This window comes from Carassius carassius, chromosome 6 (genome assembly GCF_963082965.1).
Source record: "Carassius carassius chromosome 6, fCarCar2.1, whole genome shotgun sequence".
Classification (NCBI taxonomy): Eukaryota; Metazoa; Chordata; class Actinopteri; order Cypriniformes; family Cyprinidae; genus Carassius; species Carassius carassius.
In genome coordinates this window covers 36552855-36613882 of record NC_081760.1, presented here as the reverse complement: position 1 = coordinate 36613882, position 61028 = coordinate 36552855, and the positions used below count along the sequence as shown (strand labels likewise).

Here is a 61028-nt window from a genome sequence, read left to right as displayed (position 1 = left end):
CTGAGAGTTGAGTAGTTCCTGAAACTGTTCGAGTATGTTGTTAGTCATGCGTGATTGCACAGCAAATATAATAGATGCGTTGAACCCGAACTTCCTGTCGTTGCTTGTGTGTTTCCTGTGTGTGGGTTTGTAGCGTCTGAGGTTATGCAGACACACAGTTGCAGCTGTTACACACACACACACACACAAAGCTGGGTCATCATGTCATAGACTATTAAAACAGACAATCTGTGATCAGTGTGTCTGATGATGAGCAGCACCTTCACAGTCTTAAATTGCTCAAATCGCTCCAATTCTGGATTATATTTTGAAAGGTGAGTCTGCTGAAAAATATGGTCATTATTACAGCTTCTTTGCATAAATGAGTGACTGATGTACTGTCAAGATCATGTAATATTTCTGTCAGAGACCAGAGATGTTAAAGTGTATCTTCAAATCCACAGGAACTTGCTGTATTCTGCATTTTACATGTAAAACCGCTGTTATAAACAATATATTTATCAGGACAACAAATGAGAAGAGGATCGAGAAGCACAGACAATCTGGACCCATTTAGATGCTTCCAGGCAGAGATGCATGTCTTCTGAATCACTAGTTTGCTGGGATTCATTATGGCATGTGGATTTTTTTAAACCCTGAATTTTGGGAATCCAAAATGTCTTGTCACAGACCTTTAAGCCTGTTCTGATGGGTGTTGTTTATGGTTTTCCTGTAACTGATGATCAACATCCCAACAATTAACCATCAAAAACAATGTATTCAAAGAGTGAGGCATTCTCATTATAGAGTGCCTTTTATAGAAAGTGATGATTTAAGTGTGTTCTTCTGAAATATTAGTGCTAAACTTTAGTCAGTGTTTAGGTGTACACCAGCATACGAATGAACTCGAAACTAACATTAAAAGGCACAACGCTCCAATTTTGGTTGTAGTTTTTAAACTACATTTATTATGAAATGAATTAATAAATCAAGAAAACACACACACAAAAAAACTTGTTCAGCTTTGTAAAAAAACTTGTTTTATTTTTCCTGGCAAGGTAAAGAGAGAAAAGTGTGATTGTTTTTCTTTCAGAGTCTCAGTGCAGATTTCAACACGCAGCAATCGTTCTCCGCCTTGCCATCCTTCCAAACGTCACTTCCTGTCTTTGCTTTCAGCTCGCTCTCATTTCAAATCCGCCAACAAACAAATATTGACAAGAAAAAACAAGACGCATGATGAATCCAACAGTTTTATCAGTAAATTTACCAGCAACGTCCTTACAAAAAATAAAAGTAGCAAAACAAAAACTGCATGACAAGCGATAATCCAAATTTAAATTACGCATTTTGCTCCAATAGAATCTAATTGTTGTTAATTCGGTTCCATTTAAGTAACCGAAATTAGCAATAGCAGCAAAACTAAAAAAAAATACCTCAAATTAACCTTGTAGTAAAACTATATTTGATATAGTTGTAGTTTGTTGGATTAGCTGAATAATCACTAAATATCAATATTGCATTAATATTTATCGGTACAAATACATTCATACACACACACACACACACACTCACAAGCGCGCACACATCGTTGGTCACAGTTTACAGGTCAATAGGGGTCCATAGGGAGTCAAGTGTAAGGTACCTTAAAACAATTAACAACCTATTAACGCAAAATACACATACGAAATGCGAATTAGGAAAAAAAATACATGGCAATGACACTAACAAAACACACTTAAAAACTCCCAACACAGCTACCGTTACACAAATCATACACGCAACCGAAACACATACATAACGCAAGTCATGATCGTTATACTGTGGAGTTTCCGTTCCAGCTCCTTCACGACGAGACCAAATCTCTCGAAATCATGACGAGAATAAACTACGGTGTGATTGAAATCTGTAAACTACGATGAGTTTCAACAGCGAACACTGACCAAGCCCAGGGAAACACTACAAGCCAACTACGCAAAAAAGTGAGAAGAAACGTCAGAAAAACTATACGGCGTAAGAGACGCAAGCAGAGAATCGAGACGACAATCGGACAGAACGACGACAAAGCCGATGATGAGGATGATGATGATGAAAAACTGTGAATTCATAGATGCTCCCTCAAAAACACAAATTCGCGATAGCGCGTTAACCATCTTTTTTTTTAAAGCTGAGACTGTTGTCGTTTTATCAATACTAATTATATATATATAAAAAAAGGAAAAAAAACGACGCTAGTCTTTCCTAGAGAGTCTCAGTGTTAAAGTTTGATTATGCTATTGCTACTGCAGCGCTGGCGCCGCAGGCGGCTCGTAGTTATTGCAACTTTATGTGCAAGTGTCTCTATAGTCAGTCTGTGTGTGAATGCGTTTGATTCTTATGCCTGGGATTAATTTGAGATTAAAAAATAAGTTGTATAACAGTTGATGTCTATCTTCCCTCCCTATAATCTTATTCTTTGTTCCCAGATAACTGTCTATACCTCCCTCCCGTTTAACCTACGACCTCCCTCCCACTCTCTTAAGTTTGTTTTTTGCTCTCCCTCAGTTACGCTATCTTTCATCTTCCCTATGTTTTTAGGTTTATTCCCCGTGATTGGGTGCATTCTGCAGTTAACTAGAGGAGTCCCCAAACACCCTCCCTCCCACCCACCCACCCACCCTCATGGACACACAAAGGGCGTGGGATCTGTCCGTCAGGCGGAGCGGCCAATCGCGTCCCTCTCCCCCACGATCAGGGCAGTGCAATACACAGATGGATGAGTTCCCCCCTCCTAAAGGTTCAACTGAAAGAAAAGGAGAGACAGAAAAATATATATTTATACATTCGTAGGGCTGCATGATAAATCGTAATTTTTAAAAAGGCAACATAAGCAGCAACCATCAATAATGTGTGTAAATAGCTGACTCACTTATGCATTTGGCAGATGCTTTACCCAAAGCGACTTACATGCATTCTGGCTATACTTTTTTTTTTTTATCATTATATGTGTTCCCTGGGAATTGAACCCATGACCTTTTGCGCTGCTAACACAATGCTCTACCACTGAGCCACAGTAACAAAACAATCATACAATAGACCAGTAGATAGATCTGTTTGACCAATGATTTAGTTCTTTACCGATATTTACATTTAATCTATTATCAGCTTGACCGATATATTTTTTTTAACACAAATTCTTTCATAATTAATCTTTTGATATCGTTCAAGTGACTGTGGGCAAATAACGGCTATATAAGCAGCAACGGTCAATGATGCAACAGACCAGTAATATGTTTGACCAGTAATTTAATCCATTTTAAAACTTTTAATTTTGAATCTGTTGTTTTATTTCAATTTTAGATGCTGATATTATCGGACATAATCAAAATCTTCTGTACTTAAACTGTTGGGCGTTCTTAAACAGCACATCTTACCAATAACCATCAATTTGGTTTGTAAAACAATTATATGTTAAAAATTATGTTAAACGTTACAGGCTACATTATGTTAACATTATTCATTAGAAAATACACAGCATTAAGAGTAACACTTAGACCAGTGGTTTTCCTGTGGTCCGCGGCCCCCTAGTGGGTCGCGGTGGTATTGCAGGTGGGCTGTGGGACTGTCTACCCGCTGCCGAGCTTTGACTGGATCTGGCTTTCCTGTTTTGCTGAGCAGTGCCAGCCAGAGCTATTTTCTGTTCATTTCCAGTCCATTCTAGGGCTGTGTGATTAATCGAAATCATAATAAACTAACGCTTTGAGATTGCATGATGTCTAAATTGCTTTATAGCACGATTTTCCGCGGCCCTGACCTCCCGCAGTATACTATCCGATCCAATCAGAAAGCAGCACGTCTAGAACAGAACAGAACAGACTGGCCATATGCCTAACGCCAGGTTCAAACACTGTCTGTGATGCGTCTTTTTTCCTAGCCCATGTTAACAGATCAGAGCGTTCACACTGCACACGGTAAAATGCTAGAAATAAAAAAGTGCGAAAATAATTAATATCTAGCACATGAGCATAGAGAGAGTTGTGAGTGCACATGACTCAGTTTGAGTGAGAGGAGACACGTTTTAAGTGCACAAACTCTCCGAGCGAGAGCAGCGTGTATCTGAGCAAGCACGACTGGTTTTGTGAGAGAGCAAAGGAAATCTGCATGCGAACAGAAAGATTCGCGCTCGCGCATTATTTTAATATGCTTTCGCATTACATTTACGTGCTCTCGCTTCTGACCGCTTACACATACTGTATACACACTACAAACGGAGCACATGTGAACCTCTATAATGTATAACAAATATATTTCAACACCCGAGTAGGGATGGGTATCGTTAAGGTTTTACCGGTATTACTACTCTTACCGATACTGCTTAACGGTCCGGTACTTTAACGGTATTCTTATCGGTACTTTGTGTTGTGTTACTTTGTGTTAGGCAGTCGAAAACTTTGCATTTCTCTGTCTGCACATGGTGCACTTTTGAAAGATGCTTTGACAGATTGCTTGTGTTTCCGCCCTTACATGCAAACATTTTGTTGCACTTATGACAACCAGCGTTGTCTGCATCAACTCTAGTGAAGTATAACCACACTTTGGAATGTTTTGCTGTCTCCGCCATCGTCACTCTTTGTATTAAGCAGGAGTTTTTCGTACTGTAAGGGGCCATTCACATATTGCGTCTAAAAACGCGTGGAAAAAGCTAGGCACGCCGCTTTCGGATTTTTTTCCCCAAAGCCTTCAGGCACTTGCGCTCCTGAGGAGTCTGCCGTTGCTAAGCAACCATGACCTGCTCTCTCCATGAAGACGCGGAAATTTCAGCAATGAAAATTAAATTAATTTAAAAATCCACATACAGCTATCAGCTGTTCCTTCATCTTGGCTGAGCTTTCAACGTTGTTACGGAAAAGGTAAGGAAGTTACGTGACCTGCGGTGCGCTTGCGGCATTCTGAAAAGTTGAGATGTTTTTAACTTGATGCGTTGCAGATGCGCCTGGAAAAAACGAGCGTGTCACACCGTGTGTGAGATCTCACAGGCAAACGTCTTAAAATGATCGCACATTAGAAATGTGGTGAGATTTGGTGAGATAAAATGCGCACGATAACATTATAAAGCAAAAATACATAGTACATTAATTTTTTCCCCTCCAGTACCGAAAGCAGAACCGATACCGTCAGATCTTACTGATACTACGGTCTTTCATAATTTAGCCCCGGGGCCATTTTAATACCGGGTTTCGGTACCCATCCCTACACCTGAGGCACCGCTACAATTATTGAGCTCTATGAACAATGTATGGCAAAAAAGAAAAAAAAAGTCCTCTAATTGGTTTTCTTTTGGAAATATGTTTCAAATTAATCCTGAATGCTGAATGCATATGACTGTAAAGCATATCTGTGTGTGTCACAATCGCCAAATTGATCAAAGAAATCGCGATAGATTTTTATTTTTTTTGTCCATATCGCACAGCCCTAGTTCATTCAATAAATACAGTTAACAATCTAGCTTCTGAGTACTAAGTTATTAACCCAATAATAGAGGGGTCAGTTAATTGTTTTGCAGTTGGCCGTGCAAACATATGTGAGTGGTTGTGTGTGCCACGAGTTGAAAAAGGTTGGGAACCACTGACTTAGACTAAGCCCAAAACAAATATAAAATTTTTTTGGGACAATCTAGATTTAAAAACCAATTAGACGTAAAAATATAACTGCATGCATAGTATTATATTTTAAATATGTATATGTAGGAGTAGAAACACCTACTAGCACAGTGTTTGTTTGTGCACATTATGGCATCATTGGACATCAGCGGTCGTCACTAACCTGACAGCATGTGCTGTGTGTGAAGCAGAGGGGTGGGGTTACACGCCATAGCATGCAGAGAGGCGTTCCTTCAGGATGGGCGGGAACTGCTCCGAGAACTGCTGCCAGTTCTCCTCTCCGACCTGGTCCTTAAAACCATGTAGGATCTACAGAGACACAGCCTCATTAAACAACATTAGCAACATTTCACCACTATGAAGGCACAACGTGATGTAACGCAACTCCATGTGCATCTAACCTTGTAGAACATGTCCCTCAGGTCATCTTTAGGGCTGACCCAGGAGGCCACCGCATCACAGAAGAAGATGAAGTCCTGAGGAAAGGAAATGAGTGATGGAGGAGAGAGTGACATCACGGTCAATCACAACAGAGTCAGAAGAGCAGAACTGACCTGGACCACACCGCCAGGATTCACACCAATCATCACACAGATGCCTCTGAAGGCCGAGTCCTTTTCCTCATTATCTCGGATGTTTCGTAACGATGTGCACCTGCAAAAACAAAAATCTTAAACATTAGTTAAGCCGGTCTTAAGAAAAGCATTAGCTGAAAATGGAAACGTCTGGTGTATAAGTCTCCTATTTATTATGAACTGATTTAAATATACATTTAAAATGTAATTTATTCCTGTGATGCGCAGCTGTATTTTCAGCATCATTCCTCCAGTCTTCAGTGTCACATGATCCTTAAGAAATCACTCCGATACGCTGATTTGAAATCTCTGGACATGCTGACTCACCAGGGTCTGATGAACTGTTGCAACATGGGAGCCACTTCCTGTGGACAGACGTAGCCCAGGCGACCAATCGTGATGGCTGTAAAGAGAAGTGAGAGGAGTTCAGGTTTAATCACTCATCAGTGTGAAATGCAAGTGATCATGTGTGGTCAGAAGTTGTACCTGTGTTCTCCAGCAGGGTTTTGGGAGTGTTTGGTCTGTTAATAATCTCCACCAGATGAGGAAGAACCAGAGCCACATACGGCTGCATCTCCACACCTACAACAACACATGACCAATAAACATCACCTCACTGATGATAGGTAATTCAACTCCCTCCAACGATGTCAAACAAACAACTATCATATTTTATGGTTCTAAATCAGTGATGTCACTCTAAATCCTGATCCGTGTGGTGATGTAACAGACACAGAATCAGTGTGATGACCCTTACCCATCTGCATGCAGATCTCTCCGATGGCCCAGGTTGCGTTGTTACACACGGAGATGAACTCAGGGTTCAGATTCGTCCCCAGGATCGGCATGAACTCAGCTGAACACACACACACACGTTTCAGAGATTAATACATATGAATAAGTTAAGGGTGTATAATGCAGGTCAAACACACACATTGTCTTACCGATGCAGGGTTTGACGTGTGGAAAACAGGCCTTGGTCAGATCACCCAGCAAAGCAAACGAGCTCTGCCTCACTTCAGGCATAGTGTCCTGCATATAAAGAGAGAATCACTTTAAATTAGCATTCATATCAATTAATCAGCCTAAATGTCTTATAATGCAACAAAAGATACAATTAAAAACTTTAAATATTTAATTATTAAAATAAAGAAAAAAAAACATTAGTATAATGTTGTAAATGTTAAAAAATGGGTGCCATTATAAAGCTTGGAATTTTTTTTATATAACTGATTGCATTCGTTTTTTTAAAAAGAAAGACGTACACCTAGGATGACTTGAGGGGGAGTAAATCATGGGGTAATTTACATTTTTGGGTGAACTATCCCTTACAATAAGTTTTATGATAAAGTGAACAATTTCATATTACGTTTTATAACTATAGTTAATTAATTAAAATAAAATATTAAAACAATATTTACATAACAGCAACAATAAAAACATGCGTGTAAAAAAAGCCTGTAATATAGTAAATTAAAATAAATGTTAAAATACTAAATATTAAAATGTATCTGGTTTATAAATGTATTTTATATAATAGTGAATACATTTTATAATGATAAAAATAACACTTATTAACCTAATCACACCAAAAATGAAACAAACAAATGTATAATACAGTAAATATTAATCAAAATATAAAAACAACTTTAATTTTAAAATGTTAATAAATAAGTAATTGTAATAATAAAATTAAAACATTTAAAATAAAAGTAGTAAAATGAAAATAACACCAACAATATTAAATTAAATTATAAATATTTTTAGATCAAATATTAATTTTACATGGTGTAAAGAATTCAAATAATAATGATAAGAACCACACTTCTTTACTCTTTTACACGCTGTACCTGCATACACTGGAACAGAAGGGTCATGATGTTGCTACGGGCAACCAGCTGGTCCACATGACCCCCGAGACCTTCGGCCAGACCGCTAAGCAGATCCAGAGCGACTATCATGAAGTCCTTATCTGGAGCCTCGTACTGATCCGGCTGCTGACTGTACATCTACACACACACACACACACACACACACACGCACACAGTGGGTTAATGACTGTGCGGTTCACTGATGTTCTTCATGCAGAAGTGTTTGTTCTCACCATGGCTTGTGCGAGTGTTTTCTGCACCAGAGTAACACAGCGCTGATAGACGGGCTCACAGTACGGCAGGAAACCACTCTGTAACGCCGTAGCCACAGACGACAAACACTACACACAAACACAGAGTCATTTAGTGTCCATTTTCACTTTCAATTACAAATGTTTTGGCAAAATAACGTACAGTTATTCATGACAGTAAAGTGCATTTATATATGAAGTCTTTCTTCACTTTGTTCTGAGTGTCTCACCTCCAGCAGAGGAAACAGGTCTTTATCCTCGTCTTTCAGTTCATTCCACTTCTGGATCAGAGGAGGCATCAGTTTCTGGATGTATTCCTGACCACACACACACACACACGATCAGACCACTGATCTCTACACCCACAAACACGTACTAATAATATTTCGCTTTTGAAAACAAGCTGACAAGGGCAGGGATGAGCAGAGCGAACCAAAAACATTCGTCATTGGTTGTCTTAAAAAAAAATTAAAAAACATAATTGAAGATGATTTTCATCATTTTGGCATCTATTTTTACAAAAACAAAAATATGGCATCTGATCTTTCGAGTTGTCCTACTTGCATCTACAAGTTTAAAACAAACTAGCATTTAAAAGTTGACTGTAAAGGTTTCTATTTCAAAGGAATGCCGCCCTTCTGAAGAAAAAAACAATATGAAGCAGCAAAGCCGTTTTCAAGATTGATAATATTAAGAAATGTTTCTTGAGCATCAAATCATCATATCATAGAATGATTTCTGAAGGATCATGTGACACTGAAGACTGGAGGAATGATGCTGAAAATACAACTGCGCATCACAAATGAATTACTCTTTAAAATATACTGGAATAGAAGACAATCATTTTTAAGTGGAACATTTCACAACGTGACTTTTCTTAAGGTGTTTTTCATCAGCAGTTCTCATGAGCACAAGAGGCTTCTCTCAAAAACATAAAAGAAAAAATCTTGGTAGTGTATGAAAACTGAAAATTGGTCTCAAGTGACCATATCCAAAGAGGCACATTTTAGTAAATGAATAAGTTGAGTGAGCGTCAGAAGCTGTAGTTACCGGTTGGTTCAGGTGATGTCCGACGGAGTCTGCCAGGGTGCCGATGGCGTCGTACAGGATGAGCAGGTTCTTGTGCTGATATTTCCCGAACGCAAACACCAGAGTGTCCAGAATGAAACTGAGGTACGGAACCAGCTCCGTACACGCCTCCTCCTCCAGAGTCGCAAACGCACTGAGGACATTACAGAGTTACTTACCATACTCCATCTCAACATACCGGTTCGTTTCACACACACACACACACACACCTGCAGGCGGCCTCCTGCACTCTCTTGTTGCCGTCCAGGATGCGTTTGAGCAGCTCTGTCATGAGCGGTTTGAGGTGGGCGTCCGGTGGCTGGCTCACCACCCAGTGTGCGTAGCGGCTGAGCGTCCAGCAGGCGATGGAGCGAACCAGAGCCTTCTTATCACACAGACACTGGATCAGGTGCGGGATGAGCTCGGGCAGGTACTGTACCATACCCTGCATGCAGCCTGACACCAAGAGATGATGAGTAAACGCTCAGTAATTAGTGAATTCATTCTGCGTGTGAGATACACACCTTCAGCGATGGCTCCCAGCACCAGTATCCCAGACTCCTTGATGACCCAGTCCGGGTGGAACAGCAGACCCTTCAGCAGCGGCAGCAGGTGCGGCAACAGGTCGTCCCGAAAGACGTTAGCCAACACATCCAGTGCCGCCGCAGAGCACTTCCCTACAAACAGACACATCTATCATACACACGTTTACAGCAAGCATGCTCTGAGTGGTCCGTTTACTCACGCAGGTTCCAGTCAGACAGTGTGTCGTCGTCATCATCCTCGTCATCATCGATGTCCTCTCCTTCCTCCCCCTCTCCTCCCTCGTGCTGCAGCGTGACGGTGCGTGACTTGTGGAAGCGAGGCTTGATGTCCTGCTCGCTGTCAGGAACGTTGTCGTCCTCCTCCACGTCCCCCTGAGACACAGAGAGAGACTACAGCTGCACTCACGTTCACACGCTCCCTGCACAGCGCTCGCTGCTGATCAATCAGGGCTGGGTAACTAGATATAACTTAGGTAACTTAGTAGAGAGAATCTTTCTTTCTATATGCAAGTATCCAAATCAGAGTGTCAAATAAAACTGAAGCTATTAAAAATCATTTTCAGTTATTGACAAAGCGGAAATTAAAATACAAATATTAAAATTAAATAAAAAAAGATCAATATTGCCTTGGCATACTGAAAAAGCACTTATATTTGTAAATTTAAAACTGCAATAAAGCTAAATAAGAATGAGAAATGCACAAAATTATTATTGCCTTGGGAACATACAAAAATTAGTACAACTGAAATTTAAAAAAAAGCAAAATAGAATTAAATAAATAAATAAATCACATAAAATGACTAAATTGGAATAAAACCTGAAAATATAATAAAAGCCAATTAACATTTTTAATAAATACTATAATAGTATAGAAATAAAAAATAAGACTGTTAATAAAAACGTAGATTAAAACCAAATGAATCTGTCTCCTGTGTGACTGCAAATCTAATTTGTGCAGTAAACACGATTGGATTCAAAAGATTCAATCCTAGACTCATATATGGTGACTCACCTTCAGTAAAATGATGTCAATCTCAGAGTACTTCATTCCGTTCACCAGGATGGGGATGAGTCTGTGGAGAAACACATGAACATTAGATCACCTTCTTCAGAGCAGATCTCTCAGACAGAAACCGTTCATGCTCAGATGTGTGTGTGGTGTTGGTGATGGCCTGCAGTACTCACTGGACCAGGTGTCCTGACAGAGCCTCTTTACAGATGGGCTGCTCCGCCAGAGTCAGCCAGAATTCACACGCCTCCAGCGACACGTTCTCATCCGCATCCTGCGTGCGCTGCAGCATGTACTGCAGAGAGACACAGACCAGATTTAAAACTCCTACAATACCTTAAAGTGACAGTAAAACATCAGATGTCTGTGTTTGCATCACCTGTATGATGCTGTGCATGTGTGGAATCAGGCGGTCGATCCGGACCTCCAACAGCATGACCAGAGCTCTGCACACGTTCTTCCTCACCTCGCAGTCTTCATCACCCGCCAACGCAAACAGAGACTGAAAACAAAGCACACACAGTACAGATGAGCTGAGATAACTATGAATACATGGGTCTCCATGAGCTGGTTTGTAGCGTTTATGATGTGCTTAGCTTGATGGGTTGTCTGGGATGAACTACAATCTTGATTTGAAAAGTGTTATTCTTTGTTCGATATTCAGAAGATGAGGAAGCTATAAAACACTTGACAGCTGAGTCTACATCAAACACAATGAAGTACATAAAATCTGTATCTAACGCATGTTATTGTGTGTATATGTATACATACATTTTTAAATAAATATTGAATTACATATAAAAACAAAAATTCAGGGCAACATTGTGCAATTAAAAAAAAAAAAAAAAAAACATTTTATATTGGGAGGGTTATTGTAACTGAATCAGTTGGTATCAGTTGGTAAAGCAATAGCACAAATGCTAATTTATTTTCTCAGCAAGACTTAAATCAGTCGTCAAATATAAAACTACAATAACTGCATGAAATAACTTTGTGGTGGCTTGGAAGCCACTCTGTGCTGGAGGTCAGCTCACCTCTATGAATGTGTCGATGTTGTCCATGAGAGCCTGAGCCCTGCCAATAATGAACTGATTCACACACGCTATGGCATGAGACCTACAGAGAGAGTGAATCATGTAACTCATTATCAAACACAGACAGTGTATCAGTGAGAGATGTGTGTGTGTGTGTGTGTGTGTGTGGTTCTTCACCTGATCTTGGGGCTGCAGTGTTTGAAGAACTGCAGGAATTTGGGGATCATGATGTTGAGGGGTCGATTCAGAGCGTCACTGTCCAGCAGTTCAGACGAGTCCTCACAGATCTTCTGCAGCGCACCAAAAGACCCCTGTACACACACACACACACACTCTTCCCTTAGAAATCCCACTGCATTATGGGTTTATAACAGATAAATAAGGAATATTTGTACAAACTGACACAACTGTCCTAGTGGCACTTATCACCCAATCTTCATAAAAGTTTACAAGCTTCTTTAGTATCATGTCACATGTGCTAATTCATGAAGTTTGGTTTAGGAATTATGAGTATATCTGGTCCTGCACATAGCCACCTAAACACTAAAGCTCAAATTATTCTGATAATTATTGATTTAGGACGTCCAGAGACTTCTACTTCACTAGTTTTAGTGAGGTTGTTAAAAAAAAAAACTAGGATTAGTTTGAAAAAGTAGTTATGCGAGTAATCTCAAATATTTACTGTGTACATTTGTTAAACATATAGTAAGCGCAAACATCATAATTAAACAATATAACCTAGAGTGAAATTCTGTCAGAGTACTGCCATTATTATTTAGCAAACAATTCAGAGTACTTTTTAATGTTGTAGTCGAATTATAAATTAGTAATGTGAAAACAAGTTATATATATATATTTCTACAAACAGAATTAAAAAAACTAAATCAGTTATCGCACACCTGTATGATATTAACTGTCGTCAACTCACTACATAGTCTTGAAAACACGTAATTAGTTGTGTGTAAAAATGCAGGCAAGCCAATCGAATCACATTCTGTGCAACGGTTTTGTTCAAACAGAAGCTCATGTCAACTGCACTGCACTTGGGGGAAACACTGAATGTGTGTTGAAATCAGTAAACAGAGCACTCCTAGTTAAAGTCTAATGATGTTATTCCACTCCAAGTGTACTCAGAGCTGTACCTCGCAGGTGTTGTAGTCCTCTGAGTTCAGGAGGTTGCAGAGTTGAGGCAGCAGCTCAGGCCATGTCTGCAGCTCCCCTTTAGACGCGATAGTAGTGATGAGAATACCTGTGGAGCCAAATTCAGTTATTATTATAATTTTATTTGATCTATGACAGTCTAACCCACTCAACCCCGGGTCCAGACTGACCGATGGTGGCGCGGATGAGCGGGGACGGGTCTCCGATGTTGTTGAGACACTCTCTCTTGATGAAGTCGGCCACGACCGGAGGGAAGTTCTGGAAGTGAGCCTTCACGTTGTTCTTGAGGATCAGGCCGCTCAGAGAACGGGTGGGTTCGTCTGCAGAGACACAGAGACGTGCCTTCAGACGAGAGACAGGAGGGCGTGTGAGACACTAAGGCAGATGATGCATGATGGGATACTACAGACCTTCAGATTTGAGGCTGGTGAGGACAAAGATGAGATAGTTGTTGAAGTCGGGAAACTGATTCAGCTGCTCCAGTTTCTAATGAGAGAGTCAGGAAAACATTGGGATAAATACAACAGACAGCACAGGAACAAGAGATCTGATCTCAGACCAGTGATCTTTAGACGTAAACAAAACAAATCCTTTACCACTAAAATAGGAAGATATACCGAAATCAATATTTGCACTGATTTTGCAGCCGGAGATTAATTAACATTCATGAATATGGTGAAAAAAAGTAATACACTTTTAACAGACTATTACAAGTAGGTTTAACCACAAACCATATTAACCAGAAGTAATTTTTCTGATTTAAACCTTGAAAGCAAAAATGATATTAGAGTGGAGAAGTTCAATATCATTTACTGTATGATTTAATCAAATTAATTCAACAAATCATCCGGAGCATCATTTACGTTTTAAAGTTTCAGGAACAAATATGAAGATAAACACTGCAGTTTATTCATATAAATCGTTATATTGGTGCATATAAAATAAATGATTAAATATTATTGAACATATTTTGAACTTGCATGGCAACAGGTGTTTGTTTAAAATGGTGCTTGAATTTTTAAACCATCTACACACTACTGATCAAGCGTTTGGGGTCTGTAAGATTTCTTTTGTTTTTGAATGAGTCTTTTGCTCAATAAGGCTGCACTTACGTAATCAAAAAAAAAAACATTAATATTGTGAAATATTATTACAATTTAAAACAATGGCTTTCTATTTAAATATATGTTAAAATGTAATGTATTCCTGTGATGCGCAGCTGAATTTTCAGCATTATTCCGCCAGGCTTCAGTGTCACATGATCTTCAGAAATCACTCTTATATGCTGATTGGACGATCAAGAAACATTTCTGATTAATATCAAAGTTGAAAACAGTTGTGCTTACAAATATTTTTCCGGAAACAGTGATATTGTTTTTTTTTTTTCAGGATTCTTTGATAAAGATGAAATGTGTTTCACTATTGATAAAAGGTTTAAATACTTTAAAAGTATTAAACTCATTTAAAATAAATAATACTGATTTAGAAACAGCAGTATATACTATTAAGTCAACATAATGTGTGTTACAAATATTTATTTTGAGCATATAGCCCATCACTGCTGTGCACATGTATTTACTAAAAACTGACCACACAGACACTAGAAACCTGGAAGACATTTCAACATCTGTCCAGTTGTGACAGCTAAAATTCACATTATATTTGTAGATAACCTGAATAAAGGTGTAGTGATGTAAGGGATGTGCACACACCTCTTGAACGGCTCTCTGTGTGGCCGTATCCGGAGACTGAGAGTCCTTCAACAGCTGCAGCACCTGCTGTAAACCCTGTTCATCCGGCTGCCACTCCATGCTGAACTACACACACACACAGAGGACAAGTGAGTGAGTGCACTACACCTAAACACACACTCACCCTCCGGGGAAAGAGCATCACTGCTTTCTTAGTGCACTTTTAGGAAGAAAGAATCAAAGTGAGCAGATATCACACTTAACTATCATCCACAGACAACGCATACAGACCAAATACACAGTTTACTTTCTGAAGCCAGGCCTAATCTACGATGAGCCTCTGCACCTTCAGTTATCATCTGATCTGGTTCACGAGAGTGTGTGTGTGTGTGAGGAGGCTGTGATGTGTGACCGACGCATCTGACTGACGTGTGGGCCGTGTGTGAATGTGTGAGTATATCTTCAGGGGGTCTGCATACACTCAGGAAGATGCTCCAGTTTTGCATTCTTCTCATTTAATATCAATTGTTTTAGTGCATACTATTTTAAGGGATAAGATGAATTTGAGAATGTCTACAGCAACCAAACTTGAAAAAATCTCCAGTATGATTTTTCTCATTTCACTCATTTATGGTTAGCCAATAATCTTTCATTCTGTGTCATGAAGTTGCTTTGTTTTCCATTTTTCAAATTCTTAAAACTTGATTTCCAAGTTTTTCCAAATCTATACATACTTTTCTGGTATTATACACTAACTTTTAAACGGTAGTGTATATTGTTACAAAAGATTTCTGTTGTAAGTAAATTCTTTTTTTTTTTTACTTTTTATTAATCAAAGAATCCAGAAAAAAAGCATCACATGTACCAGAATCATATAAAGCATCAGAAACTGTTTCTAACATTAATAAATAAATCATATCAGAATGATTTCTGAAGATCATGTGACACTGAACACTGGAGGAATGATGCTGATGTAAAGTCAGCTTTGCATCACAGGAATAATTTACATTTTAAACTAGTATATTAAAATGGAAAACAGTTGTTTTAAATATTTCACTTTTTTTCCTGATCAAATAAATACAGCCTTGAAGAACCGACGAGACGTCTTTAAAAAAACATGAAAACTCTTACTGATCCCAAACTTTTGAACGGTAGTGTATGTTTGTGTGGTGTTTGTGTATATACTCTGTGTGTCAGTTAGTGTATTTGTATAATGTCTCTGTGTAGAAATGTGTGTGTGTAGGCCGTGCGTGTTCACGCAGCCCGGTTTAACCCAATTCTCCAGCTCACATCAGCTGCGTTAACCGATCACACGTGAAATAAAGTAAACTAAACCCTGTACATGTGTGTGATGAGTGTGTATAATGAAGCGGTATAAACACACACACAGACGCTGATGTACGTTAACCGTTAGCCGCTGTGCTAACCCGCCAAACGCGCTCACCTTCAGTCAGTGTATCTCTCTCTGTGTGTGTCTGGGTGTATCTCTCTCTGCCGCTGCACAAGTGCTGATGGACGTCGGGTCACGGTAACGGATGGCTCGCCGAGGGGCTCTTCGGGATCTAACAGGCGTGTTTGCTGTTATTCTTCTCTCACCGGCGGCGCCTGATGCATGGCGGACGCGTTAATCGCGCGGTGTGGATCTGAGCGGCTTCCGTACCGTGACGCAGACGTCAGGTCTTATTAACATAAAACAACAGAAACCCTTACTTTTATGGTTATAATACATGTAACGTTAAATATCTTGGCTAACACACATTATTTGCTATCTATATTTCGTGAATGAAGGTTTATGTGGGATATAACTTAATTGTATATGTATGTAATTCCTCCTGTGACCTGTAGGTGAAGATAAAGTTAAAACAACGGGCCATTCGGGTTCATAGCCTCGCTGCGAAGCATCATGATATAGTACAATAATTTGTGATTACCATATTCATACGTATTTGCATGGTATTCTGTCGTACTCAGAGAAGACCATGGTATTATCATCACGGCACCGTTAAAAATATAGCCTACATGTTGCTTACTGCATACTGCCCTTTAATGCATTGAATGCGCCGATCATAAAAGGTCAAATAAGTCATCATTATTGTTTTACATTAATGATACTAGTTATAATTTTTGGGGCCAACAAATCTGCTATTTTGAATTTTAATTAAAATGTATATTTTAAAAAAAAATCAAGAATTTCTATTCAGTTTTATTATTTCAAATTAAATATGAAGTGAAGAAAGAGATGTATATCTTTGAGAGCATTGCATTGTGGGCATACAGTGTCCATTGTGCTCTGTATTTTGTTAACTGTAATAGATCATCCATGTATTTTATTCAGATTAAGTTGCATAATGTGCTGAATACAATACATACTGCAAAAAGTAGTATGCCAATATTATTTAAGCTATCTGTCAGCATTCCCATTAATTTATCTAATTCAAATTACTCAAATTCAAATTAAAAAGATACTAGAATCCACGTGACACCAATCTGTATCGTAATCAAAACTTTATTTCAGTTTGCTGTTATTAAATCCATGTCCACAGAAGAGAAGCACAAGAACAGAGTTTTTAAGTAGACTGACAAACAGGCTCTTCACTTTGGCTTAAATCTGCTATTCCTACATTTCTGACACACATATATTTTCAGTACTTCATAGGAACGACTTTCAACAAATTCTCCACCATCATTTCTCACATATAGGAAGGTTGGAATGGAAGTAGAAGGCGAGGAAGGGTGGAGAAATATGATCACACAGTCCTTTAACACAACGAGCTGATTTCGCTCTTACTGCAGCCCCATTTACAGCAGGCATTGGACAGCCCAACGACCACATCCCGCCCCTTCCTGTCTGACGTGCGCAAGGCCTCCAGCACTTCCTCTGAGATGAGAGAGCGGGCGGGACGGCTGAACACGGGGCTCTCCTGGCCCTCTCCTGCCCAGACATGGGCCTCTGCATCGGGACGGGGTCTGTATGACAGTCCAGGGATGAGAGGGTTGGAGACCCAGCTGTCAGAGACCTCTTCGTCATGAGCAGAGAGCAGATCACTGGACAGATCACCTGATCACACAACAACACAACAGAAATATGTCACCATTATTGTTGCTCATAGTTAGTGGTAGTGATGCAAATAAACCCTAGTATTAAACTTCAGCACGTAACTCATCATGCAGAGTTAATGAACACTGAATGACGAACAGTAGCTACAGAGACCAGAAACTTGAGGTTAGACACTTTTGGCAAGTAAGCACTCTAGCAACCAGCAGCTTCATATCATGTCATTTTACGCACACACACACACACACACACACACACACACACACATACCATAAAACCATTTTAATTCATAAGCATTAATTAGCACTCTCTATTCTAATTCTATTTTTTATATAAGAAAACTCGCCCATTTAGACTTGCAGTCTATTAATTTTCTTTAAAAAAATTATCTTCTTTAATCTTTTTGTATTGTATCTACAATTAACGAAAGCAAAAAAAAGGCCTCTAACACTAGCTTACTCTATTCTATCTGTTTTCTTTTAATTTATTATACAATAAAAAAAAGCCCTTGCTACGTGTACTGTGTTAAATTAACTCAGACTTGTTATAGCACTTGTATATCATTGCTCTCTTGTTGTTTTTGATTGCTTCCATAGTTCTCATTTTTGACTGGCTTTGGATAAAAGCGTCTGCTAAATGATTTAATGTAAATGTAACTTAACTATTAATAATATTTTATTAATAATAAAGAATACATATGTATCTTTACATACTAAAATAATAAAAATAAAATACAAATTGAATGAATAATGATTTAAGTACATAATATAAATTATTATTATTATTAATAAAACTTTTTTTTATTGTTGTTGAACTCTAAAGATCTTTAGTTTTATTCTTTTCTTTTTTTTAAAGAAAGTTAAAATAACTTACATAGGATGTGGGATTGTGGATGCAAATATACAGGTAATAAAAGTCCTGATTTGTTTTACTTCACATCTGACTGTCACATCTGTCTCATACCTGAAACATCCAGAGATCTCCTCCACCGCGAGCCCCCGCAGGTGAAGATGACCGCCCGGATGAACTCTCTACCGCACAGCTTCACTCCGTAGATCGGGTGTCCGTCAGTGGCCTGAGCGCCGCCCAGCAGCGCCACCAGCAGGCCGAGCGTGAGAACTGCAGCTTTACACATGACGACGATGGGAGTGAAAGCTCTGACAGCGTTTCTCAGAGGTGCTTTACTGGTTTGAAAGACGGTCTAACCTCTCATCGGCCTGGTGTGTCTTTTATAGAGGCTCATGGAGCCTGAAATGTTTGCATGTCAGTCAGATTGACCGTGATAGCAGGGCTGAGACCTTTGGGAAGACAAAGGCCCAGCCCAGTGCCTCTATAATGAGCCTGTGCACCTCTGTGGAGGTTATGGCCAACACAGCGACCTAATCTCATCACTCCTGACCTTTTTGTCATTATATAAACTGTTGAATCACATAAAATGTTGAATAAATAATAAACTTGCATGCACACACTAATACAAGGGCTGCACTTTCAATTAGATGCATGCAAATACTCACATTATGAGTCTATAGGATTCATAAATGCTTTTCTAAATCCAGTTTATTATATTTTAATATAATAAATATTATACATAAATACATTAATAATAATAATTATTATTATACTACTTAAAAAAATAGTTCACTCAAAAATAAAATTTTCATTAATCATTAATTAGTCATTTATTACTCACCCCTATGTCGTTTCAAATGCGTAAGATCTCCATTCATCTTCAGAACACAAACTAAGATATTTTTGATGAAATCCGAGAGCTTTCTGACCCTGCATAGACAGCAACACAACTGACACGTTCAAGGCCCAGAAACGTAGTGAGGACATCATCAAAATAGTCCTTGTGACAGCAGTGGTTCAACCGTATTTTAATGAAGCTGCGAAAATACTTTTTGTGTGCAAAGAAAACAAAAGTTTTATTCAACAATTTATTCTCTTTCATGTCAGTCTCTGCTGCCATTCATGAGAGTAGCATGACGCTGAGAAAATGCTGTTCTGATGAAGAACGCCCATCTCTCTTAGTTCATCGTCTGTATGACAATGTAAAAGTACTCAATAAGTATTCTTGTAGCTTCATAACATCACGGTTGAACCACTGCTGTCACAAGGACTATTTTGATGATGTCCTCACTACCTTTCCGGGCCTTAAACGTGTCAGTTGTGTTGCTGTCTATGCAGAAAGCTCACGGAGTTCATCAAAAATATCTTAGTTTGTATTCTGAAGATGAATGGAGTTCTTACAGGTTTTGAATGACACAAGGGTGAGTATTAAAAGACTGTATTTTAATTTTGGATGAACTATTCCTTTAAGCAGAAATATTGTATATATAAACTGTTGACAAAACGTTATATAAGGTTCACTTTGACCACAGATGCATTTTTCTAATGAACAGAAAACTGTTTACTATCATGCAAATTTGTTACATGTGAATAATTATAATATACTAATCAACACTGTGTGGGTTCATGAAAATAACATAAACCAACACCCAGATACTGAGTAATTAGAGCCAGATTTCACATCTGAGGTAATACAATAGTACTGTCTGATTTCATATTCATATACCATAGAATTTCATTGAAACCTTGTCAACACACAACAGTAAAAAAATATGCAGTGCAGGCTGGGTTAGCTGACCTCTCATGACACAAGCTGCCCAGATGACATTTCAAACAGATAAGAAGAGGATATGGATGTGAGAGCTGATGTGTGTGTGGTTATTAAAGAGTCCCAGCACCTCGGAAAACCGGCTTATAAGAGTATCAGCAAAAACCTGTTTCTTCATAATCATACAGTCATGAGATAAGACAGTCTGGAGAATATGATTCACACAGTGGCCTTCACAGAGATAACAGCACACGGATGAGCCTTCAGCTTACAGCTCTGACCTTGGTGATTACAGTATTATTATGTTTGATAGCCTGATGGTGCAACACTTCATTAAAGTTTTTTAAAATTAGAAATATAATGATTCATTTGCTGAATTTCATGCTCAAAATAAGAATAAATTACATTCTTATTTATTTATTTATTCAGGGGACATTATTCAGACAATTCCGTGGGTACATTATCCTGTTTTATTAAAATGTTTTGGAAAAAATCTGTACATTTAGACAAAGTACCATGGTTTTGCCATTTGATGCAGAAGCAGTAGCCTAGTATGTTTAATATTATAACGTTTAGTAAGGATATTGATTATACATATGATTTGCGCAAAAATAAAACACCGTTTTGATACATTTTTCGTTATATATAAATTATATGTAATTTATTAACGTGTACTTTTATTTTATTTTTTAGCTGACGTCGAAACTGATTCAGAGGAGTTTAGCGTGACGTTTGATTGACAGGAGATTTATTTATGTAAAAAAAAATTTTTTTTATGGTTGTTATTGTCCTCTGGCATGGTTTCATATTGTTGTTCATATTTTCTCCTTCTCATTGTAATGTTTCTCGTTGTATTGTTTTGATGTATGGCATAATAAAAAAAAAAAAAGTGACGTTTGATTGACAGGAATGTGGTCCAACGAATGAGCGTGAAGTGGGCGTGTACTTCTTGTGTAACAGTGTAACTCGACTGACAGCAGCTGACAGCGAATGACAACGTCAGATTCTTATAGACACTCACCTTATCCAATAACAAAGAGATAAGAGCGTTTCCCTTGGCGACACGCAGCCTATCACTGCTGAGCAAGAGGGCGGTGCTTAGACGGGTGGGTAGCAACAGTTGCCCCGGTGAGGACAAGGCGCCATAGTCACGGTAGTCGTGGCGACAAGAACCCAGCAACGAAAATCAACAACATCAATTTGAACCATTAAGAAAATAAAACTCCGCGCCAAACTAAGATCAACCGTCAAGAAGCGACAGGTGAAAGCAGCTACTTTATTACGCGTCCTCCTCTTGTTTTTTTTTTGTAAAAAACGTGCTGAAGAGCGCCAGACACGATTTCCTCAGTTATCGCACGCGGTTGTTATGACGATGTCAAATCTGCTCGAGCGCAATAAAATGGCGGGTGTTGTAACGTGAGCGCGTGAGACTTTTGACTTGCTGTTGTTTGTTTATGGTGAGCATGACGTCACAAGTGTGTTTAACTGACTTGATAACTGAAACGGATCACATGCCAGAGAGCGACTTCTGTCAGCCAAACTACATTCGACTGTAATATTTAGTCGGTAGTCCGGTTTGCTTGGGTTTATTTAACGCAAATGGCGATGGAATGCAAGCATTGCGGTGGATCAAACTCCCGGGAATTGTATTTTCAGCGGGGTTAAAACTTTGTTGAGGGAGTCGTCGAACAGCCATTAGTGTGCCAGATCAGCTCTGGAGCGGAGGGAGTGGTGGGAGGGGCGTGTTCTGGGAAGGGGCGTGGCGTGGGCGTTGAAAGTGCGTGATTGACACATGTCTATCCAGCTGTAGAAGTTGATGTCTAACTATATGTGCGTATATAGACTTTGCTTTTGAAAGTATGGTGGTAAATTGTTGAACATTTGTATTTAATTTTAACATGTTCAGTGTGTGGAAAATAATGTGTTTTTTTAACCTTAAACCACATAAAAACACATTTCATTACACCAAATAGACAAAATTCTGTTCTTTTTTAGCAACATACTGATAAAAAAAAAATTTATCGCCTGAATACACTGTAAGTCGTATTTGGATAAAAGTGTCTGCCAAATGCATAAATGTAAAAAAACGGCAGCGTCATATGACCCATTTAAAGATTTGTACTGAGGGGATTCTTCATAGCTCTTTTTATTACTCAATAAATCAGAAAATCCTGTCAACAGCCAGAAATTAATATATTTTCAACCTTCAGAATATAGATAAAACTTTAAAGTTGGATGTATGTCGTTGCTACTGAAGTGGAGAAAAAAACTCATTTTTGAGAAACAGCCTTTAAAGATATGTATTGTAATCGAAACCTACAGACACAAATAGATTAAGTTATGTATAATAAAATAAACACTTAAATGTGTATTTTAAATGTTTTCTGTCCACTAGGGTGAAAGATGGCATGAATGAAAGCAAATGACCAATGCATGGTCAAAATTGACCAATGCATGGAAATTTGAGTGTAAATGTGCAATAATCCATGCTTTTAATTTCTGTTTGCAGAGGGATTTGGGTTGTTGTTCTCATGGCAACCTCAGGCTTCACCGCCGAGGAGCTTCCACCCTCCCAATCACAAGGGTGCAACGTCACGACGGCCTCGTCAACCCTCCAGAAAGCCACTTCCACCTCCACATCCCAGTTCCTTTCTGACATCCAGAGCTCGCCGGGATCCGCTCCCGCACAGACGGCCTCTATCAGAAGAGCACAGGCCACACCCCCTGTCACTCAAAAGAAAGTGGTTTTGACCACGCCCCTTCAAGGAGCCGTGACAGCCGAGCAGTATGTGTCAGGAGAGATACAAAGCTCCGCCTCCCAGGCAGGAAACAGCCAGAGCGCCCAGCAGTGCATAGTGGTGACAGTTACCGGTGAGCTAGATATCCACTTTACTAGATATGTGTGGACTTACCTTTCTCCAGTAAGGACTGAAGCTGCAGAGCAGACCACTGGTTTATATGCATTGCATGTATGAAAGTGTGTGTAATGCGATCTAACAGACACCTGACACTATCTAGGTCTCTCCCTAAATAGAAGGACCTTGAAATAGACACGCAACAGCAGCAGTGTGCATCACCACCCGACACACACACACTTTCCCTTCTGCCTGTGCTTTTTATTTAACACACTCACACAAACACATACACACGTTGTTTCTGATGACTGCACATCGTAACGCTCTAATTGGCAGCCGTTATGACAGCACTGCCTGCTCAGCGTCCTCATTGTGTGTGGATGAACTTCTTACCGCAGCAGCTTTATTAACGTCCGCAAATTTTACATAGGAGTGAAGGACAAAACTGAGACCTGATAGACCAAATATTGTGACCACAAAAAATTGCACATTTAAAATACGATTTTAAATGTGCAAATACGATTTTAAATGTCATTAACACAATAAAAACATCTAAGTAAATATCAAAATAAAAAATTATGTAAATGTATACACTAGCATTTAAAAGTGTAAAAAAAAGAAAAAGTTTTTATCCAGAAAGGATGCGTTTTACAATTTTTTTTAATTTTATTTTTCAAATAAATGCTTTTTATTTTGTAAACAGTTATAATGATTTCCGAGTTAACATTGATAATGTTTTCAATATTGATAATAATAAGAAATGTTCCTTGCTCAGCAAATCTTCATATCAGAATGATTTCTGAAGATCATGTGACACTGAAGACTGGAGGAATGACGCTGAAAATACAGCTTTGATCACAGGAATAAATTACATTATATAATATATTACAATAGAAAAAGTGATTATTTTAATGTGTGATAATATTTCACAATATTACTGTTTTTACTGTATTTTTGATCAAATAAATGCAGCCTCTGTGATCGTAAGAGACTTCAAAAACATAAAAAAATCTTACCGACCCCAAATTCTTTTTGAGTTAATTTATTTATACTACGAATTAAAAATTTGTCCACATAAACTACTTGTGTATTTGTATTTTAATCATCAAAACATCAACACTAATAGAAAATAAAAATGTGAGTTTTATTTAGAAAATCTGTTTTAAAGCAAGCGCGACAGCAGAACACCTGTAGAAAGGCTCTAGCTTAAAGCACATCACAAGGATGGTGATATCAGAGAATAATTGAACGGAGTAGAGAGATAAACTGGGGCATTCAGGAAAAAGACAGTAAAAAGCACAGGTCCTCATCCTTTCTTGAGCTTGATTTCTCCTCTCTCCATCTCTCTCTCAATCTGATACTGTGTTTACCTGAGCGAGAGATTTCTCGGCCCATCTGTGGAGATTAGTTGTTCAAGGCCGGCCCGTATGAGCCTGATATAAAGAGAAAAGTCTTCATGTGTGTCTGTGTTCAGATCATGTTCTACAGTAGCTGCCTGTACAGTCTGGATGTGGTTTACCGTAAGTGTGAGCACTTGCTCAGAGTTAGAGCTCATTTTGGTGGTTGAGTGTTAGTTGTTTTGGTATTGATTTGATCTTAATTTCCTTCTGGTTTTGTACTGAACAAATTATGTCTTCCCCTTCACGCAGTCATTATTTCCTCTTTTCTGAGAGCGGTTTTGTCATGTTTCCTTTCATTTCTGTTTTCTGTCTCTTTATTTTTCTCTTCAGTGTGTCTTCTTCTCATTGCGTGTGTCTCTCTTGTACACACACAAAAACAGACGAGGTGTATAGTGTGAGATTCAGTAGTGTAAAGTGGCCATGTTCTACACTTTTGGGTATTGTTTCTAATCATTTTTTTAACCCCAAATGTTCCTTTAAACTAAACGGGTTGTTTTGGCACATGCACTTGAGTTCTTACTGTTACATTATATTTTCATAGTTCAACCCAAAATTTAATATAGTTAATCTCAAAACATTATGAACAATCCTGTTTCAATTTTAGGCATCCTTTAATATGCAAATGAGTTTCTGTCTGATAATCTGAGCATGTTATACAGTAGTTTGATGTCTATGTGTCTTGTTTTTTGTCTGCCTGTGTCTGTAGAGGGCTCTATTCACTCAAATGACTCTGAATCGAATTCTCCTCCCGCGGGACAGACTGGTGTACCCACACAGGTAGTGCAACAGGTGCAGACCGCACAGGTAATGCACACACTTCTGTGTGTGTATATATATATATATATATCTCTCATGGCTGTCAAAATCAAATTAATTCCTAATCTGTGAGGATTTGTTTTCAGCAGAGGTCAGTGGTTCAGGCCACAACCAAGAGTCAAAGTGGACAACTGGGGGTCAGCAACCTACACATCACACCTGAGGTACACACACACACACTTCATAACTGCTTCAAGTAGAATGAGGAAATCTCATCTACTGAAATGTGTTCTTCTTCAGTTATACAGCATGTTTTTTGTGTATCAGTTCAGTCCTCAAAAGAGAAAGTGTGCTTGCAGTATATTTCTTTACAAGGAATATCACTTGGGAGTTTCATATTTCACAGTGTTTTTCCATATTGCAATGGCATATACACATTTCTAAGTGTGTTTTGAATGCTCAAATATTTTTGGGGTATGTTATTGTTCATATAATAATAATATGTGATTAGTAGAAATAATTTGCAACAAGAAACACAATTTTATACACACACACATATATATATATATATATATATATATATATATATGTGTGTGTGTGTGTGTGTGTGTGTGTGTATACATATTGTATCAAGTGCTAGATTTTTATTTAGCTGTTTTGTCATAAATATCATAAAAGAATATACATATTTAAATTACATACATATATTATTAAAATATCAACAAACATCAACATAATTGACATATTTTTGCATATACAATTTTTACTGACATTAAATGCATCCTGCTGTACAGGATATATATATATATATATGTTATATACACTTAATTCTAATTGTCTAAGTATTACAATATTTTTATTCCGTTGTCTCAGATGTGTAATGAGAAATGTGATGGTAAATTTGGCTTTTCGTTTGTCCTTCAAAAACATCAGTAATGAGAATAATACAGGGGCAAATGATCATTAAAATTTGTGTTTGGATGTTGATTGGATGTTTATGTTTTGTGTAAAACTATTATCAGCGCTAATATATCAAATTTAATGTGTTTAAGTACAGATTTAGATTTGACATTATTATAGACATGCTTTGTGATGTTTAAAAGTGTGATGTGAAACTGCTGTTTGTGTGTGTGTGTGTGTGTGTGTGTGTGTAGGTTCCTGTACAGCATGTTTACCCGAGCCAGTTTGTGGACGGAGATGCCAACTACAACAATACTGCAATGTGAGCATCAGCATAGTACCTGTGGCGTATATTTAGGTTCTCTTTTCTCCTTTCTCTGTATTTGTCCTTCTCTCTCCCTTTTTTAGTCGTTTCAGTAGTTACCAGTTCACAGACCCCTCCCTCTACTCTCAGGCCACGCCCACTGTCACTTACTACGAGACGTCGCCCACCACCGGCTCACAGGTCACATCCCCCGCCAGCACTCAGCCTGTGTCTGTGACGTCTGGGATGGGCACAGGGGTGGTCTCCATGTTCTCAGAGGGCAGTTCAGGGATCACTGTGGTGGCTGGCGGGTCCTCGTCAGGAGTGGGCGGGGCAGGAGGCGTGGTTACCAGTGGAGGGGCGGGAAGTTACTTGATTCAGGGCGGGTACATGCTCGGCGGAGGGAACCAGAATTTCTCACACAACACACGTGCATCACCTGCGACTGTGAGTGTATTTGCTTTCACTAGTGGTACGATGCTTCAGATTTTCACATCGAGAGAGTTTCACCCAGTGTTGTTATAACTACATCTAATTTGTATAATTGAAATAAGGAAGAAATAAAATAAGATGTAAGTTTTAAATACAAAAATAAAATAAATTAAAGCTAACTATAAATATAAAAAAATCTAAGGCTAATGAAAATAATTTAGCACATAATTATAATAAAATATAAATATAATCTGAAATAAAATATAATAAAATAATAGTAATAGCACATAACAAAATTACTAAAACTTAAACAATTTTTAACAATTTAAAAATATTAATAAATACTGGTTATATCACTGGTTTCACCAGTAAAACAGGTGGGAAAAGAGGAGTTGAATGTCAAATAATGAACACCTGCGGTCTCCTGTCTGAGCTCAGGTGCAGTGGCTGATGGATAACTACGAGACAGCTGAAGGTGTGAGTCTTCCTCGCTGTACTCTCTACTGTCATTACCTCCTGCACTGCCAGCAGACCAAGCTGGAACCTGTGAACGCCGCCTCCTTTGGCAAACTCATCCGCTCCGTGTTCATGGGCCTCAGGACAAGACGTCTCGGCACCAGGTACAAGCACACTGTCCAGACCAGGTGTGACACAACAAAGATTCAAGCCACGGCAGGCAATATAAACATTTTGCTTTATTTGTCTATTTATTGTACCGGGTAGCTCCACCCACAGTGAAATCTCATTGGTCCAGAATCTTCTTCACATAACTGTGAATTAAACATGAATTGTGTTCTGATTAGCTGTGATTGTATCATGTTGTGCGGGACTTGTTTTATTTGCCAGAAATTTAAATTGAGCATAAGCCCATTTGAGATACGTTTAGTATTCAGAAAGATGTGCAGAAACTCAATGGAAGAATATTTACCAAATAGCATCTTAAAAAAGTCAAAAGTCTTGCATAAAAAAATCATGTGACTGATTGATATGCATCTCAAAAAGTAGATTATTTAATTTTACATGTAATAAAGGCAGCACTACAATTTCAATTAAACAGATGGGATTGAAAAGAGGCAATTTATTTAAGCAATTTTTGTTGATGTTGTTTCATGAATTAAATTAGCATCTTGGTTGAAAACATATCTAGTTTTACATTCACGCATTGACAATAAGTTTATGGCTCGATCTTTTTCTCTGTTGAGTGTATGTGATTCATTACTTGAAACAAAATAAACATTACCTGAAATAAAATACATTATAAAAAATGTTTTATTTAACGTTTTACTTGTATTTATTGTTTTATTTCAGCTAGTTGCAAAGGCACATTTTCTTTAGTAGTTCAATCTTTACTTAAAGTACTGAAATAAAACTAATAATTGGAAAAAATAAAAACTATATAGATGTGTAAAAAAAATAAAATAAACTAATAAAGAAAAAAAATTAAAATGACGAAAACGATGATACTAAATGAACACGTGTGTTTCAGAGGGAACTCTAAGTACCATTACTATGGCCTTCGAATCAAGAGCAACTCCCCCCTGCACAGACTGGTGGAGGACCAGCAACACCTGGCCATGAGACAACAGCCATACTCACAGAAACAGAGGTGCGTGTGTGTGTGTGTGGATGATCACTTGCTGTTGTTAATTTGATTGACAGCTCTCATCTCTTGATTAAGGTTAAAGCCTGTGCAGAAGGTGGAGGGACTGACCAATGGAATGGGCTTGGGGGCGGGGCATCAACAAGGGGCGGGGCTTTCTGACATCAGCGCCCAGGTTCACCAGTATCAGCAGTTTCTGGGTAAGACCACACAAATCAAACACAAAAATGTATGAGCACCTCTCTCTTTTGGATATATAATCTTATTCTACATCAACTTTTTATACGTGTGTGTCAGATGCGTCCCGCAGTCTGCCTGAGTTCCCTGATGTCAAAGATGAGGGTAAACCTCTGCCGGATGAACTCCTTCCTCAACATGTACACACATATCAGCTGGTCTACAGAGAGCACTGTGAGGTGTGTGTGTGTGTGTGTGTGTGCTGGATGTCAGATGTGAGATCATTTTAGTGTTTTGGTGAATAATGCGTGTGTATGTGTGTGTGTGTGTGTGTGTGTGTGTGTTCATAGGCAATTCTGGACGTGATGGTAAACCTGCAGTTCCCTCTTGTGGAGACACTGTGGAAGAGTTTCTGGAGGTTCAGTGAAGGACAAAGCGGGAACTCGGATACACTCGACCTGTGAGACACATTGTCTTTAAGCACACTAGTCACAAGTGTTGTGTTGTGTTGTGTCTCACGGCTGTCTCTGTCTCTACAGTCAGGAGGACTCAGAGAAGCGTTTGCCCAAGTCAGTTCTGGTTCTGTTGTGTAAATATGAGCCCATCCTGCACTGGACCCGTGAATGTGACAACTTACTGTATCAAAGCCTAGTGGAGATCCTCATCCCTGAAGTCCTGAGACCCATCCCCAGTGAGTTACACAACTCCACACAAAGTCTATATCAACTCTATACTGTAACTATACAAAGTCTTTCCCAGTGAGTTACAGCTCTTCACCAACTTGTTTCACAATGCTACACAAACCAAATGAATTACAAGATTCTACAAACAAACTTTATATAAACAATATCCAAAGTGAGTTACAGCAATACACTTCATTCCAATGTGTTACAACTCTGTACAGACTTTGTCCCGTTGAGTTACAAAACTTGCTATGCAAACGATATAATCATCCTTTCTGACGTGCACAATGCCGTACAAACTCTGTATTAACTCTAGTCATAGCCAGTTACAAAATTCTATACAGTTCCATTTAAACAACATCCACAGTAAGTCAGACAACTATATAAGCTCTATCCCAGTGTGTTAAAACTCTTCACCATCGTGTTACACAATGCTTTAAAAAACTAATGAATTACAAAATTCTACATACAAACCACATATAATCTCAGTTAGTTACAATACTATACAAACTCTATATGCACTCCATTTCAGTTTGTTACAACCTAAACTCTATATCAACTCCATCCACAGTGATTAACACAATTCTGTAAGACTCAAAACTCCATCTAAACAACATCCCCAGAGAATATTACAGCACTTTATTAACACCACTTCAATTAGAAACTAAACTCTACACAACTCTTTGCAAAATATATATAATCACTAATACTCAATAAGTTACGCAACTCTACACAAACTATATAAACACAATTTCATCTGGTTACAAACCTTCTCAAAACTCTATAAAAATGATATATAATCACCATCCTCAGTGGGTTATATAAACCGATGTAATGTAAATACAAACTCTATATAAACTCTAGTCCCAATGAATTCTAAAATTCAACACAGCACCATTCAAACTGTATATAAACTTCACAATCATGCACAAACTCTATACAGACTTTAAATCCTATCCCAGTGAGTAACAACTCTACACAAACTCTACAGCAACTCTATGCACAGTGAGCTAGACAACTCTATAGACTTCACAGTTCGCACAAATCTAAACAACATACAAATTGATTTACACAAAACTGTACAGAATCTATACAAATTCTATATCAAATCTATTCCCCCCTGAGTTACAAAGTCTACACATAGCTACCGAAACTTTATTAGTAAATTTATACAAGCACAACCATGAGCTACATGGCTATATATTATATTTTGCACTCTCTATACAACTTGATATAACTCTGTAAACTTAACTAGTAAAATGCACAATTCTAAAAAATAAGTTGCTTAACTTTATGAAATCACACAAAGATAGCGTAAATTCTATTTTAACTTCATACACTTCAGCTCAGTACAGCTCAAGATTCGTTAAAGCACGTTTGTTGCAGCAAATGACCATGAATGTGAATTGAAATCATAATTTAAATGCAGAATTTGAAATCAAGTATTGTTGTCTTTATTTAGACTCTTTCTATTTCTCTCTTCATGCAGGTGCCTTAACTCAAGCCATCCGTAACTACGCTAAGAGTCTGGAGAACTGGCTGACCAATGCCATGATCAACATCCCAGAGGAGATGGTCCGCATCAAGGTCTGAATCACCACTGATCTCCTCTGACTCCCCTCTGTGTTCGCTGTGGTTATGCTAATGCTGTGTGTTGTGTTGTGTAGATTGTGTGTGCGGGAGCGTTCGCTCAGACTCTGCGGCGATACACGTCTCTCAATCATCTGGCTCAGGCGGCCCGCGCCGTCCTGCAGAACACGGCTCAGATCACACAGATGCTCAGCGACCTCAACCGTGTCGACTTCACCAATGTACAGGTAACACGGCTCGCTCTGTTCATGTCCTGTCATCCTCAGATCTCCCATCAGTTTGTAATTTACGTGTGTTGTGTGTGAGATCAGGAGCAGGCCTCGTGGGTGTGTGGCTGTGAAGATGGTATAGTCCAGCGGATGGAGCAGGACTTTAAAGCCACCCTGCAGCAGCAGAACTCTCTGGAGCAGTGGGCCGTATGGCTGGACAGGGTCGTGTCGCAGGCCCTGAAGCCGTACACCGGCAGTCCAGCCTTCCCCAAAGCAGCCAAACTCTTCCTGCTCAAATGGAGCTTCTACAGGTGAGAGGGCCACTGATTCCCCACTGTACACTGCATATTAAAGTCCTCATGAAATCAAAGATGCATTTCTTTGGCTTTTAGTCTGAATATGCATTGACCACAAGTTCAACTGATGGCTCTGGCCAAGCTGTGATATAAACAAACCATCTGGCTATTTTAAAAAGGGGCGGAGCTGCTCAATATGTCCTGCACTGTCTTCCTGTTTCAGTTGAAATACGTAAATGCATTGAATAATGCTGCATGTTTCAATACACTTCAGTATGTGATCAATGCGCAGTACACAACAGTTCCAGTTTTCTGGATAAAATCACTTCACTTTTGACAGTCTAATGAAAAAATGAGTCAAAAAGCTAATACCAAACCCTAAATGTGTCCTGTTAGGGGTTTTAGTGCGTCTTTAGTTGTTATATTGGAGTAATCTCACAGTCTTTGTGTGTGTTTTGTAGTTCTGTGGTGATCAGAGATCTGACCCTGCGCAGTGCCGCCAGTTTCGGCTCATTTCATCTGATCAGACTGCTGTATGATGAGTACATGTATTACCTGATCGAGCACAGAGTCGCACAGGCCAAAGGAGAGACGCCCATCTCTGTCATGGGAGAGGTACAAGTACAAACAGACACACACATACGGTGAAACTGTCATACAGTGATTTAACTTTGTTTGTTGTTTCAGTTTGCCTGTCTCAACAGAAGTCAAAGGTCAATGGATCCTGATAAAGGTACGTACATAATCGCAAATCAGAACATAAATACGCCTGAAATAAAGTTATGTAACGATGAGGCTTTTCTAGTTTTTTCCTTCAAGTGAGTTTTTAATCGAAAAGCCTGGTAACTGCATAGCGATGCTCTAGAAACCACCCAGAACACTGTAGAGTCAGGAAATGTCACTGATCGTGTTGCACTGACCCTGCTGAGTGAATGTGTGTAGATGAGGAGGATGAGGAGGAGGATGACGAGACCGATGAGGATCAGGACATGGCCATTCCTGTGGTTGTGGGGGAGGAGTCACTGGAGCCGCCCACCAAACTGGCCAGAACCGAGCTCTTCAACAGCAACACACCAAACTAACACACCGTCATTTCTGCTTCCTCCGCCCAGACTGATGGACATTCACACGGACACTGTAGAAGCAATGTCTGTGCATGCTGAACTCGTTTGGGATTGAAATACAATCTTCAGTTTTGCTAATTATTAGAGGAAGCTCAGTTTCAGTTCATTTCCTGTAAACACAGAGGAAACTGAGCAATCATTTGAGTTTCCTGAGATGAAACTGCCCTCAGAGCTGCTGTATGATCTGATGAGGCTTTTCTAGTGAACGGTGACATTCATATGCCTTAATTAAGCACACACACTCACACACATATTTTCATTGCCTTCCCTTTCTCAAAGCTGCCATGTGTTTCATGTGTCTCGGCTTTTAAAGTTACAGTTCACCCAAAAGTAAAGGCATTCACCCTCATGTCATTCCAGAATCATTCAAGTGTGTTCCATAGAAGAAATAAAGTTATGTAACGATATTAGGGTGAATAAGTGAAGAGGGACGTTTCATTTTTGGGGGAACAGTTCCTTTAAGAGTCTGGTTTTGATGATCATTCACCCCTCCATGCTGCCATAGAAATCGTTCTTTGCCAAAGCCAATCATAGGTCACCTAGGCCTGTTCCTCATTATTATTCATGAACGTTTAAGGTGTTGCTGGAAACCACAACTGTAGATTTTGCCTTTTACAGCTGTAACTCCACATGTCCTTCCATGCTTTTGACTTTCTTTTTTAATTATAATGAAAATGATATATACAGTTGTTGTGCTTTAATCAGCTGTTCAACTTTGATGCTTTGTGATATGAGTCGGATGCGGATCAAACGTGCCTTCAGAGCATTATTCAGTCTAGAGATTCATAAACGTATAAATAATTATGAGAATGCTTTATTTTTTCCAAATCTGAAATCTCATCAGGCCTAATTTGCAAAACAGAAGCAGAATCAAGATTCATTTAACTGAATTTTCACAAATGAGATTCAGAGGTTAATCACTGACTTCACTGCATTAAATAAAAGCATCATGTGATTATAAAGAAATTAATTTCATCTGTCAGTGGTTTTCATTTCACACAAATCATTCACTCTACATCCACACAAATATAGCCGAGCAAAAATGATTCGTTTCTAACAAACACTGAACACATTTATTAGTGAAGAGTACAGATGTGATTGGACGCTTTTGTACAACTCATGAATATTCTGTATCTAATTATGATGGTTTTGGCAGCAAATTTGTAGCTAGTGTGTAACTCTCCAGTGGTTATAAAACCAAATCTGTGTGAAATTATTCTGCGACAGTTAAAAAAAATGCTAGTGACAATTATGAATACTAATATAACAGAGTTTAGCACAGGTTTATATTGTTTTTGAATATATATATATATCGAGAGTTTCTTTAATTGTACTATAAGAGTTGCTGCAAATGGTATGCATTTATTAGTGTGAAATTATTCCAGTGTATGATTATGCTAATGTATGATTTAGTTTTATGATCTTGTACTGATGAAACCATAATGGCCTTATTTGAAGTCTACCTGTAGCAGAAATCCATGTTCAAATCTGTATTATTGTGCCTCAAATTCAGTGTCCCTTTAAAAAAAGCTTTTAAGAAAACTCATGCATTCTGATGTTTTGTGTTTGTTACACACATGGAGTTCACTTATTTTCAGTGTTATTGTTTACTAAAACTTATCAAAGTTTGTGTACATTTTATATGAAAACCTTAAAATGTAAAATTGTAGGTTCCTGAATAACCTGCTTCCACACAATCACACAGATACACACACAAACACGTGGTCCGTCCCACAGCAGAGCAGCACTGAGGAGTGTGTGTGTGTCTCTCACAGGATGATCCACGTGCCTCTGTCATTATCAGCCAATACCTGAAGAGAAGAACCTGCAATCAGCAGGAAAAAGTCACAAAAACTATTGTAGGTGATGTTAAAATGAATATATAATATGCATATAATTCGATTACTTTTTGAAAGTAACAAAGTGTTTTTTTTATTATGAAATAAAGTTAATTAAATTAGTTTATTCATTAAATATATTTCACTGGAAAATATGCTAAAAACAGCAAAAATTTATCATAGAAAATCAATAAATAATTTGCAATAACATCATTTTAAATATAGAAGCCCATTTCTGGATCAGAATAAAAAACGTTTTTAATTAATACATTTTTAAATCTTTAATCTCCCAATGTGATTTTATTTCTTCTTTTAAATGTAACCTCACAATTATCTTTTTTCCCAACTCTGATGCAAAAAGAGTTAAATCTGTTGCCATAGAAACAACAGAACACATGCAGATTAGAACACTGCACCAATTGAGCGCAACCGTTGGGTTCCAGAAGTAAACATTCCATTCATCTTTTTGCCTGATTTTCAAACACAGTAATGTTGTGATTCTCCTCGTAACTGCTTGGATTGATTGACAGCTTTTAATGCTTTAACAAAGACTTTGAAAAGACCTATGGAACATGGGAACAAAAATACTTCGGAAACGAACATGCACAGACCAAATGGGCAGCACTAATGCATTCTGTGAACAAATCAGAGCAAAAACAACACCCACAACACAGTAGCTCCTCCTAAACAAAACCACACCACCTCGAGGATGACGACGTCATAGTCACTGAAGGAGCATCATTCCTGATGACCTCTTTGATGAGATACTCGAAGTCCAGCATCAGCTGCTCGACACACACACACACGAGCTCAAAAAGCATGAAGCATTTGATGTTTATGGTATCATGTTAATGTCTCAGGCACACACCTGTCCACTGAACTGTCCAGTCACCACTGGGCTGCTCTGGCATTCTGGCCTGCGCTAGTCTGTATCTGAGAGTGGTGTAAAACGTCAGCAGCTAACTCTCTGGCCCGCACGGCCACCCATGATTGGCCGGAGGAGAGTGGGGTGGAATGGGGCTTCAGCTGTCTGAGGTCAGGTGACCCATGAGATGAGGCTGATGAGGAAGGAGATGTAAGTCCAGCAGGAGGAGAAGAGGAGGAAGCATCTCTCTTAAGGTATAGAATCTGATTGTTTTGACCCTCCTGCTGCCCCCGTCTCCTACACAGACACAGAGAGGGATTCACACATAAAAACTGTAATATAGATCATTAAATCACCAACATAATTTAACACTAAATTACATTTAAAAAAATACACAGTTACTATATTTTAATGGAAAACACTGTGTAGATGGCAGCAATTAAATGTTAAAATAAATATTCGTAATTTATATAAAAGATCTTTTTAATGTTTTTAATGGCATTTATTTTATCAAAAATACTGTAAAAATACTGTAAAAACAGTAATATTGTGAAATATTATTATTGTACTGCTTCATATTTTTGTGGAAACTGTAATGCATTTTTTTCAACATTTAGCATATATTTGAAATGGAAATATTTTGTCACTTTACTCACATTTGACTGCTGGTTATATGTGCTCTATATAATCATGTATGTGAAGAATACAAATCTTGAATCTTGAATGTCTTTACTGTCACTTTTTTGATCAATTTAATATGCTAAATCGTCTGAATTATGAAATGAATTTAAAACATCTGAGTGGCCATCAGCAAGCACTAACACTGGCTGTGTACCTGAGCAGAGGGAGAGCAGAGAGCAGCTGGTGTTAATATATATGTGTGTGTGTGTGTGTGTGTTTGTATATATATAATTCTCCATTTGTTTCTTATGCTACATCCAATGTAATGCCATTTAAAACAAATCACAAAACTTTTTTTTTCTGGTTCTCAGGAGGATATTGTTATGGTATTGTCAATACTTATCATACCTGTATACCGTGGGGTGGAGGACTTTAAACCCGTGATCTGAAGGTGAGTTTCCTGAAACATGAATGCTTGTGTGAAATCCCTCCTTCTCCTTTATGTGTGATGGGAGGTTGGGCATTTTCTGAATATGTTATATTTATACATGTAGAGCCCCAAGGCATTATTAAGCGTATTACTAATCTAACACATACAATACTATATAATAATACAACCATTAAATAAAAAAATTACTGTAACAGAAGTATAAATCACTTTTGATGAGTTCAGAAACCGCATATTTACTCCTCCCACTACTTAAAAATTCAAAAGAGGCGGGTCTACTGGGCGTGTCTCTAAACGGCACAAGCAGGAAATATGGCGTCGTTGGCAGGTCGACTCTCTCGGGCTTTTTTCATTCGAAATACAGCAGCACTGAGCCGCAACACCGGCCCAAAATCAGCAAACGCGACTTTCAGCCGAACCGTCGTGTCAACCGCATCGGGGGCTGTCCTTCCTAAACCAGTGAAGGTGCGTGAATACATGTCTAAACATCTCCGCCGGAGACTCCCGAACGGACTCAGTAACCAGGAATGGGTGCTGTCCTAGCCAATGAAAATTAAGAGTGGCTTGACTGACATTACTAATGGCCAATCACAATGTTTGTGCTGCAAAATGAGGAAGTTCTTCGTGTACGGTTGTTTATAAAATCAATTATTTATGTAATTATTAATTATTTATTAGTTTAACAACTGTGGGGTTGTTTTTGCGTGCTGTTTTTACAAAATGTATTTTTATTTTAAACGCCGTTTGTACAGTTTTCTATCATCACACATATTATTATTATTATTATTATTATTATTGTATAGTTTGATTTCCTTCTGTCATATTTCCGCAGGTCCCGCTCGGTCTGACCCGCATGACTATAGTGGTGGTTCCGTTCCTGTATGTCGGTAATCTGATCAGTAAACATTTCGCTGCTCTTCTGGAGGAGCATGAGATCTTCGTCCCAGATGATGACGATGATGACGACTGAGCGCAGGTACACGTGGTAGATCAATTTCATCACAGTATATATTGTGTATTTCTGCGCGTATGTGGTTTTGAGAGATCCCTGTTCTTGTTCTTTCAGTGCATGTTTCACTCCAGCAGTCTGAAGGTCTTCTGTGAAGGGCCTGATGCAGTACAGGATATATTTATGCAATAATAAAGATTGTCAACACATTTTTGTGTTTTCATTCCTGCATTACACTAACCATGAACACAAGCCAAAGTTTATTGTTGTTTTTATCTTTTCAAAGACAATATGTCTTGAGGCAGCCCTCAGCAGTTGCCTCTCTTCTGTTTAATAAAGCTCTTGAATGTCAGTCGCTGGCTGTGTTTTTGTTATATATGTAACGTGTGTGTGTTTTATTGTAATTTATTTTTATCTTGCAATCATATTACATTGAGATCCATAAACTTTCACACACATCCAACAGATGCAAGTTTTATTATTATTGGGTATAAATTAAAATATATCTTGTTTTGAAAGCCTGCAGTATTTATACACTTTCAGCACCATTGTAGTTTCTAATCAATAAGATTTTTTTTAAAAGAGCTCCACATAACAATAGCCTGTATATACTGTACATGACAAATTGAGATGGAGAAACCAATGCATCCCATCCATCTGTGTTCTCATTGGTCAGTGCTGTTGGCTAGGAGACGCCCCTCCTCCAGTGCAGCATTAGTGAGTTTGAGGTGCTCTTTAAGTGCATTGATGTCTCTCTCACTGCGGCCCCGTAATTCAGTCAGCTCCACATACACCTGCTTGTAGCGCTCGCTCAATACTTCATTCTCCTGCAGGCACAGTATTAATACATATTAATACTGAAGAATAGTGATAAACACAGTTTATGTACACTACCATTCAGACGTTTGCAGTTGGCAAGATTTTTTGAAAGAAGAAACGTCTGCTCACCATAACTGCATTAATTTGATCAAAAATACAATAACAAAGAAAACTGTAAAATTGTGAAATATTATTACAATTTCAAATAAGTGATATTTTTTAAGATGTAATTTATTTCTGTGATGCAAAGCTGAATTTTCAGCACAATTTCTTAATGTCAGTCTCACGTGATCCTTAATGTTTTTGTGGAAACTGATACTTTTTTTTTTTCTGGATTCTTTGATGAATATAAAGTTAAAAAAAAAACACTTATTTGAAATATAAATTTTTTGTAACATTATAAATGTCTTTATTGTCACTTTTAATCAATCTAATACATCTTTGCAGAGTAAAATTATTAATTTCTTCAAAATGTAAAAATCTTACTGACCCCAAACATTTGAAGTTTGATCTATTACATATACTTTTTTGTTTCTCTACAGTAAGACTAGGAGCATGTATGAAGAAAGTGTACAGTATAGTATTCATTTAGATTGTATGACCTTCACAAACCAAATCTGTACCTTAGTAAGATTTTGGACCTCTTTTCTGAGACAGCTGATCTCCTTGTGTAGAAACTCCACCTCACTCTCCTTCACCTTCAGTAACATCTACAGACGGACAGCGTAACAATACTCCATCTACAGCTTTACAATTCTGATGCAATTATTTTTGACACATCAGTAGATGGCAGTGTTTGTCTAAGAAACACCGATCCCTCACATCACATGCCCCGCCCCCTGATGACACCATCAGCCTCCAACTCAACTCCTAAACAAGCCATGCAACTTTTACAGTATGCATTATATGTACTGTGCAGAAAGTATGTACATAGTGGAAATCCCGAGTTATCAATTGCATCTGCCAAAATTTGACATAATTTTAGCTGGTTAGCATGGTCCAATTAGCCCCAGCTGATTGATTTTGTAATTACATCATCTGGACCCCAAAGGCATCTTCATTCTCATTTATCTCTCAGTGACTAAAAACCCTAAATTTGGTGGACAATCCTCTCTTTGTACTGGACAATGATATGTTTGAAGACTAAATATCACTGTTTTCTTCTGGTTTGAAGACAGAGCAGGAAGTGCAGAGGAGTTTAAAGTATGAAAGATGCCATATATTTCCCCCTTATTGGACAATGTGGGAATGTCATTACACCTATGATCAGGGATTTATAATTGTTTTGAGGATTATTTTTGGACACAAAATTGAGGATTATAGGATAAGGGAACTAATTATTTGGTGAGATCAGTCTTTTTTTCCTGTTTATGCATCTCTTTGGTGGAAATTGACTTGACTTGATCAAAATATAGTAAAACTTTAATAATGTGAAATATTATTACAATTCAGCTGTTTTTTGGGAATCTACTGTAAGATTTAATTTATTCCTGTGATCAAAGCTGAATATTCAGCATCATTACTCCAGTCTTCAGTGTCAGATGATCTTCAGAAATCACCTATATTTTCCCAAACTCTTGAAACACAGAACATATTTTCGGGGATTTCCATGCCGAGCTTTAACTTACATTGATTATAATATTCTAATATGTTTGTGAGATGCATTTTGTATGTCCATATAGATGTCGATAAATCAAGGTCAATAAAAGAAGGTAAATCTGATTATGAAATGGTGGCAGGTATGGGTTTTTTTACAGGTCAAAGGTCAAAGCCTCACCTCTAATTCAGAGGTGCTCCTTTCATAGCTGCTGAGGGGAACAACTCCTGACCTTTGGCCGGTGATGAAGGATCGCATGAGATTTATCTCCTCTGTCAGATGCGCCTGCAGTTCCTGTGTGAACAGGAAGAGGAAATATGATTTGGCACATCCAAACTAAAAACCAAACATGAAGACAAGCTCATTCACACACCCAAAATAGACGATCATTTATGGTTTTGTGCTGATCTGAAACCCATTTTGTAGCATTTGACCTCCAATAACCCTGATTAATATTAGTAATCCAGTCCTGGATCAGTGAACAAGACTCTCATGGACGCAGACATTTATTGATCAAGTTGATCAAAAGTGACAGTAAAGACACTCATAATGTTACAAAAGATTTATATTTCAAATAAATGCTGTTCTTAATCAAAGGATCCTGAACCTTATGTATATTAACACAAAAACATCAAAAGCACAACTGATTTCAACACTGATAATAATCAGAAATGTTTCTTGAGCATCAAATCAGCATATTAGAAACTTTCTGAAGATCATGTGACACTGAAGACTGGAGGAATGATGCTGAAAATACAGCTTTGAGCACAGGAATAAATTACATTTAATAATATATTCAAAAGTTAGAAAACAGTTATTTGAAATTGAAAATATATTTCATCATTTGACTATTTATTTTTTCTGTGTTTTTGATTGAATAAATGCAGCCTTGGTGAGCAAAAGAGTTTTTTTTCAAAAACATTAAACATCTTACAGACCCCAAACTTTTGAACAGAAATTTCCCATAGTTCTTTGTGGCAGCACATTACTGATAAAACATCAGTTTCACATCTAATGCATGTCACTTTATAACATACTAGACTTAAAAAAGCTTCCTGTGTTTGTCAGGAAGTAAAAAGAGCAGCCGAGTTCATTTTATCCAGACTAAAATCACATTATAATTATGATTTCCGCATATCTGTGAACATCCCAGGAGGACTATAATGTTTTTTGGTCCAGTCAGTCTGAGAACCAGGGTGGGTCGACACAAAAGTGCATATCATATATTATTTAATTGTCAAATTCGGACTCTAGATGTTTACATTTCAGCGTCAGATGGTGATTATTTGCCTCTCATCCCACTTCCTGTCTACCTGGTTCTCTTGGCGGAGCTGCTCCATCTCTCTCTCCTTCTGTCGGATCTCTCCGTTTTGCTCTTCAGTGCTGTTCTGGATGCGGTTGAGCTCCACGCACTGCTGGGAATAGCGCTCCGACAGACCATCCAACTCCTGCTGCAGAGAGAGCGACTCGCGCCTGATAGACACACAGAGCCGTGCACTGATTAACTGAATTACTGATGGAATGATTGACTAATAATCGAACAATTGATTCTCTCAGTGGGACTCTCGTCAATCACAAACTGTCTTTTAAACACCTGCCACTTTTCGCAGGAAAAGAAGCTCTTGTGTTCTGAGAGTCGTGAGAGAGGAATCCCAGATGAGAGCAATATATTCTCAGATTTTTAGAGAACTGAAATTCATACCAAACTCTTCAAAGATGCCTGTAATGAATCTACCACACAGCAAACATTTTAACTGATAAATTAAAAAAACGTTATCAGTAGAACCCAAACTCCATAGAGTAGCTATATACCACTTAACCCTATAAAGCCTACTGTACCATATTTGATGCATAAGGCCTCTAATCTATCATCACGACCAAAATTAGGCTGAAAAACCTACAATCTACTACATGCCTTCTGTTGTTTGTTTGATAGTTTATACTTTTTTAGTAAGGCCTTTAAGTGTTATATACAAACGTCCACCTTCAGGTCATAGTTCATGTGTATTTTTGCTTTGAAATCTTTACAAATTTTTACAGTAAACATAAGAATAACCCATATTGTTATTAGGTTTGCTTGATTATCCATATATATTTGATATCCTATATTGCTTTTGATTATCTGGCTAAATAAGCGAGAAGTGTATTTTGTATAGTTGTGTAAATGTTGCCATACAGCTGTTGTCTGATCGAGGGGTCTTTGGTCTCTCCTCCTCCATGACCCCTCAGCTTCTCAATCTCCTCCTGATGAGCTTTCCTCAGAGCCTCCATCGCTGCGGGATTGAAGACGAAAAGTACGATGAGAAGCTTAGTAGTTGAAATTATGGATAAAAGTCACTGAATTCTCATCTAATCTTGAATAAAAATCAGTTTTGTTTTAGTATCGTTGATATACTATTATATATATTTTTTGTTAATATTTTGAATCAAAAATATGATTTTGACATTTTTTGTTTTCACTTGGATTTTAGCTAAAGATTTTTTTTATTTTGTGTGTTTTATCATCTGCTTTATTTTGTAGTTTTTAAAATACGTTTACATAGTTCATATTCATTTTAATTTATTAGTTTTAGTTTAGATTCTGCAATATACACTGCAAATTAAACAAAACTTTTTTTATTTTTAAATTTACCCTTGGCAACATTAAGTTTTTTTTATTTTTTATTTTTTTTACATTTTATGTCATACATTTTTTAGATTTTAGTTTTAGTTTTAGTTAACATTAACACAAACTTAATTTAATCACTATATTTACCGTTATACTGTTCACAATTTTGGAGTCAGTAAGATTTATAAAAAAATAAAAAATAAATTCTAAAGAAGTCTATGTTCACTAAGGCTGCATTTATTTGATCAAATATAAAGTAAAAACATGCATATTGTGAAATATTATTATGTAATTTATTGCTGTAATGCGCATCATTATTGCAGTCTTCAGTGTCACGTGATCTTCAGAAATCAATCTAATATGCTGATTTGCAGCTCAAGACACATTTCTGGTTATTATCAAAGTTAAAAATAGTTGTGCTGCTTCATATTTTTGTGGAAAACATAAAACATTTTTTTCAAGATTCTTGATGAATAGAAAGTTCAAAAGAACAGCATTTATTTGAAATAGAAATCTTTTGTAACATTATAAATGACTTTACTGTCATTTTTGATCAAGTTAATGCATTTCTCTCTTAAAAAAAAAAAAACTTTATCTTGTATCCCTTTTCTTAAACCCTTGTGTCACTGTTGTTCTGTGGCCCACACTGACCTTGGACTGCGTTCTTGGCTTCCTCCTGCAGCAGTCTCTGTTTGTCTGTCTCAATCTCTCTGCATTCTCTCTCGTGCTCGTCGTGTATCCTCTGAAGTCTCTCTCTGTGCTTTTTCTCCATCTGCTCCAGTTTAAAAGCGCAGGGCGCATCAGGACCGCAGACACTGGCCCGCACACGGACCTGACGAAGAGCCTCGATCTGCTGCCTCAGAGACACCACCTGACCAATGCAATGCATCCAGATCACACGCACAGATGATGCACATTAAATGATTCTGCACCAAACAAGGATGTCATGCTTGTCTAAATCCACAAACACACCTCTCGCTGAAGCACCTCATTTGTCGTTTGCAGATTCTGGGAACCAACCGGTGACCTCTTTTCTATGATTGGAAGCTGCTCAAAGTCCATCCACTTCTTCTCGACATCTGGCCCACTCTGAGCATCAGGAACCTGCAAAGAAGTCACGACCCCCTTCTCGTCTTCACCCTCCCTGTTGCAAACTCCCTCCTGAAACCACTTGGTCCGGTCCTCCAGACGTCTTTCGAGCTCTCGGTCGCGCCCCTCGCCGGCCTCCCACTGGTTGGTTAACGCTGAGGACCCCATGTTGGGTTCATCCTGACACAGACCGCCGACATCTGACCCTGGCTCATGGGGTGTGGGAGAGGTTCGGGGCGGTGCATTCTGGGAACTGGAGTTCTCTCTGTCGCTGATGTCACTGTTGTCTGGGTGTCTGAGAACAGGCAGAGATATCAACATCCTACTTAAAACAGGACCCCGAGTCCCACCTCAAACCTGCTCCTGTTAAACATCAGCAGTAGTCAATTCATTTTAAAAGTCCAGCGCAAAATCTTTCAGATGACCATAATCAATACAGCCATGCTTTATTATGGATATTTAATATATTTTGAATATCCATATAAATTCTTTATGGGTGAATATCATGTTTCAACCTAAAATAATAAGTTTAAAAAATATATTTAGCACAAGGATTAAAGCTTTGTTGTATTTTTATGTTTTGTATTTTGTATTGTATTTAATGACAAATAAGCACAATTTCCCACCCCAAGTTCTCCTCACTGTAATTTATAGTTAGTTAATTTAAAGGTTGTAATTTGTAATCAATATCAATGATAATTCTCATTAGATAATTCTATTTTTTTTTTTTTGTATAATTTAAAGGCATTATAGCAAATACTACCATTGTGTGTTATAAAATATGCTTGTCATGAAAAAAATATCCTACGTTTTTTTATTGTCAAATTTCAAAATATATATATTTTTCTTTGTTTCCAGACATTTTCTGGACACTTTTCATGACATTCACCCCGTACTGACTCTTGTCATACCGGACGCTTTCAGCCGAATTCCTGAATGAGACTCTGCTCCTCAGTGTGTCGATCCAGTTCCTCCTGATTCTGGAGGTCATCGCTGACAGGGTCACCACTCCATCACGCATCTGCCGATCAATCAGACAGGTTTTGAGACATATGACCACATTAGGAATGTTATTCATTTTTTGTTACTTCACTTTTGTGACAAGTTCTTACATGCAATTGAAATCCGTAGTTTTTATCAGCATCAAATTCCTCCACTCGCAAACAGTGATGTAAACAAATCTCACCATCCGCTTCATTTCTCTATCAAGGAGAAAAACCACAGAATTCAAGATATCATTGTTAAATCTGATCATGCATTCATGTAATATTACAACTATTGTACTTTCAGCTCCACATTTAAATTTATTCTATGATTTCCAAGTAACCTATCTGTACAATCCGTAGATAATCATTTGCATGGCAATTTCAGTTATTCTCGCTCACCTCTTCAGCCTCAGAGTCTCTATAGTATCTCAGTGCTGAGTCAGAGACCACAAACCAGTGCTTCCTCCACTGCAAAAAAAACCCTGTTAAAATGAACTATAGCAAGTCATGCTATGCCAATTATCCTATAACAGCCACATACAGTCACTGGTCATGCAATGTCATGCAGCAGATCAAGCCTGTATCCTTACCTCTACATCTTCATCCAGCATATACATCCATCCCTTTTTACAGTTCAGAAGATCAAGCTTATAGGAAACAGAATATATGTAAAAGGAACTCAATATGTAATCAACTCGTACAGTAAAAATCTTTCCAGAGCAACAATACGACATTCCAGAGCACGGTAATCCAGAGCACGAGACATTCCAGAACTCCAGAACGAATCATTCCCTCAAGCATTTCAACAACACGCGCATTTCAACCACTTACCGACATGTGTATCCGGTTGTAGGCATGAAAGAGGAAAGAAACTGTTTTAGTTTTAGTTCTCGCTAGTATAGTGTCTCAGAACTGTGTGTTAAAAGTGCACGAAACAAACACGAATTCGCGCTCATTTAAGCAATTCCCACACATAAATATTGCTTTTAAAATAAACACAAGTACAAAAACGTTCAAACATCCTTGCGTGACTAGGCAAGCATCTCTAACAGTTGGTCATGTGACCTGAAGCTTCCGCGAAGAGGCAGCTCGCGGTTTGACACATAAACACTGACAGTCCTGAACTGTACTGCTTCTCTCAGCATCATTTACGCTTCACTGTAACACCTACCTAACCTAAATATAGAGTACTTTCTGTCTGGGAGCTCAAGGGTGCGTTTTCGTCCGTTTTGTGGACACAGACACCTGCCTCTTAAACCGAAAGCAGTCGTGAGTGTAACGTGAGGTGGCTTCACCTGCATCTGCCGGGGCTCTTCTCGACCTCTGCGTGCTCTGTTTACCGTCCTAATGCTCTCAGAGAGATACTAAGCAATCTGTTTTAATGGTGTCTAAAGAAAACGTCGAGGCGTTCTGGGTGTTTTTTACGTGGGTTGTTATGCAGCTAGGTTGTTGCTAGGAGATTACACGTCAAAATAATAATAATCTAGTCTCAAAATATGTCTTGGATGCTTCTTTCAGTCAGTGTAAATCTATGGGATTTTTTATTTTGCCAGTTTAATAATATGCACCACGTACGGGGGAAGTCGTGGCCTAGTGGTTTAAGAGTTTGACTCCTAACCCTAGGGTTGTGGGTTCGAATTTTGGGCCGGCAATACCACGACTGTAGGTGCCCTTGGGTAAGGCACTGAACCCCCAACTGCTCCACGGGCACCGCAGGATAAATGATGAACATTGCTCTGGGTGTGTGTTCATGGTGTTCACTTTGGATGGGTTAAATGTAGAGCTTGAATTCTATGTCACCATACTTGGCTGAATGTTACGTCACTTTTGCCATTTGTATTTATTTATGTATTTTGTGGCTCAGCAGAACAGATGGCACGTGGGATGGCATGAGTGAGAAAGGGAAGTAGTGTGTGAAACTGTGATCTCAGGCACCGGTGAATGACCCGATGCAATGCTGTTGGTTTTTGACGAGCCTCCCATCTCTTTGTCTAGACGTCTGCGCTCTTTCTCTCTGTGGCCTTGTCCTCTCTCTCTTTCTCTTCCTCTGCCTCGCTCTTCTGAAACCTCGTGCTCACAGTCATATCTCCCATCTCCATTGCTTTAACCACAGAAAGCAGAAGCAGAATTTACTGACAGGGTTTCCTCTCTCTTGTCAGCATGGTTGCCAGTGTTTCACAAAAACCTTCAGGTTTCAAATCGCTTCCCGGGTATAAAAATACATGTTTTCTGTCGGGGTCACCTTGGTAAAATTCTCTTTCCAGGGGCTAAACATCACGTTATCTGGGTCGCTTCAACCCGCTGCAACAGTGTTAAAGTAGTCAAAACTGTTTGCCACTGAAATGAAGCTGGCGCTTTGATGGCGATCTGTGAACTTCTCAGAACCAGAACATATTTTGTCTTGAGAACTGAAAGATGATGTAATGAAGGGTCAGCTGAAAATATTTTAGAGGAAAGTGCAAAAAAGCAAACAAAGTGCCATTCAGGGGTGTCAAAATTAACACGTTAACTTTTAAAGTGCCCCTATTATACCATTTTCAAGGTTCCTCATATTGTTTTGGGAGTCTCCTACAATAGGTTTACATGCATGCAAGGTAAAAAAACGCTTTTGTTTTCTCAAAATATGCACTTAATATCACCTCATTTTCCAGCCATTCTCAAACGATTCTAAGATTCAGTTTTTCTAAACTCCTGCTTTCCATCAGGCTACTCTGCTCTGATTGGTCAGATGGCCTAGTCTGTTGTGATTGGTCTACCATGTGCAGTGAGTGTCAGAAAGATAAGCCCATTGCAATTAGTGATGGGAAGTTCGGATCATTTTACAGACTCTGACTTTTGAGTCAAGCTCAGCAAAATGAACAAATCTTTTTTCGAGTCATTTCGTTCATTTTAGCAAAATGTAATTAAAATGTTACGTGTTACTTCCCCAACACATCTAGTACTTATGCAAACATTGATCACACTACAAACAATACAAAACTAAAATGCTATAAGACACAGAAAAGGTTAATTCATTCTTTGGGTCTTCAGTCTGTGATTAGCTCACCTCATCTCTTGTCTGACAAGTCTTCGGGTTAATCACGTGACAGACCCATACGCTGAACCATGCAGTCCGAGCCCGAAAGAGAATTGATTCGTTCATCTCATGAGTCATTCGGGTCGAGTCGTTCCTTAATCACGTGACAGCCCCATACGCTATTTCTGACATTTCTGTCACTGTGTTTTTGTTACTGTTTCTTCAGGATCTGTGGTGTGTTATTATTTTATGAATAAATAAAGCCCTGTTATAAATAAAATATTGATTAATTTGTCTTTTTGACAGTCTATCAGTAAATAAACACTAGGCTATATAATAATATAATAATCCAAGCCTACAATACAAAGTATTTATAGCCTAGTTTGTTCATTTTTAATCCAATTTTGAGTTTGCTGGTATAATAATTGCTTTTCCTAGGCAAACTTAACATTTTGGTCTAATATATGTACAAGAAGATTGCTCAAAAAGGACATAATGACATAAATTAAAAGCAAATAACATTTTGAATCCTAAACAAGTAACACTACAGTTCTATAGTCTAATCTGAAGGCTAACTCAAAAGACATAAATCATACAACAAGGTCATTTTTGAAGATTAGAATCCACTGTAAAAAAAAAAAAAAAAAAAACACACTGAAAAAACATCTCTTCATCAAAGTGATTTCGTCAAGCATAATTATTATAAAAATAATAATAAGTACTATGCACCCATTTGTAAGGAAGGTTGTAAATCAACTAATTACGCTAGCCAATGTTGTCACGTCACCTGACAAAAGAACGAACAACACAAAGACCCGAAAGATGAACTAATCAATTCTCTATCCGGCTCAATACTGCATTCTTTTACTGTCTATGGTTTTAGCGTATGGGTCTGTCACGTGATTAAGGAACGACTCGACCCGAAGACTCATGAGATGAACTAATCAATTCTCTTTCCGGCTCAGATTGCATTGGGTTTAGCTTATGGGTCTGTCACGTGATTAAGGAACGAGTCAAAAACCCGATAGACCTGAACTATGAACTAATCAATTCTTTTTCCGGCTCAGACTGCATTGACTGACACAGGTGAATTACTACTACTAGAACAGAACCTATAGAATAATGCGTATGCGCGACTGAACAGAATCGGAATCAGAATCAGAATGAGCTTTATTGCCAGGTATGTTCACACATACGAGGAATTTTTTTTTTCTTGACAGAGCTCCGCAGTGCAACATAACAGCGACAGAACAAAAAACACAATAAGGAATAAAAATACAAAAAAATACAAATAGGTGGGTAAGGATTGACAATATACAAATTGACAATGTATGGCAGGTATATTAAAAAGAGCATTTATGTATGTACATGTATATTATGTGGAAAAATTGTAACTGTACGCTAAGTATGTGTGTTTGGATAAATAAGTGTATGTCTATATAAATATAAGTAGTATAGTGTGTTCCATGTATGTACATGTATATTATGTGCAAAAGATTTATGTGTACGCTAAGTATGTGTGTTGGATAAAAAGTGTAGTGTATATAAATATAAATAGTGTAGTGTGTCCCACAGTTATTATCAGCTGTTCATAAGATGGATTGCCTGAGGGAAGAAACTGTTCCTGTGTCAGGTCGTTCTGGTGCTCAGTGCTCTGTAGCGTCGACCAGATGGCAACAGTTCAAAGAGGGAGTGTGCTGGATGTGAGGGGTCCAGAGTGATTTTAACAGCCCTTTTGCTCACTCTGGATAAGTACAGTTCTTGAATAGATGGGAGGGTTGTACCGATAATTCGCTCAGCAGTCCGGACTACCCTCTGTAGTCTTCTGAGGTCCGATTTAGAAGCTGAGCTGAACCAGACAGTTACTGAAGTGCAGAGGATGGATTCAATGATGGTGGAGTAGAACTGTTTCAGCAGATCCTGTGGCAGGTTAAACTTCCTCAGCTGGCGAAGGAAGTACAACCTCTGCTGGGCCTTTTTCACAATGGAGTCAATGTGAATGTCCCACTTCAGGTCCTGAGAGATAGTGGTGCCCAGGAACCTGAATGACTCCACTGCAGTCACAGTGCTGTTCATGATGGTGAGTGGGGGGAGTGCAGGGGGGTTTCTCCTGAAGTCCACGATCATCTCCACTGTTTTGAGCGTGTTAAGCTCCAGGTTGTTGAGACTGCACCAGACAGCCAGCTCTTTAACCTCCTGTCTGTAAGCAGACTCGTCACCGTCCTGAATGAGGCCGATGAGTGTGGTGTCATCTGCAAACTTCAGGAGCTTGACAGAGGGGTCCTTAGATGTGCAATCATTAGTGTACAGGGAGAAGAGCAGTGGGGAGAGAACACAGCCCTGGGGAGCTCCGGTGCTGATTGTACGGGTGCTGGATGTGTATTTTCCCAGCCTCACTAGCTGCTGCCTGTCTGTCAGGAAGCTGTTGATCCACTGACAGACGGAGGTGGGCACGGAGAGCTGAGTTAGTTTGGGCAGGAGGAGATTTGGGATGATCGTGTTGAAGGCAGAGCTGAAGTCCACAAACAGGATCCTCACATAGGTCCCCGGTCTGTCTAGGTGTTGCAGAACATAATGCAGAAAACGAAAACGAATCATACCCCGAGATGACTCGTTCTTCCCGAGTCACATTAAAGATTCGTTCAAAATGAACGAATCGTACAAGAACGACACATCACTAATTGCCATAGTTCCTTATTTTGAAGCTGGATACAAAATATAAACATCTATTATTTATCATACTTACAGGCCATGATTCAGTGGTGCCAGCTGGTCCAAATAAACTGGGTACTGAGCTATCTTTCAAGAGTAAGCGTTTTGTGAATCCCCCAGTCAGTAAAATTATGTCTTTGTGGGAGCGGTCAAGTTGTTCGTAGCCGGCCAATGTAGAACATAGGTGGGAATTATGCAAATGTATTACCCAGTGACGTGTAGCCGTCACGGAAGTTGAATTCGAATTACTGACATCTTGTTTTGACTGTTCAAAGTCAGTTTTGGGAGACAATAACTTGATGTGCATTTTCAGCTAACATACATTAAACACTGCATGAAAGACAATATTGAAATGACAAAATAGTGGCACTTTTATTTTTTTTATGTTGAATACAAATAGTTATCTTATTAACTTATTTATTTACTGAGAAAAGTCACTGTTTTTTCATATTGACAGCACTAGCACTAGTTTTTAACACTTAGTAATAATAAAAAAAATAAATCAAACATAACACAAAATAAAACTACATAAACTTATTTAACAGTAATCTATATGTATATTTTATGTATAATCTCATACAGTTTTTAGGAAACTAGTCCATCATCTGGGAATCATCATATCTGATGATCCATCAAAAAGTTGGAAAACCCTTGATTTTGTACTTGTTTACTTGCATTTTAAGCTTAGTTTTAGACCTTATTTTAACATCCAGTAATTTGGTTTGCCAAACTTCTGCTAACACTGATGTAATGGTCGCAAGTTATTTTATTTAAGATGGAAGCTGGAAATAATGGATTGTAGTAACTTGTATTGGGATGTCCATCACTTTCTGTGATTCAGATTATGCATCTGCTTTTGCATCACCACCAGAACCATATCAGTGCAAAGTGGTACCACTCTCCATCTCTCTTCAAATCTCTGACCTGTGGTGATTGTCTCTGCGTGGGCTCCGGCTCTGCGGCCTCCTCCTGACTTCTTGCTTCAACCACTTCAAGCACGTCTGAAATTTGAATAGGACATGTGTTGCTGGGAGAGGCCACTCATTGCCTCGTTGCTGAGATTGTAAGAGCGCCTCCTATAGGATGGGAGACCAAGGTCTGGGTTTCGGAAGGGGATGGTGGCTTTGCGTTCAGGACTGTGGTTGACTGGAAGAGGGTGGCCTTTCTCGAAGGGGCGCACAGAAGCAGAAAGACTTTCATCCTCCTGTTCCCTGTCCCGTGAGAGGAAGCGATTGGCTCTTTTAAAAACGGCGCAGCTGCTGCTTTTTTCCGCTTCTCTTCTGGTCTCTGTTTGAGGAAGACATGTCATTGATACTGTGCTGATGCATACAAATTAACTAATTTAATAATTACCTGATTAAATAATTAACATTATAAAGTATTTTTCATTAATTGCTGAATACACAGGATGAAATATACTAATATATACACTCACTTCTGCAGTCTTACCCTATAAAGCCTACTGTATCATAATTGATATACAAATTTCTAATTATCAAGCCCTTTTGTACACAATTTACAACTTATGTCTTATGTCTTTACAGTTTATACTTTTTTTAGTAAGGCCTTTTATTCAAATTGTAAATATAAAAGTAAATATATTATTGTTATTATAATGTTAATGATGATCATTTACGAGATTGAAGCAGCTTTATTTTACTTGATTATCCACAGATCATTTTTTAAGAAAACCCATATTAAAATGTGATTTTCAAATATGATCCATCAGGCTTTTGAGGAACATTTATTTGTTAATCTTCAGTCATCACTGTATTGCATTGCATTATGAATTTTGAAACTACAATTACATCTTACTAAGACATATTATTTGGAAATATAAATTGACAACTGATATTTTAATGATTTTTATGTAGCCTGTTAACTATTATAAAGATCTTGTTGATTTACAGTACAAGCTTTTTGGCCATATAAATATAAATGTAAGTGACCGCAACAAATTATTAAATTGTTCCTTTAGATTGCAGTTCAGTTCTTCAGGTTAACTCACAGAAGTCACGCTTTGGTCTAGAGCTGTTGCTTGTGTCTGCACATAAAAGATAATCAGATTTAATCTGTTGACAGGTTTTATTTTTATTTTTGCTTTCTTGATAAGTTGGTCCTTAATGTATCTTTTTTTAACATATTGTTTGATTTATTTTCTGATTGAAATGTAGAGAATATAAATGAATTAGATTTTTTTTTTAAAGATTTTATATAAAATAATTTAAAATAATGGAACATTAACATTATCTTTTTTGTCTATATAGTTTGTTGTTTTATTAAAAATGTAAAACATTTTATGGTTTCAGTTTTATTTAACTAGTTTGAGCGGCTCTGAAATTTTGCATTGTCCATTTCATAATTTGCTTTTAAACAACAAAATTCATTTTAAATTTTCTGAGTTTGGTTTTATTGTAGATCATCTGGTTCCTCTGACGGCCCTTCAAATTGACAGTACACACCAGATTGATGCACACGGTCAAGTCATGAGACGAAGTAGCACAGAACAAACTGACATCACAGCGGCTGCTTGTTCAGGACGTATCACCTTAATTTCCCTGATTGCCAGATTGTGACAGAATCCAAGCACTGATGGATAATTTAAATCTCTGAGGTGAAAGCAGAGACTTTTAACTCCTAAACACGGCGATAAGTGCAATTTTAGCAGGATCTGTACCAGAAACAGGACATTTTAATGTAAGTTCCTTGAGGCTTAAAGGTTAGATGGTTTTTATGCCAGAGCTCAAGCTACTAATCAATTTACAGTTACTCAATTTAACATTTGCATATATGTTTGAGGCATGAGCTTACAGCACAAACATACAACGTTAGCAAGACATGCACCTTTTAACGTAAGATGAGAGTAACCAACAATGATGAAATATAACAGCACATAAGTCAATCCAAAAGCAGAAGTCCACAAACCTTCTCAACGTTTCCAACACTTCACTAATGCCCTTGTCAGTGTCTTGTATCGCTCCTTCTTCTCCCCATCTCTGCGGCTTTCCTCCTCTGGCTCTTTGCTTCATTACTTTAGGAGCGTGAAGTGTAACTCAAGCTAGACTCTGCCTCTCCTCATGACTGTTTCTTCACACCTGCTCTGTCCCTGTTGCACCCGAGGCCTCTTCCTTGTTCTCCTGTTCCCAGTTTGCATGTTCTTCTCCTTGTCCTCTGTGTTCTTTAGTTATTTCCAGCTCTGCCTCTGGTTCTTCCCCAGTCAGTTTTCCAAAACGCTGGTCCTTCAGCTGCCGGTTAATTCACATGTCCAGCATTTGTGAGCCATGCTCTTGCAGCTGGATGTGACCGATGACTTTGCCATTTGAGTACACGGCTGTGTTGTATTTTAGCATCCATGTTGTGCCAGAATATAGTGTTACGGTCTGTTCCCTGAGGACTCTACATGATCGGCTCATTAAAATGCAACAGGATCACAGAGCAAACTTCTTATTTCCCTCTTTGTTTTCCGTGAAGTCACACTGATGGCAGCTCAAGCTCTAGTGCTAATTCAAGTGCAGAATACTTTGATCTTCTTGGGCTGCACTTAGCAAAAGCCTTCTAATGAAAGCAATATTATGATTGCAATATAATTTTAATATAAAATGCCTCGTTTTTACTCTTTAGGAACCAAACATTCAATTGTTTCATTTGTTTGCACCAGTTGCTACAAAGGCGTTTTAAGTGGTTGCTAGAGTGTTTCTATATGGTCGCCAGGATGTTGCAATGAGGTTGTTAAGATTAGCACATGACTATGAGGTTACTAAGTGTTACAGGTATTGAAAGCTCCATAACTTTAACTATTAGTAGTAATAATAGTGAGGCTACTCTTGGTGAAAAGAAAGTATAAAAATGTCCTAAATAAAGCTGTTAATGTTTGATCTGAGGATGAATATCTAAATCAAGTGAAGTACTTTACTGGAGCACAATGTGAAGTAGTTACGTTGAGACATATCAGAGAAGACCAAGAGACGTGAGCTGAAGGGTCTCCATTGTGTCTCTCCTCCATGGCCATGTGGGGTCTAGCTGGTGTTTTCTGCCTGCAGGACGCTTTGACTCAAGAGGACAGACAACATCTGTCGTTCTTTGCCCCCTCCCTTCCCTCCATTCACAGGCACACACTGCCTCTCCCAAATGGTGCCCTTTTGTATCTGCTATTGTCCGCCGCTACATTGTGACTCTGCCTGTTCCCCAGAGCTCCATTGATGAGTGTTGTAAGAGACCTCAGCCAGAACTCCTCTGAACTTCTCCTCGAGCTTAATGTTTAGCCATAAAAGCTCAACAAAAGGCATTTTGTTTTCTAGCTGCATCAGTGTTAAGATACAAAATCTCATACAAACTGTCTCTTAATAGAAACGCAAGAGAACATCATTAAAAAATTTTTTTTTTGGTGATGTGTGTTTGAAATCAAGAAAGGCTTCCCTGCCAAAACACCTGCCAAGTAGTTTCATCCAGTTAGGAAATGTGCCAACTGGTTCAGTTTTTTTCCCTTTCCAAAGCCTTAAATTTCTCTCTCTAGTCTGGTTGGAAAACTTGTAAACATCCTGCAGCTATTTGACGGCATTTCTCAAAGGCCCTTCTCTTGAGCGATGCACCCGCGGCAGGCAGAATGTGGGGTAAAGCCATGAATAGCCCAGTATGGGGTGACCGAGAGGCCAGAGCAGATGTTAATGATTAGCTTCGTTCTCATCCCTATAAAGAACCCGCATCCCAATCTATTCCCCATTTTCTAAAGAACCATTTCCAACCCTTACAGAGTGGCACACATAGAAGTCATAAATCCAGCACCCAGAAAAGACTTGATTGAAAATGCGAACCACCACAAAAGAGGCTTACGAGAAAAGAAGCTACAATTTAGCAGGGTCTCACAACACTTTAAAGGTTTTGCATTTTGTTTTTGGTGGATCATGTGGTTTATAAGTTTGGCTTTTCTTTAGGCCGAAAATTCTGTAACAATTGTGTGTGTGGTGGGGGTAATAAAACAATGAAATACTTTTGATAGTTCATAATCTTTATTTGGAAAAATAATTTAAGCTAAAACTTCATTCAGAGAAAGAGAACCAAACAAAAGCCTGTTAATGAAAACAATAGCATTAATAACATTTTTTACAATCCTTCTTTAAATAACTTCTTCTCAAAACATCCCAGCAATCCCGAAGTGCCTTTGCAAGTAACAGGAACAACTTAGGAAAAACGCAAACTTAAATAATCGTAAAAACATTAAAAATATTTAGAAATACACTTAAATAAAAATAAATTAACTTCAATCATACAACTCTTGTTATAAAAAGAAAATAAAAAACATATAAACAAGGATATTAATCATCATCAACAACACAAAACATTTTTTTTTACATAGAAAACAAATTACATACATTTTCTAAACCATAATGCAATAAAGAGGAGGCTTGGAAGACTTTGAGATATTTTCTTTGAGATTTTTTTTTTTTTTGAGCACTTACACATAGATTCCACTGGTCATGTGACAGGATATGACATCATGTGACATTTTAATCCAGTGCAAGACAGGCCAGTATGGCTGAACATCCACCGTCCCTTGTACACTGACTTGTGGGGCCAGCAAATGTTGCCAAAATATTGCTAAAATGTTACCACAACTTTGCCATGGTGTCAAAGAGACAGTCAATGGCAAAACAACTTGTGGCACATTTATTTTAAACTACTTCCTTAACATCCTTAATGTTTGGTGCAGTCTCTGGGCACAGTAAAAGCCTGTGGGAATTATTGGCGGAAAACCAGCAAATGTTGCCAAAATATTGCGAAAACGTCGCCACAGTGCCGACACATTATTGGACATCACATGGCAAAACACTGCGATACTTTTCTTGTATTCTCTTTCTGTTACTTCTTTCCTAATGCCATTTTCGTGTGATGAACCCACGTTAAAAAAATATTTAAATATGGACACATATTGTCCAACACCTTAAAAATGGCTTTACAGGTCAATTTTACAACTACATTTGAAATTTGAATGAAACTCCTGCCACCATTATCATTTTCACAAGTTTCCAAGCCTACAGGCCACCACTGCCTGTGCTTCTTTCAGTACAGAGAACCAGCTCATCCTGAATATCAGTTAATCAGTCTTAGTTTCTCAGCAGCAGTAGTCATGAGGTGGGACATTTCCACCTAAGGTTTCGAGCAGCAGCATTTTCTTAGGGAGTTCAAAATGTCTCCCATAGGACAGAATGAGCATCGGCTTCCTGCAGGCCCATTACACCTGAGATGGGAAAAGGGAAAAGACAACAAAATGTCAGTTAGTTCTCAGAATCAAGGTAAGAATGCTAAATGGACATACTTTCTTTGCATAATGTAAAGTCAACTACATGTGACACTCACCTCAGTTGCGATTACACATTCATCTTTTTCCTCCGACATCACCATGACGGATTTGTATTTGGTGTCGACACAAGCCGACGTGGATGCTGATGCACATGCCGACACACATGCTGGCTCGGAATACAGCGAATCGGAATACTTTGATTCTGAATACTTTGATTCTGAGTACTTTGATTCAGAATACTTTGATTCTGAGTACTTTGATTCAGAATACTTTGATTCAGAATACCTTGACTCTGAATATTTGGACTTTTCTGATGCATCACTTTAAAGAAAAAAGTGAGTAGCATGTTAGTGATGCCTAAATGTGAGAGAACATCGAGTACATTTTTGAAAAAATATCTTGGACAAGAAAACTCAAACACAATTTTTACCTTTTCAGACGTTTCCTGCGCTTCTCCTCAAATTCAGAAGAATCCAGCAGAGATTGGCACTTTACATCATCGCAGCTATCGGACAACTCCTTTGCCGCCATCTCCTTGCCAGCATGCTCCAGTTTCACCTCATGCTTCACCTCGTATTTTACTTCATGCACCAGGTTGTAGTCTGCAGGCGCATGTCGTGTCTTATAGCTCCTCTTCTCCTTCTCTGTTGTCATGCTCAAGTCTTCGTGATCACTGTGAAAATCAATCTTTTTGTTGATGTTCTTTAAAGGTGCTGCCCCGATGACACTTACGGCCAGGTCTTTGTCACGGTGACAGTTGTTTGTGAGGTTGTTGATCGTTTCGTTTTCCCCATTGGCGACCTCCTCCTCCCTATCCCTTCGGCGCTGCTGAACCTTCGAGCGAACGCAAACCACCACCACGGCGCATGCGACTACCAACAACAGCACCAGCAGGACTCCCGATCCCACAGCAGTCCAGGGAATGTCGCTGCCAATTTGAGACGCTCTGTCCGGAAGTAAGAACTGGCAGTTGCGTCCTCCGTATCCCGGAACGCAAGCGCACACGTAGCGGTTGTTCCTCTCGTGGCAGGTGGCGCCATTATGGCAGGGGTTGTGTTGACAGCGGCTCACAGGTGAGCTGCAGTTTCGTCCGGTGTATCCAGGTGGGCACGTGCAGATGTAACCGCTGGCCCCTTCCTGACAAGTCCCCCCATATTGGCAGGGATACAGCGAGCACTCATCCCCGGCACGATCACAGTTCATACCCGTGAACCCTTCAGGACACTGGCACAGGTATGAGTTCACCAGGTCGACGCAGCGTGCACCTGAGGATCGTAAAAAAAGGAAGAGAATGAGATTCTGGACCACTTTTAATCACAAAGATTCATGAAGTTCAAATCCAAATCGGCATCATACCATTAGAGCATGGACTGGAGGAGCAATGGTCGATCTTCTTCTCACAGTTGAACCCTGCGAATCCTGTGGGACACTGGCAGAAGTACCCACCGTCAGGGTTGTCTGCACAACGTCCACCATTAAAGCATGGCACATTTGCACACGTCATGGCACTAAGCTCACAATTGTTGCCATAGAAGCCAGGTGGACAGGTACAGCTGTAGGTGTTCTCCGTGTCCTATAAACGCAAAAGGAACGGGATGCTTAGCAAAGAACAAGAACGAGTGTTTTAATGCAAAAGCATCGGTATTTACATAGTGGCTGAGTCTAATTTACATGTTGCCAAACATTTACACTCACAGTGCAGCTCCCTCCATTGCGGCAGGGGTTTCCTGTGCATTCATTGACCTGGATCTCACAGCTGGCTCCTGTGAACCCTGGCCGACAGGAACAGGTGTAGCTGCCCTGACCGGTGTTGCTACAAGTGGCTCCATTCAGGCAGGGCTTATGATGTGTGCAATAGTTCAGATCTGTAACAGAGGTGGACATATGTTGAGCAGATGTGGATTAATCCAATCCAAAGCAGTGACACATGGCTGGACCGCAGCTGGACAGCTGCTGCATGCTCAAACATTTATCCCATATCTCTCTTTCAGCCAGCCTCTCTCCTCTCTACCCAACATCCTTGTGTTGCTTAGTCTTTCAAGGCCATTCTAAATGCTTTTCTTTGATATTTTGTGTCTCTTTCGCTCTACTCGCTTTCTTACCTTGGTTGCAGAAGAGGCCACCCCAGCCTTCCTGGCAGTTGCATTGCCATGGTTGCTGGCAGGTTCCATGAAGGCACCCTGGGTAACGTATGCACTCATCACAGTAGCGGCCTTTAAAGCCCACTCTGCACCTGATGCACAAAATAAACAAATTATCCAATTAGAAAATCAATCCTGAAGGTGGTTTCAATAACATTCATAAACATTGAAATAAACATACTTGCACTCTCCAGGTTTCTCGCAGAAGCCGTGCTCCTCATCGCATCCCGGGAGGCAAATTGCTGTAAGGAGGACAAAACACCTGCATTAGGATCATGGAGGCACATTTTCTTATTTTAACTTTGTCTTCCAAAAATTCTAACTAGGATATTTTATGTCAGATGAAGAGGGATGTTGGGTCACTTAAACCTATTAGTGTTCTCTCTATCTAAAAAATACTAAAATCTCCTAATCACCACTGAAGAATTTCTGCTTAACACATGACAACAATAGGGTGCTCAGAAACAAGGGGACCCTTCTTTCCTCCCTCACTTCACTGTGGGTTAAAACTTTTTTTCTCCCTCCTGTGCTCTCAATGTCTCTGGGTAGGGAAGATAAGAGTGGACAGCTGGTGTATGCGCGGCCAGCGGGCGACAGCTGCTCCATTGTCTGCGCACTCCCGGCAGCTGCCCACTTCAAACAATACCTCCCCTACGCCAGCCAATCAGCAGCTGGTCCACTCCGAGAGCAACCAATCAGATGCCAGCATGTAAATTTATGGCACGCGTGAGATTATTCCTAAAAACTTTCCTCCTCCCGACTGGAATAAATCAAGTGGTGTGTTGTGAGAGTGGGTTGGAAGGGGGAGTGTGGGTGTGAGGGGCGGGGGTATTAGTTACAAGTTGTTTGTAACCGTTAACTTTGCTTTTTCTCCCTCTCTTTTCTAAATAAATTGTATACAGTGTTTTCAAATCTGGGTTTACTTTTTTCAAACAAACAACATTACATTAAGGGAAACTGATGGGATTTTATGCTATTTTTACTATATTAACATACAATATTTTAACTCACGTTCTGTGCAGTACTGGCCTTTCCAGCCAGCGTCACAGATGATTTCTCCACGTTCTCCGCAGGTGAAATGACCAAATGCATCATCTCTGGGCCGGCAGAACACAGAGCATCCCTCGCCGTAGTAGTGCTCATCACACACAAAGCGGTAGGAGTACTTGAGCTCGGTTCGACCTGCACTGTGCAGGTCCTGGGACCAGTCCTCGCCCACAGTCAAGTGCCGCTGTGTGGTCATGGTACTGATGATGCGCTCTGGGTTTTCTGCATAGAAAATTATTTTCAGTCATGGAGTTCAAAAATATTCATATTAATATTCTTTTTCTGTTATGAGACCACATACCTGTTGTCAGATCCTCTTTGGAATCAGCATGCACTGCTTCGATGATAAGAGAAAAGGTTCCCTACATTAGCAAAAAACAGATTTGTCCATCAGAAAATGAGCTGAATATTACTTCTGAATAACTTCTCAAAGGCAAAGTCAATGCACCAGTACTCACCGGCCACGTGAAACCGAAATTCATCCTGATGGGATTGGTGAAAGAGCCATCCGGTAAGGTATCTGGCACTTGGAAAGAGTTGGAGCCCAGCACGGGGGTGACGGTGCCTCCGTAGGTGCAGGGCGGCTCTGGAGAAGCATTGGGCTGATAATGTTTCAAGCAGATGCGGAAAAAAGTCTTGCACTCACACTGCTGGTACGGTGTGGTCAGTCCACCTTTGCAGCAGTTCTTGTTGCCTTGCACACCCTTCTTGTTCAAAAACTCCTGCAACTTCAGCTCGAAGACGCCTGAGGAAGACGCCTGGAGAAGAATCAGTGTTTGAATATTAGATCTAAATGTCATAGAAGTAAACACATTGCTTTAGATTCAGACAAAAGTGAGAAGTCAGTCTTACCTGGCAGAGCAGCATGTACATGATGGAGAAGAGCAACAGTAAGTAGCGTCCCATGATGAATAAATAATTAATAAATAGGTTTTTGAAAGTCTTTGAGCAACTTGGCTGCTCCCAGATCAGCCAGGGGATCCCTCGTATTAAAAGCCTTTTCTTTTCGACGATTGATTCATTGGAAGAGGCTTGCTTTCAAAAGAGACTGAGCGTGAATGCAGTTCCCTTTCATGTCAAGTGCGCACAAAGCAACAGAATCCCCAGTTCTTCCCCGAAAAAGTGTGTCCAAAACAAACTGAAAAGTCCCAGATTAAAATAAAAAGACTTGTTGAA

At 38.8% G+C, this 61028-nt stretch overlaps 6 protein-coding genes across 9 annotated transcripts in view; 2 read left to right on the top strand and 4 right to left on the bottom strand.

Moving 5' to 3' along the window:
- Positions 1 to 1216: 1216 nt before the first annotated feature.
- Positions 1217 to 16485, bottom strand: LOC132142799 (transportin-2-like). The gene is made up of 25 exons (XM_059552927.1): positions 16265 to 16485; positions 14842 to 14946; positions 13540 to 13615; positions 13300 to 13449; positions 13111 to 13217; positions 12146 to 12279; positions 11969 to 12050; positions 11314 to 11436; positions 11111 to 11229; positions 10938 to 10998; positions 10126 to 10297; positions 9905 to 10057; positions 9611 to 9836; positions 9363 to 9534; positions 8543 to 8629; positions 8295 to 8402; positions 8041 to 8199; positions 7135 to 7222; positions 6948 to 7046; positions 6677 to 6772; positions 6518 to 6593; positions 6170 to 6269; positions 6017 to 6091; positions 5779 to 5924; positions 1217 to 2758 (listed from the first exon to the last, which is right to left on the bottom strand). The coding sequence occupies exons 2-24, from the start codon at positions 14938 to 14940 to the stop codon at positions 5817 to 5819; spliced, it is 2670 nt and encodes an 889-aa protein (XP_059408910.1). The 5' UTR covers positions 14941 to 14946; positions 16265 to 16485; the 3' UTR covers positions 1217 to 2758; positions 5779 to 5816.
- Positions 16486 to 17317: 832 nt separating this feature from the next.
- On the bottom strand, positions 17318 to 19447 carry LOC132142032 (relaxin-3-like). The gene is made up of 2 exons (XM_059551671.1): positions 18839 to 19447; positions 17318 to 17878 (listed from the first exon to the last, which is right to left on the bottom strand). Exons 1-2 carry the CDS (start codon positions 19008 to 19010, stop codon positions 17580 to 17582), a joined length of 471 nt encoding a protein of 156 aa, XP_059407654.1. The 5' UTR covers positions 19011 to 19447; the 3' UTR covers positions 17318 to 17579.
- A 2047-nt stretch (positions 19448 to 21494) lies between these two features.
- LOC132142798 (MHC class II regulatory factor RFX1-like) lies at positions 21495 to 33167 on the top strand. Of its 2 annotated transcripts, none has more exons than XM_059552925.1 (18): positions 21495 to 21753; positions 23002 to 23363; positions 25454 to 25551; positions 25650 to 25727; positions 26658 to 26725; positions 26812 to 27154; positions 27578 to 27759; positions 28626 to 28745; positions 28818 to 28939; positions 29037 to 29155; positions 29267 to 29376; positions 29456 to 29607; positions 31089 to 31186; positions 31267 to 31416; positions 31501 to 31709; positions 32156 to 32309; positions 32382 to 32427; positions 32637 to 33167. In XM_059552925.1, exons 2-18 carry the CDS (start codon positions 23024 to 23026, stop codon positions 32774 to 32776), a joined length of 2529 nt encoding a protein of 842 aa, XP_059408908.1. In that variant the 5' UTR covers positions 21495 to 21753; positions 23002 to 23023; the 3' UTR covers positions 32777 to 33167. The 2 variants fall into 2 exon arrangements, with proteins under 2 accessions (XP_059408908.1, XP_059408909.1); XM_059552926.1 differs by having other exon boundaries at positions 21496 to 21753; positions 25653 to 25727.
- Positions 33168 to 36867: 3700 nt separating this feature from the next.
- Positions 36868 to 37791, top strand: LOC132142797 (essential MCU regulator, mitochondrial-like). The gene is made up of 3 exons (XM_059552924.1): positions 36868 to 37055; positions 37423 to 37566; positions 37657 to 37791. Exons 1-2 carry the CDS (start codon positions 36903 to 36905, stop codon positions 37558 to 37560), a joined length of 291 nt encoding a protein of 96 aa, XP_059408907.1. The 5' UTR covers positions 36868 to 36902; the 3' UTR covers positions 37561 to 37566; positions 37657 to 37791.
- Positions 37792 to 38000: 209 nt separating this feature from the next.
- LOC132142796 (TRIO and F-actin-binding protein-like) lies at positions 38001 to 45856 on the bottom strand. The gene is made up of 12 exons (XM_059552923.1): positions 45470 to 45856; positions 45229 to 45285; positions 45038 to 45106; positions 44765 to 44854; positions 44549 to 44673; positions 43536 to 43923; positions 43215 to 43434; positions 42132 to 42228; positions 41269 to 41428; positions 40136 to 40249; positions 38982 to 39068; positions 38001 to 38366 (listed from the first exon to the last, which is right to left on the bottom strand). The coding sequence occupies exons 1-12, from the start codon at positions 45473 to 45475 to the stop codon at positions 38205 to 38207; spliced, it is 1575 nt and encodes a 524-aa protein (XP_059408906.1). The 5' UTR covers positions 45476 to 45856; the 3' UTR covers positions 38001 to 38204.
- Positions 45857 to 55351: 9495 nt separating this feature from the next.
- The window catches only part of LOC132142795 (delta-like protein A), a 5856-nt gene continuing 179 nt past the window's right edge, over positions 55352 to 61028 (bottom strand). Inside the window, exons 1-12 of one of the 3 annotated variants that reach the window (XM_059552921.1) lie at positions 60705 to 61028; positions 60311 to 60610; positions 60154 to 60214; positions 59817 to 60074; positions 58987 to 59047; positions 58767 to 58897; positions 58360 to 58529; positions 58021 to 58237; positions 57095 to 57929; positions 56950 to 56985; positions 56721 to 56904; positions 55352 to 56601 (exon numbers count right to left, since the gene is read on the bottom strand). The exon at positions 60705 to 61028 is cut by the window's right edge and continues 178 nt beyond it. In XM_059552921.1, coding sequence (XP_059408904.1) covers positions 56596 to 56601; positions 56721 to 56904; positions 56950 to 56985; positions 57095 to 57929; positions 58021 to 58237; positions 58360 to 58529; positions 58767 to 58897; positions 58987 to 59047; positions 59817 to 60074; positions 60154 to 60214; positions 60311 to 60610; positions 60705 to 60758 — 2313 coding nt within the window. In that variant the 5' untranslated portion in view covers positions 60759 to 61028 and the 3' untranslated portion in view covers positions 55352 to 56595. Of the gene's footprint in view, positions 56602 to 56720; positions 56986 to 57094; positions 57930 to 58020; positions 58238 to 58359; positions 58530 to 58766; positions 58898 to 58986; positions 59048 to 59816; positions 60075 to 60153; positions 60215 to 60310; positions 60611 to 60704 lie in introns of those variants that run through there. The other 2 variants (XM_059552920.1, XM_059552922.1) reach the window with 2 other exon arrangements.

Excerpts from the sequence above, each read along its gene's own strand:
- LOC132142799 (XM_059552927.1), bottom strand. The coding sequence starts at position 14,940 with ATGGAGTGGCAGCCGGATGAACAGGGTTTACAGCAGGTGCTGCAGCTG. Across the intron at positions 8,630-9,362 it reads GACATCACCTGAACCAACCG|GAATACATCCAGAAACTGAT; the intron begins GTAACTACAGCT and ends GTGTGTGGTCAG. Across the intron at positions 7,223-8,040 it reads TTCTGTTCCAGTGTATGCAG|GACACTATGCCTGAAGTGAG; the intron begins GTACAGCGTGTA and ends CTTTATATGCAG.
- LOC132142032 (XM_059551671.1), bottom strand. The coding sequence starts at position 19,010 with ATGTGTAAAGCTGCAGTTCTCACGCTCGGCCTGCTGGTGGCGCTGCTG. Across the intron at positions 17,879-18,838 it reads GAGATCTCTGGATGTTTCAG|GTGATCTGTCCAGTGATCTG; the intron begins GTATGAGACAGA and ends TTGTGTGATCAG.
- LOC132142798 (XM_059552925.1), top strand. The coding sequence starts at position 23,024 with ATGGCAACCTCAGGCTTCACCGCCGAGGAGCTTCCACCCTCCCAATCA. Across the intron at positions 29,608-31,088 it reads AGTCCTGAGACCCATCCCCA|GTGCCTTAACTCAAGCCATC; the intron begins GTGAGTTACACA and ends CTCTTCATGCAG. Across the intron at positions 31,710-32,155 it reads CTCAAATGGAGCTTCTACAG|TTCTGTGGTGATCAGAGATC; the intron begins GTGAGAGGGCCA and ends TGTGTTTTGTAG.
- LOC132142797 (XM_059552924.1), top strand. The coding sequence starts at position 36,903 with ATGGCGTCGTTGGCAGGTCGACTCTCTCGGGCTTTTTTCATTCGAAAT. Across the intron at positions 37,056-37,422 it reads TCCTTCCTAAACCAGTGAAG|GTCCCGCTCGGTCTGACCCG; the intron begins GTGCGTGAATAC and ends ATATTTCCGCAG.
- LOC132142796 (XM_059552923.1), bottom strand. Across the intron at positions 43,435-43,535 it reads ATGAGGTGCTTCAGCGAGAG|GTGGTGTCTCTGAGGCAGCA; the intron begins GTGTGTTTGTGG and ends TGCATTGGTCAG. Across the intron at positions 38,367-38,981 it reads AGGTCCAAAATCTTACTAAG|GAGAATGAAGTATTGAGCGA; the intron begins GTACAGATTTGG and ends CTGTGCCTGCAG.